Source organism: Pseudophryne corroboree, chromosome 5 (genome assembly GCF_028390025.1).
Source record: "Pseudophryne corroboree isolate aPseCor3 chromosome 5, aPseCor3.hap2, whole genome shotgun sequence".
NCBI classification, from domain to species: domain Eukaryota; kingdom Metazoa; phylum Chordata; class Amphibia; order Anura; family Myobatrachidae; genus Pseudophryne; species Pseudophryne corroboree.
The window spans coordinates 631,618,184-631,690,272 of NC_086448.1; positions in this window are offsets into that span (position 1 = coordinate 631,618,184).

A 72,089-nucleotide genomic window follows, 5' to 3' on the forward strand; every position below is an offset into this window, starting at 1 on the left:
GTAAGGTAATGCACTGTGGTAACAAGAACAAAAATAACACTTACCTACTAAATGGGGTAAAATTAGGGGATTCTGTACTGGAAAAGGACTTAGGTGTCCTCATAGATAGCAAGCTAAGCAGTAGTACCCAAAGTAGGACTGCAGCAAAGAAGGCTAATAAGATATTAGCATGCATAAAACGGGGAATTGATGCTAGAGACGAGAGTATTACACTCCCGTTATATAAATCACTTGTGAGGCCACTGTCAGAATCCGTTTGGATTTCCCATTTTGAGAACATATTAGCAGGGACTGATGTTCACGGTATAATAGTAAGTTTAATAAAGCAGTGTACAACTGTAAACAATAAATATCAACCAGGAATAACTAGAGAACACAAAAAGAAAGGGAGAACTGAGGGGACATGGGATGCCAGGAGACTGAGTACTTGAAAACGGTGTAGATTGTGGAAATACTAGAGACACTGTGGACTGTGAAGGCACTTTGCAATAGGATTGTTCAGTAGTGGATATTGCACCATAGCAGGATGCACTGTAGTTGGATCACAGGATAGCACTGGTAGAATATGCACTGTAGCAGGATGACAGGATTGCACTGTGGTAGATTATGCACGTACCAGGATTGCACTGTAGCTGGATCACAGGATAGCACTGGTAGAATATGCACTGTAGCAGGATGACAGGATTGCACTGTGGTAGAGTATGCACGTACCAGGATTGCACTGCAGCTGGATCACAGGATAGCACTGGTAGAATATGCACTGTAGCAGGATGACAGGATTGCACTGTGGTAGAGTATGCACGTACCAGGATTGCACTGTAGCAGGATGACAGGATTGCACTGTGGTAGAGTCTGGCAGTTCTATGGACGATTTAGTAGTAGAGACCAGCATAACCAGGACCAGGAGCTGAAACAACTTTGACACGATGAACTGGCAACAGGAAGCCTGTGTGGCTGGCCTAAGTAGTGAGTTCAGGTGCTGCTCACAGCTGTGGTAACAGCTAATTACCAAGCTGCAGATACAGAGCAGAGAGTGCTGAGCACCAGAGCAGAGAGCGCCACCGCAGGCATGGAGGAGAAACTGCATGGATTGTGACAGTACCCCCTCCCTAAGGAGCGGATTCCAGAGGCTCAACACATGTCAGAGTCTGAATCAAAAGGTAGAGGACATATCAGGGTATCCTCATGCTGCCAATGAAGTCCAACAGAGGCTTTCAACTTAGACTTTCCCTTTTTCTTCTTTCTCCTTTTTGTGGATTTCCCAGTAGGAACAGTAGACTGAAGCTGAAGAAAACCAACAGGTAAGCTGATTGCTGGAGTCTCTAACCTGGCAACAGGATTCTCGGATGAACCAAGATAGATAGGAACCTTAGATGGCCCCGACTGGGCAGGAACCTCAATTGGGACTGAAGACTGATAAGACCATGAATTGAATTTCTTAATTACCACCTCACTGAAGGCCACAAGATTGAGAAGAACTGGGTCATTGGTTTCAATTAGTGGACTAACCCATTCCAAGGCTTCTCCTCTGAAGGTCAGGAATAACAATTTAACTATGTTGGAGGGAGTAATTCCGAGGGAAGGGTCTGTCTCCATCATGGTAAGATATCAGTTAACTAGTGCGAAGTATTGCGTTAAATCTCCATCAAAGTAATCCAAAGATGGAGTGTTGGATGAATTCTGTGAAGTGGAAGCTTGATTTTCTGGAAACACAGGAGATGGATCATCAGGACACTGAGGAGGGGACAGACTTTCAGGAGACTGGTCAGAAATATATGATGGTCTTAACCGAACTTTGACTAGAGACTTGGATGGCACTTTTTGGATTTGGTCCTTCCTGGAAGTCCTGGGAGACTGGGCTGTACCCAAATCGTGAGCCAACAGGTTAGTAGTAGGATTGGAACCCAGGACTACAGCAGTGCCTACATGCCTAGATATATGGCCTGTGTTGTGAAAAAATAAGAATTTACTTACCGATAATTCTATTTCTCGGAGTCCGTAGTGGATGCTGGGGTTCCTGAAAGGACCATGGGGAATAGCGGCTCCGCAGGAGACAGGGCACAAAAAAGTAAAGCTTTACTAGGTCAGGTGGTGTGCACTGGCTCCTCCCCCTATGACCCTCCTCCAGACTCCAGTTAGGTACTGTGCCCGGACGAGCATACACAATAAGGGAGGCATTTTGAATCCCGGGTAAGACTCATACCAGCCACACCAATCACACCGTACAACTTGTGATCTAAACCCAGTTAACAGTATGACAACAGAAAGGGCCTCTTAAAGATGGCTCCTTAACAATAACCCGAATTAGTTAACAATAACTATGTACAAGTATTGCAGATAATCCGCACTTGGGATGGGCGCCCAGCATCCACTACGGACTCCGAGAAATAGAATTATCGGTAAGTAAATTCTTATTTTCTCTATCGTCCTAAGTGGATGCTGGGGTTCCTGAAAGGACCATGGGGATTATACCAAAGCTCCCAAACGGGCGGGAGAGTGCGGATGACTCTGCAGCACCGAATGAGAGAACTCCAGGTCCTCCTTTGCCAGGGTATCAAATTTGTAAAATTTTACAAACGTGTTCTCCCCCGACCACGTAGCTGCTCGGCAGAGTTGTAATGCCGAGACCCCTCGGGCAGCCGCCCAAGATGAGCCCACCTTCCTTGTGGAGTGGGCTTTTACAGTTTTAGGCTGTGGCAGGCCTGCCACAGAATGTGCAAGTTGAATTGTGTTACAAATCCAACGAGCAATCGACTGCTTAGAAGCAGGTGCGCCCAACTTGTTGGGTGCATACAATATAAACAGCGAGTCAGATTTTCTGACTCCAGCCGTCCTTGCAATGTATATTTTTAAGGCTCTGACAACGTCCAACAACTTGGAGTCCTCCAAGTCGCTAGTGGCCGCAGGCACCACAATAGGTTGGTTCAGATGAAATGCTGATACCACTTTAGGGAGAAAATGCGGACGAGTCCGCAGTTCTGCCCTATCCGAATGGAAGATTAGATAAGGACTTTTATAAGATAAAGCCGCCAATTCAGATACTCTCCTGGCAGAGGCCAGGGCTAGTAACATAGTCACTTTCAATGTGAGATATTTCAAATCCACCTTTTTCAATGGTTCAAACCAATGGGATTTGAGGAAATCTAAAACTACATTTAGATCCCACGGTGCCACCGGAGGCACCACAGGAGGCTGTATATGCAGTACTCCCTTGACAAAAGTCTGGACCTCAGGGACAGAGGCCAATTCTTTTTGGAAGAATATTGACAGGGCCGAAATTTGAACCTTAATGGATCCCAATTTGAGACCCATAGATAATCCTGATTGCAGGAAATGTAGGAAACGACCCAGTTGGAATTCCTCCGTCGGAACCCTCCGATCCTCGCACCACGCTACATATTTTCGCCAAATGCGGTGATAATGTTTCACGGTGACTTCCTTCCGTGCCTTAATCAAGGTAGGAATGACTTCTTCTGGAATGCCTTTCCCTTTTAGGATCTGGCGTTCAACCGCCATGCCGTCAAACGCAGCCGCGGTAAGTCTTGAAAAAGACAGGGACCCTGCTGTAGCAGGTCCCTTCTCAGAGGTAGAGGCCACGGTTCGTCCGTGAGCATCTCTTGAAGTTCCGGATACCAAGTCCTTCTCGGCCAATCCGGAACCACTAGTATTGTTCTTACTCTTCTTTGCCGTATGATCTTCAATACCTTTGGTATGAGCGGCAGAGGAGGAAACACATACACTGACTGGTACACCCAAGGAGTTACCAGTGCGTCCACAGCTATTGCCTGTGGATCTCTTGACCTGGCGCAATATTTGTCCAGTTTTTTGTTGAGGCGAGACGCCATCATGTCTACAATTGGTCTTTCCCAACGGTCTATTAACATGTTGAAGACTTCTGGATGTAGACCCCACTCTCCCGGATGAAGATCGTGTCTGCTGAGGAAGTCTGCTTCCCAGTTGTCCACGCCCGGGATGAACACTGCTGACAGTGCTATCACGTGATTCTCCGCCCAGCGAAGAATCTTGGCAGCTTCTGCCATTGCACTCCTGCTTCTTGTGCCGCCCTGCCTGTTTACATGGGCGACCGCCGTGATGTTGTCCGACTGAATCAACACCGGCTTTCCTTGCAGGAGAAGTTCCGCCTGGCTTAGAGCATTGTAGATTGCTCTTAGTTCCAGAATGTTTATGTGAAGAGACTTTTCCAGACTCGTCCATACTCCCTGGAAGTTTCTTCCTTGTGTGACTGCTCCCCAGCCTCTCAGGCTGGCGTCCGTGGTCACCAGGATCCAATCCTGAATGCCGAATCTGCGGCCTTCTAATAGGTGAGCCTTCTGCAACCACCACAGAAGTGACACCCTTGTCTTTGGTGACAGGGTTATTCGCAGGTGCATCTGCAGATGCGACCCTGACCATTTGTCCAACAGATCCCTTTGGAATATTCTTGCATGGAATCTGCCGAATGGAATTGCTTCGTAAGAAGCCACCATTTTTCCCAGGACTCTTGTGCATTGATGTACTGACACTTTTCCTGGTTTTAGGAGGTTCCTGACCAGATCGGATAACTCCTTGGCTTTTTCCTCTGGAAGGAAAACCTTTTTCTGAACCGTGTCCAGAATCATTCCTAGGAACAGCAGACGAGTTGTCGGGATTAAATGGGATTTTGGAATATTCAGAATCCACCCGTGTTGTCTTAGCACCTCTTGAGATAGTGCTAAAGCTGTCTCCAGCTGTTCTCTGGACCTTGTCCTTATTAGGAGATCGTCCAAGTATGGGATAACTAATACGCCTTTTCTTCGAAGAAGAATCATCATCTCGGCCATTACCTTGGTAAAGACCCGAGGCGCCGTGGACAATCCGAACGGCAGCGTCTGAAACTGATAGTGACAGTTTTGAACAATGAACCTGAGGTACCCCTGGTGTGCGGGGTAAATCGGAACGTGTAGATACGCATCCTTGATGTCCAAGGATACCATAAAGTCCCCTTCTTCCAGGTTCGCTATCACTGCTCTGAGTGACTCCATCTTGAACTTGAACTTTTTTATGTAGAGGTTCAAGGACTTCAGATTTAGAATAGGCCTTACCGAGCCATCCGGCTTCGGTACCACAAATAGAGTGGAATAATACCCCTTTCCTTGTTGTAATAGGGGTACTTTGACTATCACCTGCTGAGCGTACAGCTTGTGAATGGCTTCCAACACCCTCTCCCTTTCGGAAGAGACGGTTGGTAAGGCAGACTTCAGGAAACGATGAGGAGGATCCGTCTCTAATTCCAACCTGTACCCCTGAGATATTATCTGCAGGATCCAGGGGTCTACCTGCGAGTGAGCCCACTGCGCGCTGTAATTTTTGAGACGGCCCCCCACTGTCCCCGAGTCCGCTTGAGAGGCCCCAGCGTCATGCTGAGGTTTTTGCAGGAGCCGGGGAGGGCTTCTGTTCCTGGGAAGGAGCTGCCTGTTGGTGTCTCTTCCCTCTTCCTCTGCCTCGTGGCAGGTACGACAAGCCCTTTGCTCTCTTATTTTTGTAGGAGCGAAAAGGCTGCGGTTGAAAGGTCGGTGCCTTTCTCTGTTGGGGAGTGACTTGAGGTAAAAAAGTGGATTTCCCGGCAGTAGCCGTGGCCACCAAGTCTGATAGACCAACTCCAAATAACTCCTCCCCTTTATACGGCAAAACCTCCATGTGACGTTTTGAATCCGCATCGCCTGTCCACTGTCGTGTCCATAAGGCTCTTCTGGCTGAAATGGACATAGCACTCACCCGAGATGCCAGTGTGCAAATATCCCTCTGTGCATCACGCATATAGATAAATGCATCCTTTATTTGTTCTAACGACAGTAAAACATTGTCCCTATCTAGGGTATCAATATTTTCAATCAGGGATTCTGACCAAACTACTCCAGCACTGCACATCCAGGCAGTTGCTATAGCTGGTCGTAGTATAACACCTGCATGTGTGTATATATTCTTTTGAATAACTTCCATCTTTCTATCTGATGGATCCTTAAGTGCGGCCGTCTCAGGAGAGGGTAACGCCACTTGTTTGGATAAGCGTGTGAGCGCCTTGTCCACCTTAGGGGGTGTTTCCCAGCGCGCCCTAACCTCTGGCGGGAAAGGGTATAATGCCAATAACTTTTTTGAAATTATCAACTTTTTATCAGGAGCAACCCACGCTTCATCACACACGTCATTTAATTCTTCTGATTCAGGAAAAACTGTTTGTAGTTTTTTCACACCATACATAATACCCTGTTTTACGGTATCTGTAGTATCAGCTAAATGTAACGTCTCCTTCATTGCCAAAATCATATAACGTGTGGCCCTACTGGAAAATACGTTTGAATTTCTACCGTCGTCACTGGAATCAGTGCCCGTGTCTGGGTCTGTGTCGACCGACTGAGGCAAAGGGCGTTTTACAGCCCCTGACGGTGTTTGAGGCGCCTGGACAGGCATTAATTGATTGTCCGGCCGCCTCATGTCCTCAACTGACTGTTTAAGGGAAGATAAACCATCACGTAATTCCACAAATAAAGGCATCCATTCTGGTGTCGACCCCCTGGGGGGTGACATCTGCATATTTGGCAATTGCTCCGCCTCCACACCAATATCGTCCTCATACATGTCGACACCACGTACCGACACACACCGCAAACTCACAGGGAATGCTCTAATGAAGACAGGACCCACTAGCCCTTTTGGGGAGACAGAGGGAGAGTCTGCCAGCACACACCACAAAGCGCTATATATACAAGGGATATCCTTATATTAAGTGCTCCCTTATAGCTGCTTTAATATATATATATATAGCCATTAATGTGCCCCCCCTCTCTGTTTTACCCTGTTTCTGTAGTGCAGTGCAGGGGAGAGACCTGGGAGCCGTTCTGACCAGCGGAGCTGTGACAGAAAATGGCGCCGTGTGCTGAGGAGATAGGCCCCGCCCCTTTTTCGGCGGGTTCTTCTCCCGCTATTTTTCCAGTCAGGCAGGGGTTAAATATCTCCATATAGCCCCTATGGGCTATATGTGAGGTATTTTTAGCCTTGTATAAGGTTTATATTTGCCTCTCAGAGCGCCCCCCCCCAGCGCTCTGCACCCTCAGTGACTGCCCAGTGAAGTGTGCTGAGAGGAAAATGGCGCACAGCTGCAGTGCTGTGCGCTACCTTATGAAGACTGAGGAGTCTTCAGCCGCCGGTTTCCGGACCTCTTCACGCTTCAGCATCTGCAAGGGGGTCGGCGGCGCGGCTCCGGGACCGGACTCCACGGCTGGGCCTGTGTTCGATCCCTCTGGAGCTAATGGTGTCCAGTAGCCAAGCAGCAAATCCACTCTGCATGCAGGTGAGTTTACTACTTTCCCCCTAAGTCCCACGTTGCAGTGATCCTGTTGCCAGCAGGACTCACTGTAAAGAAAAAAACCTAAACTAAACTTTCTCTAAGCAGCTCTTTAGGAGAGCCACCTAGATTGCACCCTTCTCGTTCGGGCACAAAATCTAACTGGAGTCTGGAGGAGGGTCATAGGGGGAGGAGCCAGTGCACACCACCTGACCTAGTAAAGCTTTACTTTTTTGTGCCCTGTCTCCTGCGGAGCCGCTATTCCCCATGGTCCTTTCAGGAACCCCAGCATCCACTTAGGACGATAGAGAAACAAGGGTGCTAGATTCCTCTTCTCAGATCGGCATAATGCTCAGAGCCCCCTCCTGGGGCTGGGCTGAGGAAAGAGCCCCCTCTTCACGGGACTGGGCTGAGGAAAGAGCCCCCTCTTCACGGGGCTGGGCTGAGGAAAGAGCCCCCTCTTCACGGGGCTGGGCTGAGGAAAGAGCCCCCTCTTCACGGGGCTGAACAGCTGAGGCAGGAGCCCCCTCTTCACGGGGCTGAACAGCTGAGGCAGACGCCCCCTCTTCACGGGGCTGAACAGCTGAGGCAGACGCCCCCTCTTCACGAGGCTGAACAGCTGAGGCAGACGCCCCCTCTTCACGGGGCTGGGCAGCGCTCTGAAGACTCTCTGGCTGGGCAGCGCTCTGAAGACTCTCTGGCTGGGCAGCACTCTGAAGACTCTCTGGCTGGGCAGCGCTCTGTAGACTCTCTGGCTGGGCAGCGCTCTGTAGACTCTCTGGCTGGGCAGCGCTCTGTAGACTCTCTGGCTGGGCAGCGCTCTGTAGACTCTCTGGCTGGGCAGCGCTCTGTAGACTCTCTGGCTGGGCAGCGCTCTGTAGACTCTCTGGCGCTGGACCCTCTGAAGAACCCCCTCCTGGGGCTGGACCCTCTGAAGAACCCCCTCCTGGGGCTGGACACTCTGAAGAACCCCCTCCTGGGGCTGGACACTCTGAAGAACCCCCTCCTGGGGCTGGACACTCTGAAGAACCCCCTCCTGGGACCGGACACTCTGAAGAACCCCCTCCTGAGGCCGGACACTCTGAAGAACCCCCTCCTGGGGCCGAACACTCTGAAGAACCCCCTCCTGGGGCTGGACACTCTGAAGAACCCCCTCCTGGGGCTGGACACTCTGAAGAACCCCCCCTTGGGGCTGGACACTCTGAAGAACCCCCTCCTGGGGCGACAGGCTTGGAAACTTTAGGTGGAAGACCAGTTTTGTGACAGATGGTATTTAAAGATTGGAGATGCACTCTGCCCCCATTTCTTGGTTTTCAAATGGGACAAGTTAGAATAAAATGTCCTTGACCCCCACAATACAGGCAAAGTTTATTGTCTCTACGATGCTGGCGTTCTGTTTCTGAGAGGCTAGGTCGAGGGAAACTTTGGAACCCGCCTCTTGTCTGTGGAGGAGAGGTGCCCCTAGCATGCCTAGTCCATGGGTCAGAAGAAAACTCCTTTTCTGGAGCTATTTTACTGGAGTCCACCAGTCTCCCCAGGAATTCAGGTAGTATGCATAGAATACTGGATACTAAAGTCTGTAGCTGGTCTAACTTTTCCTTTAAAATCCCCAGTTGTAAGAATTCTAAAGAAGGTGATGTCCTGGGAGCTGTGGGGTTAACAAGCTGTGAGAAAACTCCCTCAGGCAGACTGCAATTATCTCCCCTGCTGTTTGTTTTTGGCCAGTTCATACTGTCAGAATCTGTTTGGATTTCCCATTTTGAGAACATATTAGCAGGGACTGATGTTCACGGTATAATAGTAAGTTTAATAAAAGCAGTGTACAACTGTAAACAATAAATATCAACCAGGAATAACTAGAGAACACAAAAAGAAAGGGAGAACTGAGGGGACATGGGATGCCAGGAGACTGAGTACTTGAAAACGGTGTAGATTGTGGAAATACTAGAGACACTGTGGACTGTGAAGGCACTTTGCAATAGGATTGTTCAGTAGTGGATATTGCACCATAGCAGGATGCACTGTAGTTGGATCACAGGATAGCACTGGTAGAATATGCACTGTAGCAGGATGACAGGATTGCACTGTGGTAGAGTATGCACGTACCAGGATTGCACTGTAGCTGGATCACAGGATAGCACTGGTAGAATATGCACTGTAGCAGGATGACAGGATTGCACTGTGGTAGAGTATGCACGTACCAGGATTGCACTGTAGCTGGATCACAGGATAGCACTGGTAGAATATGCACTGTAGCAGGATGACAGGATTGCACTGTGGTAGAGTAGGCATGTACCAGGATTGCACTGTAGCTGGATCACAGAATAGCACTGGTAGAGTATGCACTGTAGCAGGATGACAGGATTGCACTGTGGTAGAGTATGCACGTACCAGGATTGCACTGCAGCTGGATCACAGGATAGCACTGGTAGAATATGCACTGTAGCAGGATGACAGGATTGCACTGTGGTAGAGTATGCACGTACCAGGATTGCACTGTAGCAGGATGACAGGATTGCACTGTGGTAGAGTCTGGCAGTTCTATGGACGATTTAGTAGTAGAGACCAGCATAACCAGGACCAGGAGCTGAAACAACTTTGACACGATGAACTGGCAACAGGGAGCCTGTGTGGCTGGCCTAAGTAGTGAGTTCAGGTGCTGCTCACAGCTGTGGTAACAGCTAATTACCAAGCTCCAGATACAGAGCAGAGAGTGCTGAGCACCAGAGCAGAGAGCGCCACCGCAGGCATGGAGGAGAAACTGCATGGATTGTGACAGCCACACCTTGAATACTGTGTACAATTCTAGGCACCTTACTACAAAAAGGATATCCTGGAGCTAGAAAAGGTTCAAAGGCGGCTGACCAAATTAATTAAGGGTATGGAGACGCTGGAATACGAGGAAAGACTTGCAAGACTAGGCATGTTTACACTGGAAAAGAGGAGATTAAGAGGGGACATGATCAACATTTACAAATATATAAGGGGACAATATACAGATCTTGCGCAGGACCTGTTTTTGGTTAGATCAACACAGAGAACTCGTGGACACTCGCTCAGGTTAGTGGAGAGGAGATTCCACACAATACGGCGTAATTAAGGGTATGGAGACGCTGGAATACGAGGAAAGACTTGCAAGACTAGGCATGTTTACACTGGAAAAGAGGAGATTAAGAGGGGACATGATCAACATTTACAAATATATAAGGGGACAATATACAGATCTTGCGCAGGACCTGTTTTTGGTTAGATCAACACAGAGAACTCGTGGACACTCGCTCAGGTTAGTGGAGAGGAGATTCCACACAATACGGCGTAAAGGCTTTTTTACGGTAAGGACGATACGTGTTTGGAATTCCCTGCCTGAGGGAGTTGTAATGGCCAACTCAGTCAACACCTTTAAGAATGAGTTAGATAAATTCCTAATGGATAAGGATATCCAGGGTTACGGGGCATAGTCATGCACTATGGTTATTATAAAAAAGAGGGGTTAATCGGAACGGCAGTCAGCGACTTCAGTCAAAATTTTATACAAAATAATCGTGCATAGGAGACCACAAATAGGTTGAACCCGATGGACAATTGTCTTTTTTCAACCTTAGATACTATGTTACTATGTTACTATGTAAGTGGCACTGCTACTGAGGGTGTTATGTGTATAAGTGGCACCGCTACTGTGGGCATTATGTGTATAAGCAGCGCTGCTACTGTGGGTATTACGTGTCCTGTGTGTGTTTGTGCCACCTTATACCCCTACTCTATCCATTTGTATGTCACCCTGTACCTCTACTCTACCTCTATGTATGTGTATGTCTACCTCCCCTCTCAGTATAAAGGGGCCCTTTCAAAATGTTACTATGGGGCCCACAAAGATCTAGTTACGCCCTTGCATATGATTAAACTGCCAGCTTGGCTCTAAGTGCTGGTCTCAGCATGGTTACAACATCGGCACTGTCACATGACTACCGTGTGCTGTGATGTCGCCAGAGGCGTTTCTAGAGAGGAGGGGACCCATGTGCAGAATCAGTGTGTGTGCCCCCTCCTCTCCTGTAGTCGTCACTGCTGTTAGCGCTCTCAGCACTGAGACTCTGGCACAGTGCCAGAGTCTACAGCGCATGTGCAGGACTCCGAACAAATGGCCACCGCGCCATTTTTTCAGAGTCCTGCGCATGCGCTGTAGACTCTGGCACTGTGCCAGAGTCTCTAGCGCTCAATGTGCTAGCAGCGGTGGTGAAGGCTACGGGAGAGGAGAGGGCCCAGACACAGTCACCGATGGACGCCGGAAAGGTGAGTATAGAAGAAATGGGTGCAGTGTGTGCGGTGTGGGACCCTCTGGACCCAGGGGCCCATGTGCACCGCACACACTGCACCCATTATAGATACGCCACTGGATGTTGCCTGCCTGTGCAGCACCTGCTCTCAGGTGGCTCCTCCCTGGCTGTATTCTCTCCATTCCCTCCTGGTCAGTAATAGATTATCCCACCCCTTTTGTTTCTGGTGCAGGTCACCACATTTGGCCACTGCAGCTACGGATCCTGGGAGGTATGCGAGTCGTGTATTAATCCATATAACTGACTGACATGACTATGCCCAGCTAGCAGAGGGACCACAAGTAACCAACAGTAGAGGTGCTACAAGTCACAGTACACCTTGTGCTCAGTGTACTGTATTGCAATCCCAAAGGTGTCGTCTGTATGGTATGGTCGTCACTGATACTGTGTGCAGTCTGTGCAATACTCCAGATGATAGGATGCTGTCTGTGTGGTTTGGCAATTACTGGCATGCTGTCTATTTGGTATGGCAGTCATTGGGACAGTGAATGTGCAGCATTGCAGTCACTGCAATGATGTCTGTATTGTATGGTCTATCACTGCATTAATGCCTATAATCATGGGCATAACTATTGTGAGTGCCAGGGGTGTCATTGTTACGAGGCCCAGAAGCTTGGATCCAGGTTATAAAGTTGCATAGCAATTTCCAGATTTGGCTGGTAAGTATTTGGGCATGATCCATTTCCAACAAATATATATAAACCCTCCTAGTACACAGCACAAAAAAAAGGATGGAATTACGTTCCTGATTGGATGTGTGGAATCAGATGTCTCTATCCAACCTTCCAGGTAAGTGGAATCCAGCTCATATAGTCCCAATATGAAACAGAAAAAATAGCAAAAGGACAACCAATGTGTAGTACTTCACAACAATAATGAATCAGAAACGTCTTTGAAAAGACAAAAAAAGATATCCAGATCCAGCGTACCCCACTCACTCAGTGATAGGTGGATATATACATATCAAGGTATCTTTATGTAGTCAATTGCCGTATCCATACACCCTTGGAGTGCGCAATAGAGATAGATGGAAGGGAGGGTAATTTGTCAAAATATGGAGCGTACCCAAAAACTCACAGGTAAAAGAGTCTTGGTACGCAATATATGAGGATCACTTACATTGAGGATATATGGGATAATTTGGAAGAAAGGAATTCTTATTGAGACAACCAAGTAAAGATACCGTGATAGGATTTGCTTCACACCATCAAGAGTGAGTTGGGGTACGCTGTGTGCAGTAAAATTACACACCTTAAAGAAACCTTTATGTACTTCATATCCCTCTTTTACCTGTGAGTTTTTGGGTACGCTCCATATTTTGACAAATTACCCTCCCTTCCATCTATCTCTAGTGCGCACTCCAAGGGTGTATGGATACGGCAATTGACTACATAAATATACCTTGATATGTATATATCCACCTATCACTGAGTGAGTGGGGTACGCTGGATCTGGATATCTTTTTTTATCTTTTCAAAGACGTTTCTGATTCATTATTGTTGTGAGGTACTCAGAGCCGGCCCTAACCAATATGATGCCCTAGGCAAGATTTTGGCTGGTGCCCCCTAGCACAGCCACTGGTTCTGCAGGAGATGCCTGGCATGAGTCAGCTAGCAGCTCTGCTAACGTCGGGCGCCTTTTGTTTATGAAAATGCATCATATTATTTGCATTACTATGTGGCTAGGATGCACAAGCAGCTTCTGCTGATTAAAATGATATGCAGCATGCCTATATTCTGTGTGCAACTGCGGCTGTATCTGCATATGAAATGCTATAGTACAGTGATTTTCAGGAATACACTGTAACATAGCATTTCGTATATGCAGATACAGCCGCAGTCACACACAGAATATAGGCATGCCGCATATCATTTTAATCAGCAGAAGCTGCTGGTGCCCCTAAGCATACCAAATGCCCTAGGCAATTGCCTAGTTTGCCTATGCCTAAGGCCGGCTCTGGAGGTACTACACATTGGTTGTCCTTTTGCTATTTTTTCTGTTTCATATTGGGACTATACGAGCTGGATTCCACTTACCTGGAAGGTTGGATAGAGACATTTGATTCCACACATCCAATCAGGAACGTAATTCCATCCTTTTTTTTTGCGCTGTGTGTACTAGGAGGGTTTATATATATTTGTTGTATCTATTTTGTGTTCTTAAATGTGGTGACATTTAATTTAAACCATCAAGTACTATAGCTGCATTGCGCCACTTGATACACTTTCCTATTTTTTCCATTGTATCATGATTCATTTCCAGCCTGAGCTGTGTGGCATTACACTTTTGGTGAGATGAGTGTGTAGTGGAGGTTATAATGGTAAGGGGGGACTGTAATGTGCATACGTCCCAACTGTCCCAATTATTCGCAGGACAATCCTGTTTTTTTGGGACAGTCCTGCTGTCCCAGATGCGGGCGGCAGTGTCCAGCAGTGGTGGAGCAGTTGGGAGGCTCCTGTCACTCGCTGCTCTGCTTAGAGCGCTGGCCATGCCCCCACAGTGACAAGAACGGGGCATGGCTCGCAACAGTGGCATTTTCCGCAAAGCCACCTCCCCATTTATCGAGCCCACAACACTTTTCGGAAGTGTGCAACTATGCCGTGCAGTGGCGTCCCATGTGCCTGCCTACCAATATTGTGAGGTATGAATGTGACATAATATGATATGAACTGGGGACACTGTAATGTGGCATAATCTGATCTGCTCATTGTAATGAGCAAAGAACCCTCCCTCCCCCACAACTATAGTACACTCCATATGCTGTATATCTATGTATAGCTCCTGCCTGTGTTGTCCCCCTTCCCTACACTACAGCCCACCTGGGGTCCCTGCAAAAGTTGTGCTTAGTGGGGGGTTTTACTTTATTTTTGTAGGGGGTGTTCTCTATTTAACAATGGCAGCTGTGGAACTTCTAAGATGCCGCCTCCACATTTTCACTTATGGGGCGGGAAGTGCGCAGAAGTTTTGCCTGTGATGCCGAGAAACCTTTACATGAAATCAAAGTGACTGTATCCAACCAGCAAGGCTAATATTGTAGATTGAATGAATGCATGTCAGATCATATTGCTCAATTAGCAGTTTCAAGAACATAAAAGGCTGCTTTGTACTTGTGGTGTTAATGTACAGTATGTGTTTAGTTCCACTTTAAACTGGCAATAAATAGAAAAAAGGGAACTATTTCCAGCAAATGAGTTGAGATTGTGATTGATTCATAAATGTTTTTCTTTCATATATAAAAATGGCATCATGACGCTATATAATCCTGTATACAATTAAAGCTACGGAAACAACTTTTAGATATTTAACATAACAAAAATATAATTTGGTACTGGAGCCTCCAGGTGGGAATTTAGGAGGCCATGAACCAATATTCTGGCAGGTCCACCATAAAGAGTACATAGTACCCCTGCATCCCCTAATTGATTTTTGAAGGAGAAAGCAAAAGAACATTTGCATTCAATTTAAATTGTATGGTATTTTGTATTTGGGTTTGTATTTTAATATATTTTATTTGTAATATGGATCTTTTTTTCATTTCTCAATAGCTATGAAGACTAGAATATATGTTGTAGATATGACAATTTGTTATCATTATTATATTGTGTACAAATACAGTAATTGACTATTAACACTGAGAAGCTACTATCTCTACACTAAGGCAGTGGTGCAAGTAGAAAAAATGTCTTATAGGTACTGTGTGTGTGCGCCGAAGGCCCGTGTGCGCCAAAAAATGGGTGTGGCAAAATGCCACATGGGGCGTGGCCAATGAAAATGGGGGAGTGATACACATATGGAGGGGCCAGATACACATATTACCCCAATAGTGTCAAATATACATATGCCCCCACAGTGCCAGATACGCCCCCACCGTGCCAGATATGCTCCTATAGTGCCTGATATACCCCACAGTGCCAGATACACAAATGTCTCACGGTGCCAGATGAACAAATGCCCCACGGTGCCAGATGCACAAATGCCCCACGGTGCCAGATGCACAAATGCCCCACGGTGCCAGATGCACAAATGCCCCACGGTGCCAGATGCACAAATGCCCCACGGTACCAGATAAACAAATGCCCCACGGTGCCAGATACACACTGACCCAGAGTGTCGGATACACATAGACCCAAAGTGCCGGACCGGCAGCCAATCAGGAGCCACGGCTGCCGGTCCGCGAGCTCTGATTGTCTAACAAACCGGTGCCTTATTGAGATTCACCCCGCCACCGCCGCTGGAGATCGGACACATCACAGAGCATTGAGAGGCAGGAGAGGCGCTGCGCTCTCCTCCCCTCACACAGCAGCGGGCTGCAGGTATGGTGGACGGTCCGGTGGTATGGCGTACCAGCTGGGAATTTCTTACCGGTACTTTTTTTGTAATTAATTCCCAATATAGCTGCAGGGTGTGTTTATGCCCGTGTTAGCATAAAAATATCCTTGTATACACAAGGGACCAGAAAACTACTAAGTATCACCTTGCGCTGTTAAGAGATAAGCCCCATATACACTAGGTGATATTGTGAACAATATCGCTCAGAAAGGGCCTCGTGTGTACACTCATTATCGTGAACGATGCACGCTCCCACGCATCGTTAACGACCTCCTCCCTCGTCTGAACATGTACAGACAAGGGAGGTCCTCCTTAACGACAGCCATGCTGCAGATGCAGCATAGCCGACATTCCCGCCGCCGCCCCCGCTGTCGCTCCCTTCCCCGCCGGCATCAGCAAGTGTGTATGCACCCTGCCAGGTCCCCGCTGCCAATATTGGCATTGGCGGGGATCGCCTAGTTTGTTTCGGGCTTTAGACACTGGTGTGGGTGAATAAAATATTGACTAATAATTATAGTATCACTTATTTATTTTACTAAAAAATGAATGCATATGAGAATGAACATACAATTTTCAATACTCGTTAAGGTGAAACCTTGCATGAAAAATTACATACACAAGCTAAAAACTATTACAAAAATATAACCCCCTGAAGGTAGATCAATTAGATTATATCTGTGCACAATAAAAGACTGTAAAACAACAACACTGACTGCTGCTTCGAAGTTTGACAGGGAGAGGGAGGACGGACTCTTCAAGCTGCCGGCGCCGCTGCCTGTGTCTGTAGTGTGACAGGCGCAGCAGCAGCCGGCAGCAGGGGAACTCAGCACGGGGATGCAGAGCAGGGAAAGCGCCTCTCCTGCCTGGCGCCTACCTGCTCTGCATCCCTTTGCTGAGTGGTCAGCGCCGGGCCTGCCCAAACCAGTGTCTAAGTCATAACAGCGCAAGGTGATACTTAGTAACATCCGTTATTCGCTATTTTTCCTGATGTTTCACCAATGTTTTTTTAAAGCCTATCCAATTTGTATCACCCGTAAAAAGAAAATTCTCCTGAAAACACAGAAAAAGGTTCAGTGAAAACGCAGCCCCGTTTTCGTGGATGTGGTTTTGCCTGCGGCAAGTGAAACAAAATACCTGATAAGCCGCTGCACGCTGCCTCAGCTACATAATTACCTACAGTAAATGACCGTGGGTAATTGGATATCCCTCATAATATGCCTGTCATACTCCTGGTACAAAAGCTACTATTCTGGAGGTAGATGCATCTTGTGATGTGCCCAACTGAATATATGAATGTCAATACACTTTTTTCATGGCTTTTAGGGCCTAATTCAAGATTGATTGCAAAACAACATTTTCCTCTAATGGGCAAAACCATGTGCATTGCAGGTGGGGCAGATATAACATGTGCAGAGAGTTACAATTGGGTGGGTTATATTGTTTCTGTGCAGGGTATATACTGCCTGCTTTATTTTTACACTGCAATTTAGATTTCAGTTTGAACACCCCCACCCAAATCTAACTCTCTGCACGTTATATCTGTGTGTCCCCCCCCCGCCCCCTGCAGTGCACATGGGCCCTCATTCCGAGTTGATCGGTCGCAAGGCGAATTTAGCAGAGTTACACACGCTTAGTCTACGCCTACTGGGAGTGTATCTTAGCATCTTAAAAGTGCGAACGAAGTTTACGCAATATTGCGAACAAAAAAAACTTAGCAGTTTTAGAGTAGCTCCAGACTTACTCTGCCTGTGCGATCAGTTCAGTGCTTGTCGTTCCTGGTTTGACATCACAAACACTCCCAGCGTTCGCCCAGACACTCCCCCGTTTCTCCGGCCACTCCTGCGTTTTTTCCGGAAACTGTAGCGTTTTCAGCCACACGCCCATAAAACGCCGTGTTTCCGCCCAGTAACACCCATTTCCTGTCAATCACACTACGTTCGCCGGTGCGAACAAAAAGCCGTGAGTAAAAATCCTTTCTTCATAGCAGAATTACTTAGCGCAGTCGCAGTGCGAACATTGCGCATGCGCTCTAAGCTGATTTTCACTGCGATGCGAAAAAAAAGAACGAGCGAACGACTCGGAATGAGGGCCATGGTTTTGCCCACTACAGGAAAATGTTGTTTTGCAATTATCCTTGAATTAGGCCCTTAGAGTAGGATTCTCAAGTTTGGAATGCACATTGAGAAAATCTGAATATGGGGTTAATTCAGACCTGATCGCTAGGCTGCGTTTTCGTACAGCGGGCCTAAACTGCGCATGCGTATGCATCCGCAATGCGCAGGCACGTTGCACGGGTACAAAGCGGATCACAGCTCAGCGATGGGTTTATGTGAAGGATCCGTTCGCACGGGCGTTCACAAGGAGATTGACAGGAAGAAGCCGTTTGGGAGTGTCAACTAACCGTTTTCTGGGAGTGTTTTGAAAAATGCAGGCGTGTCCGTACATTTACAGGGAGGGTTCCTGACATCAATTTCCGGTCCCGGACAGGCTGAAGTGTTCACAGCGGCTGAGTAAGTCCTGGGCAACTCAGAAACTGCACAAAATCTGTTTGTACAGCTCTGCTACACATGCATTCACACACTTGCAAAGCGAAAATACACTCCCCTATGGGCGGCGACTATGCGAACGCATGACTGCAAAACAAAAACTAGCGAGTGAACAGGTCTGAATTAGGCCCTATGTCTGAATGAGCAATTAAGGTATTTTCCATTGTTATTTATTAAATGAAATGAAATGAAAATTGAGTAAAGCACAAAATAACCAGATGAAATGAATCATGTTGGGAAGTGACAATCATCCTTGATTAGTTGAAAATACATTAGGTTAAAATAATACAATTACCCATATCTTTCCCTACTCAGATGATTTCAAAATGCTCTGTTCCTGATCTTCCCACTTATTTTCCTATTGAAGTAACCTGGGCAGAAATCATTAAATGATTTAAAATATTTAATTTGGCATAAGATATTGCAACTGGATAATAAGTAGAAAGTTTGAGAGCAGAGCATTGCGTACCTGACTGAATAGTTCATGTTAGGCTATGTACACATGAACATTTTTCATGTGGTTTGGAGGAGCCCTGGCAACCCTAGGCACTCAAGACAATTCCAAAAACATGAGAAAAAACAAGAGAAATTGTATAGAGGCAGGGATTCTACTACTGACATGAAACAATCACTTCAACTTTGTGGCCAGACAGTCCCTGCTTTTTCATTAAACCAAAGTGGTGAGTGTGAAATTTTCTTTTTTGCTGTGTTCAGGGCCGGAACTAGGCATGTGCACCATAGTTGCCTATCCTCCCTCATTCTGCAGGAGACTCCCTGAAATAGTAGCAACCTCCCTGACTCCCTGAATGGTCCAGCAATCTCCCTGATTGCACCTTACGCCCATTGGTGGTCATTCCGAGTTGTTCGCTCGGTAATTTTCTTCGCATCGCAGCGATTTTCCGCTAACTGCGCATGCGCAATGTTCGCACTGCGACTGCGCCAAGTAAATTTGCTATGCAGTTAGGTATTTTACTCACGGCATTACAAGGTTTTTTCTTCGTTCTGGTGATCGTAATGTGATTGACAGGAAGTGGGTGTTTCTGGGCGGAAACTGGGCATTTTATGGGAGTGTTTGAATAAATGCTACAGTTTCTGGGAAAAACGCAGGAGTGGCTGTAGAAACGGAGGAGTGTCTGGGCGAATGCTGGGTGTGTTTGTGATGTCAAACCAGGAACGACAAGCACTGAACTGATCGCACTGGAAGAGTAAGTCTCGAGCTACTCAGAAACTGCACAGAGAAGTCTTTTCGCAATATTGCGAATCTTTCGTTCGCAATTTTGATAAGCTAAGATTCACTCCCAGTAGGCGGCGGCTTAGCGTGTGCAAAGCTGCTAAAAGCAGCTTGCGAGCGAACAACTCGGAATGAGGGCCATTATGTAGCTGTTACATTCTTGGGGGGGGGAATAAATCAGAGATATATGCATTCAAATGGGATCATCAGTGCCATTTCTCTGTATTAGTTATAAAGCACAATAATCCCTATGCATTTTAAATAAGGTTTCTCGTGGCAACTTACTGTACAATGACCCTCTTGCAAAACACAATACACAAACAAATCCTGAAAATATCAGTGTCTTTTCTTCAACTAGTAGATTTTACTAACTTTGGGGTTCATTTACATTTGGATGTAAGTCATGTTTATGATGCGCCTCTCAGATGGGTTGGTATCTATATACCGGCGCCCATCATCCCGGCAGTCAGAATCTCGACCACGGGATGGTGGGCGCCAGAATGCCGGCAGCAGGGCAAGCGCAAAAGAGCCCCTTGCGGGCTCACTGCACTCGCCATGCTGCAGCAATGGTGGCGCGCTACGTGCGCCATGCTATTTATTCTAACTCCAGGGGGGAAATGTAATAGGGTGTGAGAATCAGAAAGTGAGAGATTTTGGTAAAATTCTCCTGTTTTTTTAAAGTAGCTATCGTTTAGATGGCAAAATCAACCCAACTTTGCCATGTAAATGATTGCCACTTTAAAAAACCAGGAGAATTTTACCAAAATTTCTCACTTTCTGATTCTCACACCCTATTACATTTTCCCCCAGGGGTGTCATGGACACATCAAGAGGGGGAATAGGTGTCGTATCCCTGCGGTCGGGATCCTGGCGCCAGAATGCTGAGCGCTGGGATCCCGTCAGCCGGCATATTGAATGCATCCCCTCTCAGATGTAGCAGTACACGTCCGCGCTGATAGGTGTTACTTTTACAATTTCCCTGAAATGCTTTTTCAAAAGTAGGAAAGTATGATGTACACACAGCGCAGGATTCCTTGAGGCAGAACCAGCCACCACCATAATCTGTATTTGACAGTTGCGTGTCAGCTCCGCCCCCAACCACCCCCACTCCCCCATGCCGGAGCGTAAAGTGCAGCTTGGCTCACAGTTAGTAATGCTCAACCCCTTGAGGTTACATTGAGTTCGAGCAGTAATGCCTGACCCCCCAGGTCAGGCAAGGGGTGACACCAAAGAGCTGGCGCCTGCTCAGTGACAGGAGCCGGGTGCTGCACTGTAACATTATGTGCAGCAACCCGGTTTCTGTAACTGTGTAGGAGCCTGCACTGCAGACACGCTAGTCTCCGGGGGCAGGCCGCAACTCCCGGACCCCGTAGTGATTAAAACGGGGGTTGGGGCGCTTAGCTATGCCCCTCCCATGAAGCCACACCCCTCCTGCAAAACCACGCCCATTTGCGCCCGCAACCGCACCGGGCACATAATAGGTGAGTGGCACCTCTGCTTCTGGGTCAGCCAAGAGCCGGGACACGAGGAAGAAGCAGTGGGCAGCAGATAAGTGTTGCTGTTTCGTACTTGCGGGCGGGAACACACAAACACGTGACGTCTGTGGGGTCAGCCGGGACACTGAACTAAGAGGCAACGGGCAGCAGGACAGCTCCGGAGAGGTGGAGGGACAGCATTGACGGCATTGGGAGCCGTGACCGCCGGCTGATCGTGGCAGCTGGGGGGGAGTCTCACACACATACTACTCACACACACACACTCACTAACTCACACTCCCTCTCTCAGTGGGGGTAATTCCAAGTTGATCGCAGCAGTAATTTTGTTAGCAGTTGGGCAAAATCATGTGCACTGCAGGGGAGGCAGATATAACATGTGCAGAGAGAGTTAGATTTGGGTGTGGTGTGTTCAATCTGCAATCTAATTTGCAGTGTAAAAATAAAGCAGCCAGTATTTACCCTGCACAGAAATAAAATGACTCACACAAATCTAACTCTTTCTGCACATGTTATATCTGCCTCCCCTGCAGTGCACATGGTTTTGCCAAACTGCTAACAAAATTCCTGCTGCGATCAACTTGGAATTACCCCCATTGTGTAGGGGCTCTACCTGGCATAATGTGTAAGGGTCTCTTATGGTGGTGTAATGTGTAGAAGGGGCTCTTACTGTGCAGTGTAACGTGTATGAGGGGCCAGGGGCGTAGACAGAACTTTGTGGGCTCCATAGCAACATTTTGAAGGGGCCCCCATCCCAATGCTTCTAGAGAGACATTTCTCTGCAGTAGTTGTTCATTTTATGCCCTATAATAGTGCCCTAATTCATTTTCTGAACCACAGTAGAGCCTTATTTAATGTTATACCTCATAGTAGTGCCCTAGTTTCTTTTATGAATCGCAGTAGTGCTTAAGATCACCCTATGTCACATTTCAGAGCTGCCATTACACATTATGCCGCACAGTATCCCCAATTCACATTATGATATATAGTGCTCCCCGTTTATAATGTGCCTCATTACAGTGCCAGGTTCATATTATAACATTAAAATGCCCTCCAGTTCATTTTATACCACACTACAATGAGCAGGTCCAGGGGCATACCTGGATATATTGAAGGCACCAAGGAATAAGGGGGGAGATGTACTAAGCAGTGAAAAGAGTGGAAAAGTGAGCCAGTGGAGAAGTTGCCCATGGCAACCAGTCAGCATTGAAGTAACATTTATAATTTACATACTATAAAATTATGCAGAGCAGCTGATTGGTTGCCATTGGTAACTTCTCCACTGGCTCACTTCTCCACTCTTATCACTGCTTAGTACATCTGTCCCTAAGTTTTAAAAGACTCCTACGTACCACCCAATGGCTAAAAATGTATATAACACATGTAACTTTGACAGGGAAGGTGGCCCCTCTTAGCTCTGGGCCCCAAAGCAGCTGCACTGCCTGCACCTATGGTAGCTACACCCTTGTAAGGGGCTCTACTGTGCTGTGTAATGTGTATAAGGGGCTCTTACTGTGCAGTGTAACGCAGTGACGTGCGGTGGGGTGAGGCAAGTGAGGCAGAGCCTCTCCTGTCATACTAACGTTTGTGCCAGAGTTTTCACTGTCTAAAGCATGGGTCTTCAACCTGTGGCCCTCCAGCTGCTGTGAAACTACATGTCCCAGCATGCCCTGCCACAGTTTTGCTATTAAGGTATGCTAAAACTGAGGCAGGGCATGTTGGGATGTGTAGTTCCACAGCAGCTGGAGGGCCGCAGGTTGAAGACCCATGGTCTAAAGTATATGAAAAATACAAAGAATATGTTAGAAATATCTTTATTGTATTATTCTAATCATTTTTATAGCCAAAACTCTGGAGTAATAAGTCTATGGTAGGTGAGGCAGTGCCTCATCTGTCAATCTTTTCCGCACATCTCTGATCAAAACCTCTGCACCTGTGCATAATGCCCACATGCACTATTTGTCTCATATATTGCGCGTAAATCTGGCTCTGGTGCTAGACAGTGCCTCCTGAGCCATTTAGCTTACCGCACGTCCCTGGTGTAATGTGTATAACAAGGGCTCTTACAGTGTGGTGTAACATGTATAAGGGACTCTTACTCTGCGGTGTAACGTGTATAAAGGGCTCTTACTGTGCAGTGGGCAGTGTAACGTGTATAAGGGGCTATTACTGCGCGGTGAAACGTGTATAAGGGGCTCTTACTGTGCGATGTAACGTGTATAAGGGGCTCCTGCTGTGCAGTGTGATTTGAATAATGGACACTACTGTGCGGTGTAATGTGAATTGTTAGTATTCAGTGGCCACGGCCCTATATTTTGGCACGTGCCTGTGGTGTGCACTGAGGGGGGGAGGGGGGCACCAATTCTCTTTCTGGCACAGGGCACTAAAATAAAATGTCTAGTTACGGCTCTGGCTGTGTTTGTTGCTATTGCACTGTGTTAGCAATAGCATACTGTCTGACTTATATTATGCAGCTGCATTATTATACTGCTGCACACTTATGCTGCTATACCATGGCCCTGTCATACTGCTGCACTCTTATGCTGCTACAGTATATTGTGTCCCTGTTATACTGCTGCACTCTTATGATGCTATATCGTGGCCCTGTCATACGGCTGCACTCTTATGGTACTATTTCGTGGCCCTGTCATACTGCTGCACTCTTATGCTGCAATAGTGTGGCCCTGTTATACTGCTGCACTCTTGTGCTGCTGTATTGTGGCCCTGTTATACCACTACACAAATATCCTGCTGTATTGTGTCCCTGTTATACTGCTGCACTCTTATGCTGCTATACTATGGCAATGTTATACCGCTGCACTATTATTCTGTTATATTGTGTCAAAGTCATACTCTGCAGTCTTATGCTGCTGTATTGTGGCCATGTCATAACGCTGCACTCTAATGCTGTTATTTTGTGGCTCTGTTATACCGCTACACATTTATGCTGCTATATTGTAGCACGTTATACTGCTGCACTCATGAGGGTATATTTACTAAGGTGCGGGTTTATAAATGTGGAGATGTCGCCCATAACAACCAAGCAGGCACCCTGCCATGTATTCAGTTGAACGGAGCATCTTGTAGACATTCCGTTCACTGCTGCGCTTCCAGGTGCTGGTCGATCCCTTCCCCTATGTGCAACGTCATGACATCATGTACAAAGAAGGCGGGGCCAGCATAGGCACAGTAAAGCCCTATTACAGCAATACTAAATAATCACCGTAAACGTAAAGTAGACATTTTTACTATATTGATATGTCATATGTCAACATTTTGTCCATGTCAACATTTTCCAGATGTCAACATGCAGGGCCGGCTCTACCATTAGGCAGCTTTAGGCGGCTGCCTAGGGGCGCCATACCCTGGAGGGCACCACTGAATTCATGAAGCAAAAAACTGAAGTATGTCTCTGTATGCAGCCTCCTCCTATTACATTGCGCTGGCTGCTGCTGTGGGTCTAATCAGGTGTAGCCGCCACTATCAGGCTGTACCACATAGTGCCTCAGCCCTTCCTCTGTGCTGACACATGTAACATTAAGTCATTTGAAGGCACATAGGAGGCGTATCTAACTATGGCTCCAGAGGGGCGCCCCCACGGCTCCTCCTCATAGCCATGATCAGGGGCGTTGAGTGTCACGCCGGGCCCCAGTAAAGAGGTTCCTGGCTTAAAAAAGGTGTTGTTCTGACACCCATTACTATATTTTTTATATAAAACATTCCGCGCACTCCACAGGGGGGAGCAATTATAGCACAAGAGGGCGCAGGGGAGGGCACCTGCTTCCTGCCTTACTTGCCCAGGAAGCGGGGCTTTCCTCTCCGGCCAGTGCCACCTTCCCAGTGATATTTGGGAACCCTGGCCACTAGAGAGCAAAGACTCTGGCACAGTGCCAAAGTCTTTGCTTTCTATGTGCGGCACCACCTTCCCAAAGAGATTACCGGGAAGATGACACCTCCTATGCCGGCAACAATGCAAATGTAATGGAGGGGGGTCTCGGCTCGGGGCCCCCCCAGCAGCTTGGGCCTGGGTAATTTGTACCTGCTCACCCCCCTCTCGACACCACTGGCCCTGATGCACCTCCTCCAGGCCCATGGATCCCAGCGTTCCAGCAGGAAGCAGCACCTGACTACATGTCTGCACCCAGCAGCGTCGCTGTAATGCTGCTGCCACCTGTAAGAGGAACCATGACAATTACAAGGGAAAACAAGGAAACAACTTTCAGGTAAGTGACCCATGGGGATATCAACAATTAAATATCCCCACCAGACCCTATATACAGATGCAGTGTCTATTGCAGTGTTTTTCAACCACTGTGCCGTGGCACACTAGTGTGCCCTGAGCAGTCTCCAGGTGTGCCACCATAGAAGCAGAGCCATGCCCATCGGTGTTTTGCCACTACTGAGGCCCTGGAACGATCAATACTAGTGGGTTTAGTGGCTGCAGAGCCAGTTCTAAATTTGGGCCCGGGCAGTGTTGGGCTCTTCTGGCTTTCTCAGATGTGGCTCAGACGTTACCTGTGGAGAAGCTGCAATGTGAAATCCTAGGACACACAACTGCACCATGCATCACCATTATATTTGAGTGTGCCTTGGCAATATTTAGATCTTGTTCAGTGTGCCGCAAGTTGTAAAAGGTTGAAAATCTCTGGCCTATTGTGTTGTCCCTTTTCACTGTATATGTATAATGATGCAATTTACCCCAGACCACCTAGTGGCCACCTGCATCTCCCCTCCGAGAGTGTGTGGGGTTTGCAGGTTAGGGGGCGCTAGCCTGAAGCTATGCCTAGGGTGCAGAGAGACCTTGCACCGGCCCTGTCAACATGTTATACCCCTTTCACACTGCCAATGGAAATTGGAAACGGGTCCTTCCCGGGTGGGATCCGGCATTGGACGCAGCCGCTTGCTTCCCTGACCCGGCAATATGCCGGGCGGGTTGCCATAGCGGTGGGGGCGGATCCGGCAGTGGGGGTGGAGGTGGAGGCGGCGCTGGGAGATGAGATCATCTCCGCGCCGCCTCTCCCTGTTGTAGTGAACGGGTCCCGGGTCGCATCGACACAGTAGCCCGTTTACGCTGCCATTGACCTGGTATTCAACCCGGGAATAACACTGCTTTATTCCCGGATTGAATTGCCGGGTCAGGCGACCCGGGATTTCGGCTATGCCCCTTTCACACCGCACGCTGACCCGTGTCGACACGGCAATATGCCAGGTCGATACCGGGTTATTTGTGTGGTGTGAAAGGAGTATTAGTTGTCAATGTTTTAACCATGTCGACATCATAAATGTCAACATTATGGATATCAACATACTTAATGCCGACATTATGACTGCATAGTGCATACTCTAACTAACGTAATTTGTTTGACTGGAGTTGTTGTCCCACCTTATGCCCTGTAAATGTACCTGGAATTCCATTAGCGGAGACTCTCGCCAAACCCTCTTTTAAGCACAGTTCAAGTTTAACATCTCTCACAGGGGGTAAGGTGGATGGCATCTGATGCTCTTGATGTGCAATCCCTGATAGGCATTGGATAATATTTTGACACAAGCTACTCTAAATGGTGTATGACTTAGGGGTATATTTACTAAAGTGTGGCGTTACAGTAGTGGAGATGTTGCCCATAGCAACCAATCAGATTCTACTTATCATGTATCTAACACCTTCTAGAAGATAATAGCTAGAATCTGAATGGTTGTTATGGGCAACATCTCCACTACTGTAAACCCACACTTTAGTAAATACACCTATTAGTGTCTCTTTAGGAGTTTAAGAGTTGTTTATGTCTGTTGTTTATCACTGAACACTGATTTAGTGAACGACCTGTATTCGAACAATGGGGGTCATTCCGAGTTGTTCGCTCGGTATTTTTTTCTCGCAACGGAGCGATTAGTCGCTAATGCGCATGCGCAATGTCCGCAGTGCGACTGCGCCAAGTAAATTTGCTATGAAGTTAGGTATTTTACTCACGGCATTACGAGGTTTTTTCTTCGTTCTGGTGATCGTAATGTGATTGACAGGAAGTGGGTGTTTCTGGGCGGAAACTGGGCGTTTTATGGGTGTGTGCGAAAAAACGCTACCGTTTCTGGGAAAAACGCGGGAGTGGCTGGAGAAACGGAGGAGTGTCTGGGCGAACGCTGGGTGTGTTTGTGACGTCAAACCAGGAACGACAAGCACTGAACTGATCGCAGATGCCGAGTAAGTGTGGAGCTACTCAGAAACTGCTAAGAGGTGTCTATTCGCTATTTTGCTAATCTTTCGTTCGCAATTTTGATAAGCTAAGATTCACCCCCAGTAGGCGGCGGCTTAGCGTGTGCAAAGCTGCTAAAAGCAGCTTGCGAGCGAACAACTCGGAATGACCCCCAATGTATGAAAACTATGTGGTGATCATAAACCAGAAGGTCTATGCTTCCATGATCTAATGCTATATATTTTCATCTGCTGCAATCTCTAATTGATCATTTCCTGCTGTATGTATACTATCAGTCTTTGTACAGATAACTGTTTCTAGATAAGATTATGGAAGCGATAAAAACCTATACTAAAATGCAGCGTTAGTCAGCCTGTTTGCTCTTCAGCTTTTATGTTAGTCTCACACACACAAAGAGGCCTATTTACCAACACTCACATATAAAATGCAATTGTGATAAAAAATATTTCACCCCAACTTGCAATGCGTTCATGAAAATAACCACTTGCATGTACTAAGATTGGGGCTTCTGGAAAAGCTCTGTCTTGATGAGTGACACTAACGCCATCACGTTTCTATAATGGGTGCAATGTGAGCGCTGCACACAGGACCCTGCACCCATATGCAGTGGCGTAACTACTGCCCCCGCAGTCCTCACGGTGGCTTGGGGGCGAGGGGCTGCGGGGGCACCACTGACTTAGAACAGATTGACATGCGGACGAGCGTCCGCATGTCAATCTGCGGTCTCCTTCCCTCCGCTGCTGTGATGGAGGGACACGGAGGGCACTGCGCGCGCCTCTCCCGTGTCCCTCCTGGCTCTCCGGCCGGTCTAATAAAGGAAGTGCCGTTCGTGAGCTCTGATTGGCTCACGAACCGGCACTTCCTTTATTAGACCCGCAGGAGAGCCAGGAAGGACACGGGAGAGGCGCGCGCTGTGCCCTCCGTGTCCCTCCAACACAAAGGAGCGGCGGGGGCGGGGGGGGATAGGGGAGCAGGCACTGTGGGGGAATATCTGGCACTGGGGGCATGTACCTGGCGGCACTGTGGGGGAATATCTGGCACTGTGTGGAGGAATATCTGGCACTGGGGGCATATACCTGGCACTGTGGGGCAATATCTGGCACTGGGGGGAGCAGGCACTGAGGGGGCTTATGTGACACTGTGGGAGAATATCTGGCACTGGGGGCATATACCTGGCACTGTGGGGGAATATCTGGCACTGGGGACATATACCTGGCACTGTGGGGGAATATCTGGCACTGGGGGCATATACCTGGCACTGTGGGGGAATATCTGGCACTGGGGGGAGCAGGCACTGAGGGGGCATATGTGGCACTGTGGGGAATATCTGGCACTGGGGGCAAATACCTGGCACTGTGGGGGAATATCTGGCACTGGGGGGAGCAGGCACTGAGGGGGCATATGTGGCACTGTGGGGGAATATCTGGCACTAGGGGCATATACCTGGCACTGTGGGGGAATATCTGGCACTGGGGGCATATGTGGCACTGGGGGTGTATATTTGGCACTGGGGGCATGTACCTGGCACTGTGGGGGAATATCTGGCACTGGGAGCACGGCCCTACCAACAAGCACTACCCCCTAGCAACGAGCATGACACCCAGTGCATGAAACCCCTGGCAACGAGCATGACACCCTGAGCATGAAAATCCCTGGCACCGTGCATGGAACCAAGAGCATGAAACCCCTGGCAACGAGCAGGTAATTTAAAAGTAATTAGAAGCCTTACTGTTGAACTTAATGTGTAATGGGCATTACGGTGTGTGGCATAATGTATCACGGACATTGCGGTGTGTGTCATAATGTGTCAGGCATTACGGTGTGTTGTATACTATATCACGAGCATTGTGGTATAATGTCTCAGGGTCATTGCGGTGTGTGTCATAGTGTGTCACAGACATTGTATGTGCTACAATGTATCAGGGGCATTGCAGTGTGTAGCATAATGTATAATGGGCATTGTGATTCCTGTCATAATGTGTCACAGGCATTACGGTGTGTGGTATAATGTGTCGGGGGCATTACGGTGTGTGCATATTGTGTCATGTGCATTATTGTGTGTGGCATAGTGTCTAAGGGCCATTGCAGTATGTGGCATAATGTATACTGGGCATTACTATAAGGAGGAAAAATGACAAATAATGTAAGGGGCATGAATCAGGATTATTTTTCTTTCCTGTGGTGGCTAACGTCTGTGCGTGCAGGTTGCAAAACTGGGGTATAAGGTAGTCTTTTCCTGCAATGCCACGCCCCTTTATGTGAAGCCACGCCCCTTTATGCGAAGCCACACCCCTTTTTGGCGGCGCGCGGATATTTGTACCTTTACTAGTGCCAATTATGGGGGGGGGGGGCGCCGAAGAATTTTTTGGCTTGGGGGAGAAAAATTTCTAGTTACGCCACTGCCCATATGTAATTACTTACCGCTCTGGAGTCCCGCGTCGAAGCTGCTAATGCCAGAGAAATCACTCGGAAAATGGCATGCGCAGTACAGATTTGTTTCCGGTAACATGGCGGATGCCAAGTATTTTTCAGAGACGCATGCGTACCAGTGATTAGTCTCCACGAACACCTCAGGTGCCATGTTTTCTAAGTCCTGCGCATACGCTGTGTCTACGGCACCACAGAGAGGAGGGGGTCCACAGAGGAGTCTGCACATGTGTCCCCTCCTCTGTTAAGCAGCTCCTGCTTCTGGGTTTGGCATTGTTGCACATACTGCACATGCATCAGCGGGGATGCGAGGGAGGAATTTGGAGGATTTCTGGAAAATTTTGCAAGTTAGCCCATAGGCTACTTTGGGCTCACACCAGGGGCATAGCCAGAACTTTGGGGGCCCATAGCAACATTTTTAAGGGTCCCTTGTCCCAATGCTTCTAGAGGGACTCCTCTCCACAGCAGAATGTTAATTGTATGCCCCATAACAGTGCCTAGTTGATTTTCTGAGACACAGGGCCTAATTCAGACCTGATCGCAAGAGCAAAATCTTTCTATAATGGGCAAAACCATGTGCACTGCAGGTTGGACAGATGTAACATGTGCAGACAGAGTTAGATTTGGGTGGGTTATATTTAGTGATGTGCACCGGACATTTTTCGGGTTTTGTGTTTTGGTTTTGGATTCGGTTCCGCGGCCGTGTTTTGGATTCGGACGCGTTTTGGCAAAACCTCCCTGAAATTTTTTTGTCGGATTCGGGTGTGTTTTGGATTCGGTTTTTTTTTTACAAAAAACCCTCAAAAACAGCTTAAATCATAGAATTTGGGGGTCATTTTGATCCCATAGTAATATTAACCTAAATAACCATAATTTCCACTCATTTTCAGTCTATTCTGAACACCTCACACCTCACAATATTATTTTTAGTCCTAAAATTTGCACCGAGGTCGCTGGATGGCTAAGCTAAGCGACACAAGTGGCCGACACAAACACCTGGCCCATCTAGGAGTGGCACTGCAGTGTCAGGCAGGATGGCCCTTCAAAAAAATAGTCCCCAAACAGCACATGATGCAGAGAAAAAAAGAGGCGCAATGAGGTAGCTGTGTGACTAAGCTAAGCGACCCAAGTGGCCGACACAAACACCTGGCCCATCTAGGAGTGGCACTGCAGTGCCAGACAGGATGGCACTTCAAAAAAATTGTCCCCAAACAGCACATGATGCAAAGAAAAAAAGAGGCGCAATGAGGTAGCTGTGTGACTAAGCTAAGCGACCCAAGTGGCCGACACAAACACCTGGCCCATCTAGGAGTGGCACTGCAGTGTCAGACAAGATGGCACTTCAAAAAAATAGTCCCCAAACAGCACATGATGCAAAGAAAAAAAGAGCTGTGTGACTAAGCTAAGCGACCCAAGTGGCCGACACAAACACCTGGCCCATCTAGGAGTGGCACTGCAGTTTTCTAGCGAGAGGATGAGTGCTTCCATCCTCATGTGAAGCTGAACCACTTGCCACTCCGTGTCGTAAATGGCATATTGGCAAGTATACGCTTCTCATCAGACGCTTTCAATTTTGATTTTTGGATCATTTTACTGAACTTTTGTTTTTTGGATTTTACATGCTTTCTACTATGACATTGGGCATTGGCCTTGGCAGACGACGTTGATGGCATTTCATCGTCTCGGCCATGACTAGTGGCAGCAGCTTCAGCACGAGGTGGAAGTGGATCTTGATCTTTCCCTATTTTAACCTCCACATTTTTGTTCTCCATTTTTTAATGTGTGGAATTATATGCCAGTAACTATCAATAGCAATGGCCTACTACTATATATACTGCGTACAACTGAAATGCACCACAAGTATGGATGGATAGTATACTTGACGACACAGAGGTAGGTAGAGCAGTGGCCTTCCGTACCGTAATGCTATATATTATATACTGGTGGTCAGCAAACTGTGCAAAACTGAAATGCACCACAGGTATGGATGGATAGTAAACTTGACGACACAGAGGTAGGTACAGCAGTGGCCTTCTGTACCGTAATGCTATATATTATATACTGGTGGTCAGCAAACTGTGCAAAACTGAAATGCACCACAGGTATGGATGGATAGTATACTTGACGACACAGAGGTAGGTACAGCAGTGGCCTTCCGTACCGTACTGCTATATATAGTATACTGGTGGTCACTGTGTCAGCAAACTGCACAACTGAAATGCACCACAGGTATAGAATCTAGATGGATAGTATACTTGACGACACAGAGGTAGGTACAGCAGTGGCCTACCGTATTGTACTGCTATATATACTGGTGGTCACTGTCAGCAAACTGCAAAACTAAAATGCACCATAGGTATAGAATCTAGATGGAAAGTATACTTGACGACACAGAGGTAGGTACAGCAGTGGCCTTCCGTACCGTACTGCTATATATACTGGTGGTCACTGTGTCAGCAAACTGCAAAACTAAAATGCACCACAGGTATAGAATGTAGATGGATAGTATACTTGACGACACAGAGGTAGGTACAGCAGTGGCCTTCCGTACCGTACTGCTATACATACTGGTGGTCACTGTGTCAGCAAACTGCACAACTGAAATGCACCACAGGTATAGAATCTAGATGGATAGTATACTTGATGACACAGAGGTAGGTACAGCAGTGGCCTTCCGTACCGTACTGATATATATACTGGTTGTCACTGTGTCAGCAAACTGCAAAACTAAAATGCACCACAGGTATAGAATGTAGATGGATAGTATACTTGATGACACAGAGGTAGGTACAGCAGTGGCCTTCCGTACCGTACTGCTATATATACTGGTGGTCACTGTGTCAGCAAACTGCACAACTGAAATGCACCACAGGTATAGAATCTAGATGGATAGTATACTTGACGACACAGAGGTAGGTACAGTAGTGGCCTTCCGTACCGTACTGCTATATATACTGGTGGTCACTGTGTCAGCAAACTGCAAACCTGAAATGCACCACAGGTATAGAATGTAGATGGATAGTATACTTGACGACACAGAGGTAGGTACAGCAGTGGCCTACTGTACCGTAATGCTATATATTATATACTGGTGGTCAGCAAACTGTGCAAAACTGAAATGCACCACAGGTATGGATGGATAGTATACTTGACGACACAGAGGTAGGTACAGCAGTGGCCTACTGTACCGTAATGCTATATATTATATACTGGTGGTCAGCAAACTGTGCACAACTGAATTGCACCACAGGTATGGATGGATAGTATACTTGACGACACAGAGGTAGGTACAGCAGTGGCCTTCTGTACCGTGCTCCTATATATTATATACTGGTGGTCAGCAAAATTATGCACTGTACTCCTACTATATACTGTCTACAATGCAGCACAGATATGGAGTGTTTTTCAGGCAGACAACGTATACTGGTGGTCACTGGTCAGCAAAACTCTGCACTGTACTCCTCCTATATAATATTATACTGGTGGTCCCCAGTCCCCACAATAAAGCAGCACACTGAGCACAGATATGGAGTGTTTTTCAGGCAGACAACGTATACTAGTGGTCACTGTCAGCAAAACTCTGCACTGTACTCCTGCTATATAATACAGCTGCTCCCCAGTCCCCACAATTAAGCAGTGTGAGCACAGATATATGCAGCACACTGGGCACAGATAAGGAGCGTTTTTTTCATGCAGAGAACGGATAAAACTGGTGGTCACTGATCAGCAAAACTCTGCACTGTACTCCTCCTATATTAATATACAGCTGCTCCCCAGCCCTCCCCACAATTAAGCAATAAGTAAAGCAAGCACAAATATTTGCATCAACAATACACGGAGAGGACGCCAGCCACGTCCTCTCCCTAACATTTCCAATGCACGAGTGAAAATGGCGGCGACGCGTGGCTGCTTATATAGAATCCGAATCTCGCGAGAATCCGACAGCGGGATGATGACGTTTCGGGCGCGCTCGGGTTAACCGAGCCATACGGGAGAATCCGAGTATGCCTCGGACCCGTGTAAAAAGGGTGAAGTTCGGGGGGGTTCGGTTTCCGAGAAACCGAACCCGCTCATCACTAGTTATATTATTTCTGTGCAAGGTAAATACTGTCTGCTTTATTACTACACTGCAATTTAGATTTCAGTTTGAACACACGACACCTAAATCTAAAGCTGTGTACATATGGCGCGATGTGCTGTACAGCCCGACATTGACTATAGTCAATGTTGAGCTGCCTGCACAGTCTATCTTTTCTTGTGATGCCGATCCCGCAGGACCGCGCATCAGCATCACAAGCTCTTACACACGGTGCGATATGCACTAACTTTCCTTACGATTTTGATAATATAGTCAAAATCGTAAGGAATGTTAAGTGCATATCACACCATGTGTATGCACTTTAACTCTCTCTGCACATGTTATATTTGTTGTGAGGTTCCTCTTAAATATTATATCTGCCCCACCTGCACTGCACATGGTTTTGCCCATTAGAGAAAAAGTTAGCTTTTTCTCCAGTGGTCGGGCGTGCAGCACGTCCGATCTCCGACTTTGATGCGCTTGAGACCATGCATTGGATCAGATGTCAAACACATCAGATATGGCCACTTTTCACCCGATTTCTCGGCCCGATCCGTCAGAATCCGGTGAAAAGTGGCCATATCGGACTGTAGGGCTGCCAATACGCATTACTATTACACAATACCCCAAATTCACATTATGACATATGACATATCTAACTCTCTCTGCAGATGTTATATTGCCCCCCCTGCAGTGCATATGGTTTTGCCCAACTGCTAAAAACTTTCCTGCTGCAATCAACTTGGAATTACACCCATTGTGAAAGCAAAAAAGATGGATTTTTGGAAATATAAGCAGACACAAAATAATGAAGACAAAGAGATATATCTTGTTAGAAAGGAGACTAAGAAGATAATCAGATGTTCAAAGGCACAAGCTGAGGTGAAAATGTCCCTGTCAGTGGGTAAAGGAGGCAAAACTTTTTTTTAGGTATATAAGCGAAAGGAGAAAAACAAAAGGCGGAATACTAAAACTGAAGACAGAGACTGGGAGTCTTGTTGAGGGAGACAATGTAATAGCAGATCATCTTAATTATTTTTGCTCAGTATTCACTACTGAAAGAGAAGGGGAAGGGGCCACAGTTAACTTGCAAGGATATTCAGAAAAATTAAACAAAATACATTTACAGAGGAGAAGGTCCTAACAGAATTCTCAGAGCTGAAAGTGGACAAATCTATGGGGCCAGATGGAATACATTCAAGGATACTAAAAGAACTTAAAGAGGTGCTGGTAGCACCATTGACAGAATTATTCAACCAGTCATTAGGTACCGGAGTAATTCCAGAGGACTGGAAAAGAGCGAATGTAGTCCCACTGCACAAAAGTGGAAGCAAAGAAGAGGCAAACAACTACAGACCAGTGAGTCATACATCAGTAGTAGGGAAATTTATGGAAACACTCTTAAAAGAATCCAGCAATTTACGGGATTACAAACATCATGGATTCACTGGGGGGAGATCATGTCAAAGAAATCTTATTTACTTTTTTGACTGTGTGACTAAAGCGATGGATAAAGGTGGAGCCGTGGTTATAGATTATCTAGACTTTAGTAAGGCTTTTGACACTGTTCCACATCGCAGACTGCTAAATAAAGTTGAAAGATTGGGATTGGATACTAAGATTATTGAATGGATATGATCTAGGCTGCAGGATAGAAAACAGAGAGTTGTGGTAAATGGAGTGAATTCACAAGAGGGAAATGTTACCAGTGGAGTATCTCAAGGATCTATACTTGGACCATTGCTTCTTAATATCTTTATTGGTGACATTGCAAATAGCATTAAAGGGAAAGAATGCCGTTTTGCAAATGACACAAAGGTATGCAACAGGGTAGACACACCAGGTGGGGTAAAACAAATGATTGAGGATCTAGGTAGACTAGAGGAATAGTCAAGAGTGTAGCAATTACAGTTTAATGCCAAAAAAGGCAAAATCATGCACTTGGGTCTCAAAAAGCCAAAGGCTAAATATACCGGGTAGTATTAATTAGAGATGAGCTGGTTCGGTTTCTCGGAATCCGAACCCGCCCGAACTTCATTTTTTTTTACACGGGGCCGAGCGACTCGGATCTTCCCGCCTTGCTCGGTTAACCCGAGCGCGCCCGAACGTCATCATCCCGCTGTCGGATTCTCGCGAGGCTCGGATTCTATCGCGAGACTCGGATTCTATATAAGGAGCCGCGCGTCGCCGCCATTTTCACACGTGCATTGAGATTGATAGGGAGAGGACGTGGCTGGCATCCTCTCCATTTATAGAGAGTGAGACTAGAGTAGAGAGAGACACAGTATTATTTACTTTAGTAATTTTGGGGAGCATTAGGAGGAGTACTACTACTTGCTGAAGTGATAGATAGTGTGACTGTATATCTGACTTGTGGGGGAGACACTGACAGTGGGGAGCAGTTAGAGTCTGAGAGCAGGAGTACATATTTTAACGTACAGTGCACACTTTTGCTGGCACTCTGCTGCCAGAGTGCCACACTGCCATTGTGACCACACTGACCACCAGTATATATTGTGATTGTCTGCTTAGGAGTACTACTTGCAAGTTGCTGATAGTGTGACCAGTGACCTGACCACCAGTTTAATTAATCACCACCAGTTTAATATATATATATATTTTTTATATATGTGTTTTTTTTTTCTTTCTTCTTGATACATACTACTATAGTAGCTTACTGTAGCAGTCTGCGGTGCTGCTGAGCTGACAGTGTCCAGCAGGTCCGTCATCAGTCATTACATAATAAATATATATACCTGTCCGGCTGCAGTACTAGTGATATTATATATATATATATATTAATTTCATCTCATTATCATCCAGTCTATATTAGCAGCAGACACAGTACGGTAGTCCACGGCTGTAGCTACCTCTGTGTCGGCAGTCGCTGGTCCATCCATAATTGTATACCACCTACCCGTGGTTTTTTTTTTTCTCTTTCTTCTTGATACATACTACTATAGTAGCTTACTGTAGCAGTCTGCGGTGCTGCTGAGCTGACAGTGTCCAGCAGGTCCGTCATCAGTCATTACATAATAAATATATATACCTGTCCGGCTGCAGTACTAGTGATATTATATATATATATATATATATATATTGATTTCATCTCATTATCATCCAGTCTATATTAGCAGCAGACACAGTACGGTAGTCCACGGCTGTAGCTACCTCTGTGTCGGCAGTCGCTGGTCCATCCATAAGTATACTAGTATCCATCCATCTCCATTGTTTACCTGAGGTGCCTTTTAGTTGTGCCTATTAAAATATGGAGAACAAAAATGTTGAGGTTCCAAAATTAGGGAAAGATCAAGATCCACTTCCACCTCGTGCTGAAGCTGCTGCCACTAGTCATGGCCGAGACGATGAAATGCCAGCAACGTCGTCTGCCAAGGCCGATGCCCAATGTCATAGTACAGAGCATGTAAAATCCAAAACACCAAATATCAGTAAAAAAAGGACTCCAAAATCTAAAATAAAATTGTCGGAGGAGAAGCGTAAACTTGCCAATATGCCATTTACCACACGGAGTGGCAAGGAACGGCTGAGGCCATGGCCTATGTTCATGGCTAGTGGTTCAGCTTCACATGAGGATGGAAGCACTCAGCCTCTCGCTAGAAAAATGAAAAGACTCAAGCTGGCAAAAGCACCGCAAAGAACTGTGCGTTCTTCGAAATCCCAAATCCACAAGGAGAGTCCAATTGTGTCGGTTGCGATGCCTGACCTTCCCAACACTGGACGTGAAGAGCATTCGCCTTCCACCATTTGCACGCCCCCTGCAAGTGCTGGAAGGAGCACCCGCAGTCCAGTTCCTGATAGTCAGATTGAAGATGTCAGTGTTGAAGTACACCAGGATGAGGAGGATATGGGTGTTGCTGGCGCTGGGGAGGAAATTGACAAGGAGGATTCTGATGGTGAGGTGGTTTGTTTAAGTCAGGCACCCGGGGAGACACCTGTTGTCCGTGGGAGGAATATGGCCGTTGACATGCCTGATGAAAATACCAAAAAAATCAGCTCTTCGGTGTGGAAGTATTTCAACAGAAATGCGGACAACATTTGTCAAGCCGTGTGTTGCCTTTGTCAAGCTGTAATAAGTAGTGGTAAGGACGTTAACCACCTCGGAACATCCTCCCTTATACGTCACCTGCAGCGCATTCATAATAAGTCAGTGACAAGTTAAAAAACTTTGGGCGACAGCGGAAGCAGTCCACTGACCAGTAAATCCCTTCCTCTTGTAACCAAGCTCACGCAAACCACCCCACCAACTCCCTCAATGTCAATTTCCTCCTTCCCCAGGAATGCCAATAGTCCTGCAGGCCATGTCACTGGCAATTCTGACGAGTCCTCTCCTGCCTGGGATTCCTCCGATGCATCCTTGCGTGTAACGCCTACTGCTGCTGGCGCTGCTGTTGTTGCTGCTGGGAGTCGATGGTCATCCCAGAGGGGAAGTCGTAAGCCCACTTTTACTACTTCCACCAAGCAATTGACTGTCCAACAGTCCTTTGCGAGGAAGATGAAATATCACAGCAGTCATCCTGTTGCAAAGCGGATAACTGAGGCCTTGACAACTATGTTGGTGTTAGACGTGCGTCCGGTATCCGCCGTTAGTTCACAGGGAACTAGACAATTTCTTGAGGTAGTGTGCCCCCGTTACCAAATACCATCTAGGTTCCACTTCTCTAGGCAGGCGATACCGAGAATGTACACGGACGTCAGAAAAAGACTCACCAGTGTCCTAAAAATGCAGTTGTAACCAATGTCCACTTAACCACGGACATGTGGACAAGTGGAGCAGGGCAGGGTCAGGACTATATGACTGTGACAGCCCACTGGGTAGATGTATGGACTCCCGCCGCAAGAACAGCAGCGGCGGCACCAGTAGCAGCATCTCGCAAACGCCAACTCTTTCCTAGGCAGGCTACGCTTTGTATCACCGGTTTCCAGAATACGCACACAGCTGAAAACTAGTGATGAGCGGATTCGGTTTTACTCGGTTTTACTCGGTTTTACTCGGTTCTCAAAACGGCATCTTATTGGCTCACGGATGTCACGTGTTTTGGATAGCCAATAAGATGCCGTTTTGAGAACCGAGTAAAACCGAGTAAAACCGAGTAAAACCGAACCTCGCTCATCACTACTGAAAACCTCTTACGGCAACTGAGGAAGATCATCGCGGAATGGCTTACCCCAATTGGACTCTCCTGTGGATTTGTGGCATCGGACAACGCCAGCAATATTGTGTGTGCATTAAATATGGGCAAATTCCAGCACGTCCCATGTTTTGCACATACCTTGAATTTGGTGGTGCAGAATTTTTTAAAAAACGACAGGGGCGTGCAAGAGATGCTGTCGGTGGCCAGAAGAATTGCGGGACACTTTCGGCGTACAGGCACCACGTACAGAAGACTGGAACACCACCAAAAACGCCTGAACCTGCCCTGCCATCATCTGAAGCAAGAAGTATTAACGAGGTGGAATTCAACCCTCTATATGCTTCAGGGGTTGGAGGAGCAGCAAAAGGCCATTCAAGCCTATACAATTGAGCACGATATAGAAGGTGGAATGTATCTGTCTCAAGCGCAGTGGAGAATGATTTCAACGTTGTGCAAGGTTCTGCAACCTTTTGAACTTGCCACACGTGAAGTCAGTTCAGACACTGCCAGCCTGAGTCAGGTCATTCCCCTCATCAGGTTTTTGCAGAAGAAGCTGGAGGCATTGAAGGAGGAGCTAAAAGGGAGCGATTCCGCTAGGCATGTGGGACTTGTGGATGGAGCCCTTAATTCGCTTAACAAGGATTCACGGGTGGTCAATCTGTTGAAATCAGAGCACTACATTTTGGCCACCGTGCTCGATCCTAGATTTAAAACCTACCTTGGATCTCTCTTTCCGGCAGACACAAGTCTGCTGGGGTTCAAAGACCTGCTGGTGACAAAATTGTCAAGTCAAGCGGAACGCGACCTGTCAACATCTCCTCCTTCACATTCTCCCGCAACTGGGGGTGCGAGGAAAAGGCTCAGAATTCCGAGCCCACCCGCTGGCGGTGATGCAGGGCAGTCTGGAGCGACTGCTGATGCTGACATCTGGTCCGGACTGAAGGACCTGACAACGATTACGGACATGTCGTCTACTGTCACTGCATATGATTCCCCATTGAAAGAATGGTGGAGGATTATATGAGTGACCGCATCCAAGTAGGCACGTCAGACAGTCCGTACTTATACTGGCAGGAAAAAGAGGCAATTTGGAGGCCCTTGCACAAACTGGCTTTATTCTACCTAAGTTGCCCTCCCACAAGTGTGTACTCCGAAAGAGTGTTTAGTGCCGCCGCTCACCTTGTCAGCAATCGGCGTACGAGGTTACTTCCAGAAAATGTGGAGAAGATGATGTTCATTAAAATGAATTATAATCAATTCCTCCGTGGAGACATTGACCAGCAGCAATTGCCTCCACAAAGTACACAGGGAGCTGAGATGGTGGATTCCAGTGGGGACGAATTGATAATCTGTGAGGAGCGGGATGTACACGGTGATGAATCGGAGGATGATGATGAGGTGGACATCTTGCCTCTGTAGAGCCAGTTTGTGCAAGGAGAGATTAATTGCTTCTTTTTCGGTGGGGGTCCAAACCAACCCGTCATTTCAGTCACAGTCATGTGGCAGACCCTGTCACTGAAATGATGGGTTGGTTAAAGTGTGCATGTCCTGTTTATACAACATAAGGGTGGGTGGGAGGGCCCAAGGACAATTCCATCTTGCACCTCTTTTTACTTTCATTTTTCTTTGCATCATGTGCTGTTTGGGGAGTGTTTTTTGGAAGGGCCATCCTGCGTGACACTGCAGTGCCACTCCTAGATGGGCCAGGTGTTTGTGTCGGCCACTAGGGTCGCTTATCTTACTCACACAGCTACCTCATTGCGCCTCTTTTTTTCTTCTTTGCGTCATGTGCTGTTTGGGGAGTGTTTTTTGGAAGGGCCATCCTGCGTGACACTGCAGTGCCACTCCTAGATGGGCCAGGTGTTTGTGTCGGCCACTAGGGTCGCTTATCTTACTCACACAGCTACCTCATTGCGCCTCTTTTTTTCTTCTTTGCGTCATGTGCTGTTTGGGGAGTGTTTTTTGGAAGGGCCATCCTGCGTGACACTGCAGTGCCACTCCTAGATGGGCCAGGTGTTTGTGCCGGCCACTAGGGTCGCTTAGCTTACTCACACAGCTACCTCATTGCGCCTCTTTTTTTCTTCTTTGCGTCATGTGCTGTTTGGGGAGTGTTTTTTGGAAGGGCCATCCTGCCTGACACTGCAGTGCCACTCCTAGATGGGCCAGGTGTTTGTGTCGGCCACTAGGGTCGCTTATCTTACTCACACAGCTACCTCATTGCGCCTCTTTTTTTCTTCTTTGCGTCATGTGCTGTTTGGGGAGTGTTTTTTGGAAGGGCCATCCTGCGTGACACTGCAGTGCCACTCCTAGATGGGCCAGGTGTTTGTGTCGGCCACTAGGGTCACTTATCTTACTCACACAGCTACCTCATTGCGCCTCTTTTTTTCTTCTTTGCGTCATGTGCTGTTTGGGGAGTGTTTTTTGGAAGGGCCATCCTGCGTGACACTGCAGTGCCACTCCTAGATGGGCCAGGTGTTTGTGTCGGCCACTAGGGTCGCTTAGCTTACTCACACAGCTACCTCATTGCGCCTCTTTTTTTCTTCTTTGCGTCATGTGCTGTTTGGGGAGTGTTTTTTGGAAGGGCCATCCTGCGTGACACTGCAGTGCCACTCCTAGATGGGCCAGGTATTTGTGTCGGCCACTAGGGTCGCTTAGCTTAGTCATCCAGCGACCTCGGTGCAAATTTTAGGACTAAAAATAATATTGTGAGGTGTAAGGTGTTCAGAATAGACTGAAAATGAGTGGAAATTATGGTTTTTGAGGTTAATAATACTTTGGGATCAAAATGACCCCCAAATTCTATGATTTAAGCTGTTTTTTAGTGTTTTTTTGAAAAAAACACCCGAATCCAAAACACACCCGAATCCGACAAAAAAAATTCGGTGAGGTTTTGCCAAAACGCGGTCGAACCCAAAACACGGCCGCGGAACCGAACCCAAAACCAAAACCCAAAACCCGAAAAATTTCAAGTGCACATCTCTAGTATTAATGGCACTATACTGGAAACTACTGCGGAGGAAAGGGATCTAGGAGTCACTATTTCAGGTGACTTAAAGATAGGTAAGCAATTTAACAAAGCAATGAGCAAGGCTAGTCAGGTGCTTGGCTGCATTGGGAGAGAAATCAGCAGCAGAAACAAAGAAGTATTAATGCCACTGTATAGGTCATTGGTACGGCTTCATCTAGAATACTGTATTCAATTACGGAGGCCAAATCTTCAAAAGGATATTAATACATTAGAGACTGTACAAAGAAGGGCAACTAAAAGGGTGCATGGCCTACATCACAAAACATACCCAGAAAGACTAAGAAATCTCAATATGTATAGCTTGGAGCAGAGAAGGGAAAGGGGGGACATGATAGAAACTTTAAAATATATCAAGGGTTTTAACAAAGTCCAGGAGGGAAACAGTCTCCAAATGAAGAGAAGCAATAGGACACGAGGACATGCACTGAGACTGTAGGTTGGGGGGGGGGGGGGGGGGATTCAGGGGACATTTGAGGAAAAATTACTTCACAGAAAGGGTAGTGGACAAGTGGAATAGTCTCCCATCAGAGGTGGTAGAGTCTAAGACAGTAGAGCAATTTAAACATGCATGCGATAGACATAAGGATATCCTTACAAAGAAATAAGGATCAACTAAGGTTTGACATAAAAATATGGGGGGGCAGACCAGATGTGCCAAGTGGTTCTTATCTGCCGTCAAATTCTATCTTTCTAAGTTTCTATGTAAAAAGACTTGAGGCTGTAATGCTGCCAAAGGTGCATCAACAAAGTATTGAGCAAAGGCTGTGAATACTTATGTACATGTTATTTTATTACATTTTCAAAAATCTCCCAAAAAACTTTTTTCATGTTGTCATTATGGGGTATTGTGTGTAGAATTTTGAGGGGAAAAATGAATTAATTCCATTTTGGAATAAGGCAGTAAAATAACAAAATGTAGAAAAAGTGAAGCTTTGTGAATATTTTCCTGATGCACTATATACCACATTACAATGATCAAGACCAGGGTGTCTGGTACCTGCAGTCACTACTGGTATCCTGCATGGGAGACAATGGCATACATACAGTCCAGAGCCCCCTGTTAATATTAATCGGTTGTAGAGTCGGCAGTGCCCCCACCAGACCAGGCTCAAGCCACAGAGGAGGATGCACTCGGTGGATGCCACGGGACATGAGCGGGAGGAGGGACACATGACCTGGGCACATGAGGGGGGAGGAAGCATCACGGAGCATGGGAACATGACGGGGTGGAGAGGGGGAGGAGGGACACAAGTTGTCACACAACCTGGAGACATGAGGGGGGTGACACAGGACCTGGGGAAAATCGGGAAGAAGGGGGGCTACATGATACAAAACTGCGCCGGCCGTCCTACGCTGTACAAGCCAGGGGGCAGCAGCGGCGGTATCTTCCCTCAACTCGGATTAGTTTCTTCTCCTCCGCCCAGTGGCGAGAACTCAGCAAACTTGCGCCTCTCCAGGAGCTGACGTCGACGGCCGGGTACAGCTACTGTGTATGCGTAGCACAATGTAATTAAGATGCTCTGCCCTCCTTTCTCTTTGGTGCCTGTGACTGAGGCTGTCAGCACTGCACCCTCTCTCCCTGGTGCTGATCTGTAGGCTGGGAGTCACTTGTGCCTGACTCCCTGAGGAAATGTGTGGTCCCATACACTGCTCCCCTCTTATGCCACCAATAGAATGCTGCTATTTCAGAGATTTTTTTCTTCCAGGCAGCCGTTGCAGGCCGCCCTCAGGCCCCACCGCCCATAGGCAACTGTCTAAAGCTGCCTAGTGGAAGCACCAAAGCAAAAGTTGTAAGGACCCTTATGTATCTACTAATGGTGAAAACTGTGTATACAGTATAACACATTTACCTGTGACAGGGAAGGTGGCCCCTCTCAGCTCTGAGCCCCATAGCAGCTGCACTTCCTGCACCTATTGTAGCTGTGCCCTTGGCTAACGCCATTTGCTTGGTAAACCCAATTTGGGGGCTGCTTTTGTGGTCAGAAATGGAAGGACTGCAGCAGGTATAGAATATGTCTGTTGCAGTCTCTCCTTGCAACATTTAGGGCAGGCATTCCCAACCACGGTCCTCAAGACACACTAACAATGCAGGTTTTAGTGATATCCAGGCTGCAGCACAGATGGTTAAATCAAAATAACTGAGCTACTAATTAAGTCACATGTGCTGAAGCCTGGATATCACTAAAACCTGCACTGTTAGTGTACCTTGAGGACCGTGGTTGGGAATGCCTGATTTAGGGGATACCTAGATTTTGTAGGATTTCCCACAAAATATCTTTAATAAATATGCCCCATATTATTTTTTAACTAAAATTGTACTATTTACACAGCTATATTTTTCACAGCTTTGGTTGAGCTGCCATTAGCTCATTCATCTCAGAACATTTGCAAAACTATGGCCCTCATTCCGAGTTGATCGCTCGCAAGGCGAATTTAGCAGAGTTGCTCACGCTAAGCCTACGCCTACTGGGAGTGTATCTTAGCTTCTTAAAATTGCGACCGATGTATTCGCAATATTGCGATTACAAACTACTTAGCAGTTTCAGAGTAGCTTCAGACTTACTCGGCATCTGCGATCAGTTCAGTGCTTGTCGTTCCTGGTTTGACGTCATAAACACACCCAGCGTTCGCCCAGACACTCCTCCGTTTCTCCGGCCATTCCTGCGTTTTTTCCGGAAACGGTAGCGTTTTTATCCACACGCCCCGAAAACGCCGTGTTTCCGCCCAGTAACACCCTTTTCCTGTCAATCACACTACGATCGCCGGAGCGAAGAAAAAGCCGTGAGTAAAAATACTATCTTCATTGTAAAATTACTTGGCGCAGTCGCAGTGCGATTATTGCGCATGCGTACTAAGCGGAATTTCACTGCGATGCGATGAAAATTACCGAGCGAACGACTCGGAATGAGGGCCTATATACATTCACTGAAATAAGAATGTGCTCATAGTCTAACATACTGTATAATGATGATACTTCTGCCATAAACTGTATAATATACTGAACCCTTAGATATATTTGTCTGCAGGTAACTTACCAGCAGTTGGGTTACTAACTTTCCGGCGGTCAGGAGACCGACACCGAAATCCCAAGAGCCAGCGAAATGCCGCTGGTCAGAATCCCGACCTAAGCCCCAAGTTCCCACTCAGTTTGTGGTCCACGCAGGGCACCCGAGGGGGAATATAATGGTGTGGCGAGCGCAGTGAGCCTGCAAGGGGACTTGCTGCTGTCGCTACCAGGATTCCAACAATTGTGATTCTGGCATCAGTCTCCTGAATGCCGGGATGCCGACCACCGGTATTACATACCGGACTAATCTGTTCAGAATTACTAAACCACTGGACAAATCCGAAATAAGTGCCAAAAAATCCTCAATTGAGTAATAACTTTCTGACTAACAGGGGTACCGTGACTGCATATACAGTATGAAACAACTGCACTGGGGAAAAGTAGACACTGTGCAAAACAAATCTGCATCCTTCATCAGATATTGCTGACAAAGTGTTTAGAAGTTCTGTAAATTATAGTTTAACCATAGCGGAGATTAAGGATCACAAATGATCAACCCAACATCTGTGCAAAATGTCCCAAACCATAGCAGTCTGTCTAGTGATAAGAGCCAGCTCCTAGTAATTGTTGCATGTGTGGAGGATATGGAAGGGACCCAGAGAAAAGTCTGTTTGCTCACCCATAAAGTGTCCAAGAACTGCTTTCTGGGGATCTTTAAGTCAGTCATTCAAATAAATGCGTTAATTGAGCATCTACTGTAAATAACACATTCTAAGGTTAGGAAGAGATAGGCAACAGGACTACTTTTGTCACATCTAGCAAAGTTTGAGGATCCGGCAGCTGAGATTTGCCCGAGGAGGTAGCAGGTTGTGGAAGAACAATATGAGGGGGTTGGATATAGTTCCTTCACATGGGACACAGAGCAATGAAGAACGTAGGTGAGGTGTGAGAGTCAATGGAAAGTATTTATTATGTACAGGGCTGAGGTAGAGAACCGAGGCTGGAGCACGATGGTTAAGGAACGTAATTGCGGATAAAGAACTGCAGATTGTGGCTTGAAAGACGAGGTTGTGATTAATGAACTGCAGAACTGTGGATAGTGGTTAAAGATGTGGCTGGAGGCGAAGAACTGTGGACTGTGATTTGAAAGATGAGACTGTAGATGATGAACTGTGGAACTGTGGATGGTGGTTGAAGACGTGGCTGGAGACAAGGACTGTGGACTGTGGTTTGGAAAACGAGGCTGAAGATAATAATCTGCAGGCTGTGGTCGTTGGTACAAAGGCGTGGCTGGTGAAGGAGATCTGTGGAGTGTGGCTAGAAAGATGAGGCAGAAGACCTGGGGCCGACTGTGCCCAAAGAGTCTTACTGGACCGGGTTTTCCAGGAGCGCTTCCACAGGCAGTAGCAGGCTAGAAACGGCAGGGCTGTAGCAGCAACAGAGAACCAACCAAGCAGGATCAGGAGGAACCAGAATACAGCAGGAATCCTGGGAGCACAGGGTAAAGCACCTACAACAGGGTTGTAACTTGAAGCACTGACATCCCTGTCCTAAACCAGCCCCCTTTTATAGGGAGAGCTTCCCCTGGATTGGCTGGAAGAAACAGGAAACAGGAACTATGCTTAAAACTTGGTCTCCAACATGGCGGCGCCCAGTAATGCAGATCTTTTTGCAAAGCCACATTGCTCACTGCTCCTGGTCTCCTAGCAACGGCTCAGCAAGAGCAACCCTCTGTAGCGGCGTCCCGCCGCCGCGAGCGGACCCCCTCACCGCCACTACTGCTGTCCACGGATCCGGCGCAGCAGCCCACCTCCGCCGCTGCCCGCACATCGCCAAGGAAGCCAGCCCTGCGGGCGTACCGATAAGACTCCGGACGCTGACAACTTTTGGATTACAAAATAGCTAACATGCACCTAGTCCCCCCCTTCCCTCACATAAACAACATTGATGACATATACAGTATTTATTTATTAATTTTATTAAATGCCCAGGATGGAAGATGATTAGGAGAATGTTGCAGGGGATACAAGTATTTAGGCTGTGGTACCATTTTTACCAAATTTATTTCTCTTACGTCCTTAGAGGATATAATAATAATAATAAGAAGAATTTTATTTATATAGCGCTCTTTCTCCAATAGGACTCAAGACAGTGGAAGTTGGGAGGTATGCATCTCATAGACTTAAGGCAACTGTGGCATAACACTCGGGGGATTTCTCTTACGTCCTAGAGAATGCTGGGGTTCATATTAGTACCATAGGGGTATAGACGGGTCCACTAGGAGCCATTGGCACTTTAAGAGTTTGAGAGTGTGGGCTGGCTCCTCCCACTATGCCCCTCCTACCAGACTCAGTTTAGAAAATGTGCCCGGTGGAGCCGGTCACAGTTAGGGGAGCTCCATAGGAGTTTCTCTGGTTTTATTATTTTTCTTAGAGTTTAGGCACAGGAAGGCTGCTGGCAACAGCCTCCCTGCTTCGTGGGACTTAGGGGGGGAGTAGTGTCCGCCTTGCGGGGTTCGAGCCACTATCTCCGCTGACAGGACACTGAGCTCCTGAGGGTGATGATCGTTAGCCGCGCCAGGCAACCACTCACTCCCGCAGCACTGCCGCCACCCCCTAACAGAGCCAGAAGATTCTGGTGGCGAGTGAGTCACCGGCCCCCATAGCAAGCGGGGAGCCGGTGTGAAGATGGCAGCAACAGGGTTGGAGCGCAGTATTAACTGCGCTCCGGAGGCTCAGCGGTACATAGTGCGGTGCTGTGAGGGGCGCCCTGAGCCAGCGCCTATACGCTATACTGGCACCATGGATGTCATGGACCTCGGTAACACTGCTAGCATAATTCCTCAGGACAGTATAAAGAAGCGGAGAGCGGGAAGCAGCGCCATGTTCAGGGGGCGGAGCTTCTCCTCAGAGCGGACCCAGCAGCGTTTAGCGCCATTTCCCTGCCTGCAGAGAGACGCTGACAGGGAGAGCTGTCCCTCCAAGCAACTCCAGCTACCCTGTGCGGTACCAGGGAGTTGAAGAAGGGGGTGGGAGGCTGTGTAAATACTGTGTAGTCTATTAAGGTACACAGTAAGCGCCAGATAGTTCTATTATATCTACCTAGGAAAGCGCTGTGTGTGGGTTGGCTCCAATCTCTGTGTTTCTCTGTGGCAGTCTTGGGAGGGAAACTGTGTCTGACATTTCCCTGTGTGTGTGGGTGTTGTTGTCTTACATAGACATGTCTAGGGACTCTGTGTCTTATGCTGCAGAGGACATTTCCTCTCAGGAGGTATCCATTCCATGTACACAGGAATGTAATGTCTTGTCTCAGATCCCTATTAATGAGCCTGAGTGGTTATCCTCTATTAAGGGTATGCAGGGCCGGCTCTACCATTAGGCAGCTTTAGGCGGCTGCCTAGGGGCGCCAGCTCCTGAAGGGCGCCACTGAATTCATCTAGCAAAAAACTGAAGGATGTCTCTGTATGCGGCCTACTCCTTTTACACTGTGCTGGCTGCTGCTGCGGGTCTAATCAGGTGCAACCACCACTATCAGGCTGTACCACATAATGCCTCAGCGCTTCATCTGTGCCGACATGAGTTACATCAAGTCATGTGACGGCACATAGGAGGCAAATGTCACTATGGCCCCTGAGGGGTGCCCCAAAAGCTGCTCCTCATGGCCCTGATGCACCTCCTGCAGGGGGGTTGCAGGTTAGGAGGCACCAGGTTGAAGCTTTGCCTAGGGTGCATAGAGACCTTCCACCGGCCCTGAGGGTATGATCTCTCAAATCTCTACTAGGATAGCTCATACTGAGACTGAAACTCAGGTTTTAAAGAAGTCTATGACAGTTTGGTCAGGTTTTGTTCCTATCCCTTCAAAACTCCCTAGCATATACCCACAGAAACGTGCACTTGCCCAGATTATGCAAGATGACACAGATACCGACACGGCAGAAGGTGATGGGGATGTGCTGAGGGGGGCAGCTTCTCTTGCAAAAGGGGTACAGCTAATGATTGAGGCCATTAGAGATGTGTTAAATATTACTGACACAACACCTGAGCAGGTTGAGGAGGCTTACTTCACAGACAATAAGAAAGCCTCGCTAACCTTCCCTGCGTCTAAAGAATTAAACGCTTTATTTGAAAAATCCTGGAAAAACCCTGAGAAAAAATTTGAGATTCCAAAAAGGATTCTGGTTGCTTTTCCCTTCCCTGAGGAAGATAGAAAAAAATGGGAAAACCCACCCATAGTTGACGCCTCAGTTTCCAGACTGTCGAAAAAGGTGGTTTTACCTGTCCCTGGATCTACCACGTTAAAAGAACCAGCTGATCGTAAGATTGACACTACGCTCAAATACAAGGCTTGAGGGGTGGTGCTTAGGCCTACTTTTGCCTGCGCATGGATCTCTAAAGCTATAGTAAAGTGGTCAGGCACGTTACTAGAGGATTTGGATTCAATGGATAGAAGTGACATTGAATTATTTTTACGTAACATACAGGATTCTGTGGGGTTCATGGTGGAATCCATGAAGGACCTGGGTACGCTGACTGCAAGGATATCTTCCTTGTCTGTCTCAGCTCGCAGGGGACTCTGGCTACGCCAATGGTCTGCAGATGTGGAATCCAGGAGAAGTGTGGAGAACCTACCCTACACAGGTCAGGCCCTATTTGGGGAAGCACTGGATGCGTGGATTTCCATGGCAACCGTGGGTAAGTCACCTTTTCTTCCCTCAGCTACGCCTTCTACGAAGAAACCCTTTTCTTCATCTGCATCGCAGTCCTTTCGGACCGCTAAGACAAAAAAGTCCAAGCCTTCTACCACCTTCTTAAGAGGTGGGCAGGCAAAATCCAAAAAGCCTGCACCCGCAGGCTCCCAGGACCAGAAACTTGCTTCTGGTACCTCAAAATCCTCAGCATGACAGTGGACCACACAGCCTGGGGGACGGATTGGTGGGGGCGAGGCTCAGACGTTTCAGCCACGTCTGGGTGTCGTCCAGCCTGGATCCCTGGGTACAGGATATTGTGTCCCAGGGGTACAGACTGGAGTTTCAAGAAACCCCACCTCACCAATTCTTCAAATCAGGCTTGCCAGCTTTACTGACTGACAGAACTGTTCTACTGGAAGCTATCCAAAAATTGGAAAAGTCAGAGGTCATTGTTCCAGTTCCACCTGATATGCACAACGTGGGTTACTATTCAAACTTTTTTGTGGTACGGAAACCGGATGGTTTGGTCAGACCAATTTTGAACTTGAAATCGTTAAATCGTTATCTAAGGGAGTTCAAGTTCAAAATGGAGTCTCTGAGAGTGGTGATCTCAGGTCGGGAAGAGGGGGAGTTTCTGGCATCCCTAGATATCAAGGATGCGTATCTCCACATTCTGATTTGGCCTCTGCATCAGGCTTATCTCAGATTTGCACAGTTAGACAGTCACTATCAGTTTCAGGCGCTGCCATTTGGTCTCTCCACGGCACCGAGGGTGTTCACCAACGTGATGGCAGAGATGATGGTTTTCCTCCGCAGACAGGGAGTGAACGTAATTCCATACCTGGACGATCTGTTGATAAAGGCGTTGTCCAAGGTGAAGCTGTTGCAGTTCATTGCTCTCACGACTCATCTTCTCAGGGTCCATGGTTGGACAGTTGACAGTTGAATCAAATAAAGCTATTGAAGGACAGATATTCATTTAAACCAAATGGATGTAACGTATTTAAATTATATATCCATCTTGACTCTCTCTGCAATAATGCTCTCTCACGATTTCTCCCTCTTTTATCTTCAGGTACCATATCAATAATTTTATATTTCAAAGAGGATAAATTATGTTTTTTGTCTCTGAAGTGTTTGACAACCGGTTGGTCTATTCCTTTCCCTTCCAGTGCCATTCGAATAGTGCTCCGATGTTGGGCCATACGCTCACAAAATTGTTGTGATGTTTTCCCAACATCGTAAAGGCCACAAGGGCAGCGTATGAAATAAACTACATATCTAGAAGTGCAGGTATCTCGTTAATGGGAATCCTTTTACCTGTATGGGGATGGACAAAGGAATTCGCTGTCTCCATATATGAACAAGTTGTACATCCCAGGCATCTGTACACACCTGGTTTATTGGACAGAAAATGGTGAGAGGTTCGCGTTTTTAATTTAGAGATATCCGTGTGAACAATATAATCTCTGATATTGTGACCATGTCTATAACAGGGTAATAAAGATTTATTTTTTTATAGAAAACAGATCCTCATTACTTTGTACTACTGTACTATTTGCAAGAACCTTCAGATCTGCAGCCAGAACGGATATACAGTAGGTCTACAGGACTCAAAAGATAAAGATGAGCCTTCCCAGTCTGGGAATTAGATCTATAAAGGCTTCAGACATAACGGGCGACATTCAATTGTTTGAAAAGTCGGTTGGGTGTCTGTTTTTTCCTGTCTATTAGATAGGAAAAAAACAGACACCCAACTGACTTTTCAAACAATTGAATACCGCCAATAGAATTTTAAAATACCAGTTTCTAAAGGGCAATTAAAAGTCTCTTTAGGTTTTGGGACTATAGATTTTTTGCACACTTCTATCTTGATACCATGTATGGGCTATATTCAATAACTGTCAGAAGCTGCCGTCTTGTCGGAAAGACGGCAGCATCCGACAGAAATAGGTCGGTGGGGGTTCAGACCTATTCAATAGGGGCAGATTTTTTTTCCAGACAAGGAATAGACACAATCCACGTGCTTCTGTCGGAAACAAGGCCAAATCCGACAGGTTTTGGCCCCTTTTCCGACAAACTCAATCCGACTTGAAAACAAGTCAGATTGAGGTGAGGAGAGGAGCGGTGCTGCGGGCGGCTAGGGGAGCTGAGATCGACGGGGGGAGCTGGCTGCGGGGGGACATGTCTGTAGCAGCAGGGAGAGGCGCTGCAGGGAGAGAGGTGCCTGGCTGTCCCCAGCCAGCGCACCTCTCTTCCTGCAGCACCTCCCCCCGCCGCTGCAGACATGTTACCCCACTGCCAGTACCTCCTGCCGGCCGCCGATCAATGCTCCCCCAGCCGCCGCAGATATGATACCTCGCTGCCAGCACCTCCCGCCGGCCGTCAATCAATGCTCCCCCAGCCGCAGCAGCACCTCTCTTCCTGCTGCCAGCTCCTCCTGCGGCTCCACACATGTCCCCCGCAGCCAGCCCCTCCCGCTCATGGCTGCCGCTCTCTGCTCCCCTGGCCGCTGCTGTCAGCGCATCTGCAGCTGTTGACAGCAGCGGCCTGACAGGATGGCCAAATCCGACAGTCGGATTTGGCCGTCCATTGAATAGGGGTTGTCGGATCCATTCCGACAACTGCATATCGGAATGGATTAGACTCCTATTGAATATACCCCTATGTCAGAAACCTTCTAAGTGGGAAAAGGAGGTGATAACTTTGTCAATTTTCTACTCCACAATTGTAGAGTTCAAGAAGACTGTGGTAGAATGGTGAGATCAATAGTGTCAAGATAGGCCAAACGTTTGGAAGCAGTATAGAAAACTACGGACAAGTAAAATCCATTCTAATGAATTTCATCATATCTGCTTGAAAACTATGCCACATGGATGCTTGTCAGAGGCAGAACTCTGGGAGGCAATGGAGTCATCTGCCGCCGGGCTCCTGATCTGAAGGGGGGCACCTCTCCTCCCATTCTGTGACACCACTGAATTAAGTTAATTGATAGCTGTCGCTGTATTTTCAGTGGCCGACTTCCTCACTGGTCCTTGCACACAACAAATCACACCCTGTTTTATTATACTGTAGATACATATTTTACAAGTATCACACCCAGGATTAGAAACCATAACCTATTACACTGGAAGCAGACACCTTACTGATGAAGCTGTTTGCTCCTGTATAGGAAATATGAGAATTTTAACTATATGAAGATACTTCTGTGACAATTACACGTAACTTCATATAGTTAGAATTATCATGCTTCCTCTACAGGAGCAAATAACTCCATCAGTAAAGTGTCTGCTGTTAGTGTAACAGGTCATGGGTTCTAATCCTGGGTATGACTGCTAAGAAATGTGTGATTTAAAATAAAAGACAATTAAATGTATAAATACAGTATATAATTTTTTTTCAGAACACTCCATTCACGCACACACGCACACACATACATACATACGTACATATATTTATCTTAATATAGGAAATAGGGGGACACCAATATTTATCTTGCCTCCGGGCGACTGTGACGAACAGACGCCACTGATGCTTGTCATGGTGATGCTGCTAAAGCAGGAAAAGATATGGAACATTACTAGTAATCCAGGTGATAATCCCAACACAGATTATATAGATAAAGCGGGTGTAGTACTGGTGACCGGCGGTCTCCTGACCACCGGTCACCTTACCGACGCCGGGATCCCGGCAGCATACCGACGCCGGGATCCCGGCGGGGAGGGGCGAGTGCAGCAAGCCCCTTGCGGGCTCGGTGGCGACCTGCGGTCGCCACGGGTTCTATTCCCACTCTATGGGTGTCGTGGACACCCACGAGTGGAAATAGTCCCTGTTGGTCGGCATGCCGACCATCGGGATAGTGAGCCGTCGGGCTCACGGAGGAGGTCATGTGACTGTCGGTCAGCTGACCGGCGGTCACATGAATACCACCCGATAAAGCAATGGGGACAAAAGATTTAGCTGTAGAACAGAATCCATTATCCATTGGATAACATCCTGCAATCTTGAGACTCTCAACCCCCGCTGTTCTCCTCTCTAGATACTCTCCCCTATCAACCAAGGCCTGCCCTAACCAGGCGGCCTCCTTCTACAATCTAACCCTCACCTCCAGATCTATGTAGTGTGTGGCTGCAAGAGATTGGATGTGTGGCTGAACACTACATCGATCTGCTTAATTGCAATGTTAATTTTTTTTTTTTTACAAAGTGCAAGTATCTTCAAGTAAAAAGCGCTCAGTATTGTTTCATACTATAAACAACCAAAAATTATATTATACTTATTGTCCATATATGTTACACAGGATCATAAACTCAGATGTCCTTCTCCCATATGCTGTCCTCCTATCCAGATATGTAATGTCCTTTTATCCAGATGTGTAAATCATGGTGTCATATAAAAGAGAAATCATAACAACATATCATAGTGCAATACATCCTTAATGCCCAAGTGATATTATAATCCCATTCATCTGTATTCTATGATCCACTTAATATTAGATGCATACCCTACTCACAATATAGCGCGTGTGTATCCGCACATAAAGGTATCTTTTATCTGTATTATCCTTTCCAAATTTCCACATATAATGATGCGTACCATACTCACCCATAAGTAGATGTTAATCCTCATATCTTGGTTTCTTTGTGGGGTGATTATCTGGCATCTCCCTCTCCGTATAAAATTACGTGGAAATGAGGATGAAGTAAAAGAGGATTTACTCTAACCATAAAAGATACATAAAAACATTTACACAGATGGGCAGATACCGCATACAGAAATCCATTCTGAGGTAGAATATAGAATAATGTACTGGTTAAGCAATCGGCTGAAAACAGCATTCACCAGCCTGATGTAAATCACAATTCCAGCCTCAAGAGGGAAAACAGTAGTGTGTATAGCCCACACTCTTCCTTATAATGTGGGAAGAGGTATCACAGCAAGGGCTTTCTTTGGGATTTATTTTGTCATGCCCCTTCCCCATGAGGTCTTGCACCTTATATCCCTATTGGAAAAATGGGTGGGGGGGGGGGGGGGGGGGGGGGGCGCTAATTCTCTTTCTGGTACAGGGCTTCAAAAAGTGTAGTTATGGCTTTGATGGACACTCTGTTGCCACAACTCCTGACTGGTGTTGGTTGACCTGCACTGGTCACTGATCATTGACCAGGCCATGCATGGTAGTTGGCAGAGGACGGAGCTTGGAGATGCTGGACTCAATCCACTACAGCTGGAGAATGGGACTGCATTTGGGGCATTCCTGTTGGTCGCAAGGTGAAAAGCAGTCAAGATGAAGGTAAGACGTTTATTGCTCAAATAGTCTTAAATAAGACTCTTTCCCTTTGGCAAGGGGGATACAGCCAGTGCTAAAAGTAGGTAGGTACGGGGTGGTACGGAGCACCATTAAGTACTCAGTACAACCAGCCCACCACTGGGGCATAATTTATAGAGGGGCATTTTTGTGTGTGGGACATAAAATGGTGTCAGCGGCATAACTGTGTGTGGCATAATTTCTAATAGACCTATCGGTGCTTGGTATAATATGTAGGCAGGGCTGGCTCTACCATTAGGCAGCTTTAGGCGGCTGCCTAGGGGCGCCATACCCTGGAGGGCACCACTGAATTCATGAAGCAAAAAACTGAAGTATGTCTCTGTATGCAGCCTCCTCCTATTACATTGCGCTGGCTGCTGCTGTGGGTCTAATCAGGTGTAGCCGCCACTATCAGGCTGTACCACATAGTGCCTCAGCCCTTCCTCTGTGCTGACACATGTAACATTAAGTCATTTGAAGGCACATAGGAGGCGTATCTAACTATGGCTCCAGAGGGGCGCCCCCACGGCTCCTCCTCATAGCCATGATCAGGGGCGTTGAGTGTCACGCCGGGCCCCAGTAAAGAGGTTCCTGGCTTAAAAAAGGTGTTGTTCTGACACCCATTACTATATTTTTTATATAAAACATTCCGCGCACTCCACAGGGGGGAGCAATTATAGCACAAGAGGGCGCAGGGGAGGGCACCTGCTTCCTGCCTTACTTGCCCAGGAAGCGGGGCTTTCCTCTCCGGCCAGTGCCACCTTCCCAGTGATATTTGGGAACCCTGGCCACTAGAGAGCAAAGACTCTGGCACAGTGCCAAAGTCTTTGCTTTCTATGTGCGGCACCACCTTCCCAAAGAGATTACCGGGAAGATGACACCTCCTATGCCGGCAACAATGCAAATGTAATGGAGGGGGGTCTCGGCTCGGGGCCCCCCCAGCAGCTTGGGCCTGGGTAATTTGTACCTGCTCACCCCCCTCTCGACACCACTGGCCCTGATGCACCTCCTCCAGGCCCAAGGATCCCAGCGTTCCAGCAGGAAGCAGCACCTGACTACATGTCTGCACCCAGCAGCGTCGCTGTAATGCTGCTGCCACCTGTAAGAGGAACCATGACAATTACAAGGGAAAACAAGGAAACAACTTTCAGGTAAGTGACCCATGGGGATATCAACAATTAAATATCCCCACCAGACCCTATATACAGATGCAGTGTCTATTGCAGTGTTTTTCAACCACTGTGCCGTGGCACACTAGTGTGCCCTGAGCAGTCTCCAGGTGTGCCACCATAGAAGCAGAGCCATGCCCATCGGTGTTTTGCCACTACTGAGGCCCTGGAACGATCAATACTAGTGGGTTTAGTGGCTGCAGAGCCAGTTCTAAATTTGGGCCCGGGCAGTGTTGGGCTCTTCTGGCTTTCTCAGATGTGGCTCAGACGTTACCTGTGGAGAAGCTGCAATGTGAAATCCTAGGACACACAACTGCACCATGCATCACCATTATATTTGAGTGTGCCTTGGCAATATTTAGATCTTGTTCAGTGTGCCGCAAGTTGTAAAAGGTTGAAAATCTCTGGCCTATTGTGTTGTCCCTTTTCACTGTATATGTATAATGATGCAATTTACCCCAGACCACCTAGTGGCCACCTGCATCTCCCCTCCGAGAGTGTGTGGGGTTTGCAGGTTAGGGGGCGCTAGCCTGAAGCTATGCCTAGGGTGCAGAGAGACCTTGCACCGGCCCTGTATGTATGGCATTATGGTGTTTGGCATAATGAGTAAGGGGCATTACGATGTGTGGCATAATGTGGCCATGCCCCTATTGTCATGTAGCCACTCCCTAGTTTTGTGTGAACACGCCCCCTACTCGCACCACTGGATACAGCATACAGATATTAACAGCAGTTTAACACTTCTAGGTGTCACAGATGGTATATTCAACTGAGGCCTCACTGCCTTCCTTTTAATCTCAATGTAATACCACAGGGGGGTAGTTCCGCTCTGTGCTTTTATTCCAATCAACTTAAGTGCATGTGCCATGCATGCCCAAGGCATGATCGCCTTTAACATTGTCCTCTATGGACAATAGAGAGTGGTCACTCCTGTGTTTTAGTCCATCTACCATGCTAGTCACAGCCCAGGTGCCAGCTTGTCTCAGGTGGTGGGAAAGTTATTATTATTATTACATTTTATTTATAAGATGCCACAAGTGTTTTGCAGCGCCGTACATTACACATTACAGTAAATAAATAAATAACAAAAATAGAGTACATGTAACAAAGAGCACCACAATTCTCAAAACATAATACAGCTTAGATGTAAGTAGCGAGGAAGTAATCATCGTACTACTTGGGGCTGGCGGCCATAGATAGAGATGAGCCTTTACCAGCAGGAGAAAAAGTGGGTAAGGAGACTGAGTAGGAGAGGGCTGTGAGTGAAATGTGTCGAGAAGAGGGTTTTGACAAAAGAGGAAAGAGGGCCCTGCTTTGAGGAGCTAACAATCTAGTAGGAAGGGACGACAGACAGATGACATGAGGTGCAAGCAAGCGGGAGGTAGCCTGATGACAGGATGTAAGCAAAGCAGAGATGGTCAAGGCATGGGGCAGGGGGATGGAGGAGCAGCCTCAGGACTAGGTTATGCATCGGAAGGGTACACATTGATGGAGGAGCAAGATGGGAGCAAGTGAGGCCACTGAGGAGAATGTTGCAGTAGTCGAGCCATGAGATGACCAGTGAGTAGATCTGGGGTGCAAAGGAGAGGGAGGAGTCAAGAGTGATGCCCAAGCATTGGTAGGTGTGTGTTACTCTGGCTGGGGGAAAGATAATGAGTTCAGAGAACGCTCAGCCATCCAGGAGGAGATGGCGGAGAGGCAGCTGGAAACCTGAGAGAGGACAGAGGGGGACAGTTCAGGAGAGGAGAGGTAGATTTGTATGTCATCAGCATAGAGGTGGTATTGAAGGTCAAACGAGTTAATGAGGTAAAACCAAAAAACCACAGGCGCCTTTATTGCACAGAAGAAATTGCTGCTTTCCCAGGGGTAATTGGTTTAAAACCCCTAAAGTCAATAGAACAAGAAAAAAAACAATAGGAAAGCGCTAATTTAATCTGTAGTAGATTTTATTATTAAATGATTAATTATGAAAACTAAAAATTAGTACCGGCCAGTATCAATAAAATTGACTCACATTTTAGTTAAACACATATATATTACAGCAATCCATATAGACAGTGACCTGCAAAAGCTGTATTATAAATGCAAACCAAGTCTCTGTTTAAAAGTCCTTGAATGATACTTTCTATTATGGTTACAAGTTTACTGTTCAGTCCACATATCCAATGTAGCAATAAACGCATGCACTTGAAAGCTCCTTTCTTTGCAGTTGATAAATGCCTGTTACTTTAGTAAGGCAATTAATCGCTTTTTGTTAATTTTAACTGCCAAATTGGTTTGATAGAAAGCAGTCATGCATGGCCATGCAAAAAATACTCTAGGCTAAATCCAGAACTGTTGTTAGTAGATAGAATATCTCAGCATATTTTAGCATATTTTTTGTGGATCAGTCAGCAAACCTGTTTCACCGCAATTGGATGATTACCCTCCCAGCTGCAGCTCTCTTATTCAGCCTTATCTGGAGTCCGTAGATCACCTCTATGGCAGCGATGTTCCTCCCGGCTGCCTGCTCACCATCAGCACTCTCGGGAGTAATGGTCACTTCTCCACCTTGTACCCCTTTTTTGCACTGGGGTATATTTATTGACCAGCCGGCTGGTATGTGGGAGACGAAACAGACGCGTTTCCCCGCCTTTAGACCTTGGCGGCTTCCTCAGTGAATCGCTGCCATAGAGGTGATCTACGGACTCCAGATAAGGCTGCCTGCTCACCATCAGCTCTCTCGGGAGTAATAGTCACTTCTCCACCTTGTACCCCTTTTTTGCACTGGGGTATATTTATTGACCAGCCGGCTGGTAAATGTATCTCCGCTATACCGTGTATGTGGGAGACGAAACAGACGCGTTTCCCCACCTTTAGACCTCGGCGGCTTCCTCAGTGAATCGCTGCCATAGAGGTGATCTACGGACTCCAGATAAGGCTGAATAAGAGAGCTGCAGCCGGGAGGGTGAAACAGGTTTGCTGACTGATCCACAAAAAATATACTAAAATATGCTGAGATATTCTATCTACTAACAACAGTTCTGGATTTAGCCTAGAGTATTTTTTGCATGGCCATGCATGACTGCTTTCTATCAAACCAATTTGGCAGTTAAAATTAACAAAAAGCGATTAATTGCCTTACTAAAGTAACGGGCATTTATCAACTGCAAAGAAAGGAGCTTTCAAGTGCATGCGTTTATTGCTACATTGGATATGTGGACTGAACAGTAAACTTGTAACCATAATAGAAAGTATCATTCAAGGACTTTTAAACAGAGACTTGGTTTGCATTTATAATACAGCTTTTGCAGGTCACTGTCTATATGGATTGATGTAATATATATGTGTTTTACTAAAATGTAAGTCAATTTTATTGATACTGGCCGGTACTAATTTTTAGTTTTCATAATTAATCATTTAATAATAAAATCTACTACAGATTAAATTAGCGCTTTCCTATTGTTTTTTTTCTTGAGTTAATGAGGTCATCCAAAGAAGAGGTGTACAGGGAGAACAGAAGGGGGTGAGGCAGAGCCCTGTGGGACACCAACAGAAAGGATGGAAGGGTGTGAGGTGGTGCCAGAGGCAGACACAGAGAAGGAGCGGTTAGGGAGGTAAGAGGTAAACCAGTCAAGGACAGTGCTAGAGAGGCCAATGTTTTGGAGTGTGCGGAGGAGGAGAGGATGATCCATGGTGTCTAAGGCAAGAGAGATGTCCAGAAGGATAAGCAGAGAGAAGTGGCCCCTGGATTTGGCCGAAAGCAGGTCATTGGTGACTTTCACCAGGGCAGTCTCAGGTGGGCGAAAGCCAGATTGTAGTGGATCAAGGATGGAGTTGTCAGAGAGGTAACTTGTGAGATGGCTGTAGACTAGTCGTTCAAGTAGTTTAGAGGCGAATGGGAAAAGAGAGATGGGATGGTAGCTAGTGGGTGATGAAGGGTTGAGGTTGGGTTTTTTGAGAATAGGTGAGGCCAGAGCATGTTTGAATGGTGAGGGAAAGATGCCGGTAGAGAGAGGTAGATTGAAGAGGTGAGCAAGGAAGGAGCAGGCAATGGAGGAGAGGGAGTTGAGAAGATGGCAGGGGGTCCAGGGGGCAGGTTGAGGGGGGGGGAGATAAGATGAGGTAGTGGACTTCCTTGTCTATAGTGGGCGGAAGGAAGAGAGTGGGATAGATGGAGATGTATGATGGGGCAGGGGGCAGCAGAGGAAAGACGGGAGGAGATGTCGTGTCGGATTTCCTCAATTTTGGAGATGAAGAAGGAGGCAAAGTCAGTGGCAGTAAGGGAGGATGGGAGGGGAGAAGGAGGGGGCGAAGGAGAGTGTTGAAAGTTTCAAAGAGATTTCGTGGACTGGATGACTGAGAAGAGATGAGTTCTTGGAAAAAGGATTGCTTGGCAAGGGAAAGAGCAGAGCTGTAGGAGGGGAGGATAAACATGAAATGTTCTGAAGTCCGCCAGAGAGTGAGATTTCCTCCAGAAGCGTTCAGCGGAGCGTGAATATTTTCGTAAGAATTGTGTTATTTTGGTGTGCCAGGATTGGGGTTTAGAGTGGCAGAAGGGGACAGTGGAGAGGGGGGCCACAGAACCGAGAGCAGAGGATAGAGAAGAGTTATAGAAGGAGGCTGCCTGGTTGGATCCTGTCTTGAGGGAGGACAGGATAGCGGGGTCGAACTATAGCAACTCAAACCACATCTGAATTTGGCCCACAGATTGTGAAACATTGACAACAAAAGGATTTTGAAGTCAAGAAACTTAGTTTCATGAGACCACTTCAACCAAAGGCAAGCAGGACATTGTAGCACCATAAAAACTTGTGATGCTAGATATGCCCGCAGCTGGAGCATGTCAGAAACTACAGATACAAATGATCATCCACAGGAGATCTATAAGGAGCAACAAAAGAAAGCCTCCTAAATAGTTCATCAAGGAATTTGCAAACTTTATCTGCTGTGAACCTCAAACTTTTCAAGAAGCAAAGGCAAGGCAGCGACTGACAAGAATGGAAACCAGGCATAGAAAAGAGTTTACAGCTTTAAACAATGACACATGGACCATTGTGGATAGGCCGAGTGACTGCAAAACAATAAAAAAAAGTGGATGTTCTGCAAGAAACTCGACCCTGATGGAAGTCTTGCAGCGCAAGAGAACCAAAAAACCAATGTTAAGTTATTACTAAATGACAAGATCAAGCTTGAATACCTTAAGCTAGCCCACCAATTACTGGGTCTAAAGATCATGCAAAACCTGAGTGCTGGGAGTATTACTATAGACCAACAAGGCTACAATGAGACAATGTGCAACAAGTTTGAATGACAGTGTTTGGATATGCAAGTCAATACACCAATTGACAAAAGTATGAAAATCCCAAAAGATATATGTCTAACATAAGAGGCAGACAAAAATAGGATTTTAATTACCTACCGGTAAAACCTAAAATAAGAAAGCGCTAAGCCATTATGTGTGTCAGTTGTTCAGCTCCCAAAGCTAATATATAGTCACCTCTCCTCAATTGTGCACTGCTGCTTTCAAATATTGGGTAGTTGAGTCCCAATTTTTTAGTATAACAAAAAACAAAAGATTGAAAGCGCTGTCCACAATAGAGGGTATTTTATTTTAAAATAGATAAAATCATCAAAATCACATATAACCATATAGTGATTATCAATACCTACAATCTAAATAAAAAATATCCATATCAAATGGACATCAAAGCATTTCGAAAACCATAAGTGCTTCTCTAGTGATACACTTTCAATATATCAACACACTCTATTCCAAATGAAATAAATGTATCATTCCAAGTATAATACAAATTTCTTCACAATATGCATTTAAATCTAGCACTTATCACTCCTTTGTACAGCCTCCTAGAAATTAATGAATACATTCACTGATAATTCACAGTCCCAGACATATCTGGAGAAGTAAAGTCACCACATTTCCTATTAATATTCAAAGGTTACTTTTATCCTCCCGTTGGGACAATGATACGTTTTTGTGTTAGTATCAGTGTCACTGATTTATGCACGCTATATTTGTGATTATATCAATGCAAACTGCCGGTGATTAGGTCTCCTATCCGGAAAATACTGAGACCAGTTAAGATAGAAAGTTCTAACGGGCGTCCCCATCTGATGCTTGAAATTAGCATATGCAATTGAACTCCTAGTGTATTGTTAGCATGCTCCACAGTTATAATTCATGATCGCTCAGGCTGTAATTTAGAGGCTGTGTACACGGCTCGTCTCACCAATGCTGTCCGCGGCTGCACCTCCCGCCAGGCATCCGTCCCTGTCCCGGGTAGCACTCAGCTGCTCCACTTGTGCTTGGGATCTCACGGCCGGCCCTCCTAGTCAATACCGCACACACAGCTTGTGATGCTGCAGCCCCTTGGGCTGGTTATCTCCGGCGGTTTCGACTAGCGACTGCGCGCTGATCTCATCTCACGGGATCACACAGGTGCTTCACCGACATGGGGAGACTCGTATGCTGTTTTGAAAACTCGTGTCCACACAAGCAAGGGGCACTCTTGATGCGTTTCTCAGCCTAGTATCTGTGGCTGTTTCATTAGAAATAACCCGAGGAGACTGACAACTTAGAGAGAAGAATTTACATTAAACTAGTGGCGAGATTCACACAAGCTCACACCATACAAAACATGCCGCCTAACATGGCTTTCAACATAACCCATGCTAACGTGCATGCATAACGCAACAGCAACAGCTGCGAACATCTTCCCACATGAGATAAAATGCAATTCTGCAGGAAAAATTAGCACTGGGCAGGCGTCCAGCATCCTTTACGGCTACGAAAAAAAGGATTTACCGGTAGGTAATTAAAATCCTATTTTCTCTTACGTCCTTGAGGATGCTGGGGTCCATTTTAGTACCATGGGGATGTACCAAAGCTCCTAGTACGGGCGGGAAAGTGCTAATGTTACTGCAGAACTGACTGACTAAACTGAAAGTTGTCAGCAGCCAAGGTGTCAAACCTGTAAAACTTAGCAAACGTGTTTGCCCCTGACCAAGTAGCTGCTCGGCAAATTTGCAATGCCGAGACACCCCGGGCAGCCTCCCAGGAAGAACTCACTTTCCTTGTAGAGTGGGCCTTTACAGAACTCGGTAATGGCAATCCTGCCGTGGAATAAGCGTGCTGAATGGTACCTCTGATCCAGCGCGCAATAGTCTGCTTAGAAGCAAGACCCCCAATCTTGTTGGGGTCAAAGAGGACAAACAAAGATTCTGTTTACCTTATCCGAGCCGTTCTTGCAACATAAGTTCTCAACGCTCTGACAACATCCAAGGACTTTGAAACGGCTGAGGTGTCAGAAGCCACTGGCACCACCACATGTTGGTTGATATGGAAATAAGACACAACCTTTGGAAGAAAATGCTGATGCTTCCGCAGTTCAGCTCTATCTTCATGAAAAATCAAATAAGGACTCTTGTGTGACAGAGCTCCTAATTCAGACACTCGTCTGTCTGAGGCCAAGGCCAACAACATGACCATTTTCCAAGTGAGAAACTTCAACTCTACATCTTGTAGAGCAGGCATTCCCAACCACGGTCCTCAAGGCACACCAACAGTGCAGGTTTTAGTGATATCCAGGCTGCAGCACAGATGGTTAAATCAAAATAACTGAGCTACTAATTAAGTCAGCTGTGCTGAAGCCTGGATATCACTAAAACATGCACTGTTGGTGTGCCTTGAGGACCGTGGTTGGGAATGCCTGTTGTAGAGGCTCAAACCAGTCCGATTTAAGGAACAGCAACACCACATTAAAATCTCATGGCGCCGCAGGAGGCACTGTGAATGCCAAATTGCTTTCTCACAAATATTTAAAATGCCCACTCTAATATATACTGCAGACGCCAGGCGCATCTTATTACCATATACGATAAAAGTGCGCTGTACATCGCTAAACACTGCATCCCATAAGAGAAAACAATACACCCACACATTATCTGAGTTCCAAAGCTCATTGATGTAAATATTTGTTATTAAAAAGGATATGGATTCAATATATTACAATATACAGTATACCTATAGTTACAACTCATACAGTAAGCAGTTAATACATACAGTTACATACAGTTACAGTTACATACAGTTACAGTTACAGTTAAAGGCCAGCAATACAATTACCATATCTTTCGATGCATCCTCCTCTTAATATCTCTCTCAGCAAATAAATACAGGAACTGATCTGGCAATAACTCCATCATCGTCTAGTCCAAAACACAGCAACTGACCTCCTGTGTGATCAGCAATGTGTTATCTAGTCTTTTGGGGGAGGGAACTTACTCATTAATGATGAGTCACTAGTCTCTTTGTATATGCTAAACAGGTTCAGCCTTGGGGATGTTCAAAGGGCTGGCCTGAGCTTCCTGTCCACTACCTGTTTGGAATATCTATTGTTCTAATAAAAGTGATTTTAGCTTTTATACATTTAATCATAATTATTTGTTGCAATGTCCTACAACTTAATAACAAGTATCAAATGAATCTACACATTAATCTGGTTGCTTTAATAGTAAATATGACAGGTCTATCTTGCTTCGTTCAAATAATACACATACATGACATTACTTCATTATATAATTTTAAATCATCATGATGTCTGGCGCTTGATATTATTATAATTATGTACTGCATGAAATAAGTGTCGAATCCATCTCTGTGGCATGTCCGTGTAAATGCGTGTGTTACCATATATTGCTGTGCTCGCTGCGCGTATTTGCAAGTATAGCGACTTATAATGTGTGTAGTTTGTATGTTCTTTTTATGTAATATTTTTTTACTTCGACAGCACAAAGGGAGGTTGGATGCGCAGAATCCCCTTCACGAATGTCTGGACCTCAGGAAGGGAAGCCAACTGTTTCTGAAAGAAAATGGACAAGGCCGAAATTTGGACCTTGATAGACCCTAATCTCAAACCAGCATCCACACCCGCCTGTAGAAATAGGAGAAGACATCCTAATTTAAACTCCACCGCAGGAGACTTCTTGGATTCACACCAAGATACATATTTTCTCCAAATATGATGGTAATGTTTGGACGTTACCCCTTTCCTGGCCAGAATAAGTGTGGGAATTACTTTATTGGGAATACCCTTAAGGGCTAGTATCTGGTGCTCAACAGCCATGCCATCAAACGCAGCCACGTTAAGTCTTGATAAACAAATGGCCCCTGCTGAAGCAGGTCCTTCGTGAAGAGGAAGAGGCTGAGGATCTTCCAGTAATAACTCCTGAAGATCTGGATACCAAGCCCTCCTTGGCCAGTCTGGAGCAATGAGAATTGTTCGAACCCTTGTTCTTCTGATGATCTTGAGAACTTTTGGTATTAGTGGAAGTGGAGGGAACAGATACACCGACTGAAACACCCACTGGGTCACCAGTGCATCCACAGCTATTGCTTGTGGGTCTCTCGACCTGGAACAATATTTCTGAAGCTTCTTGTTGAGACGTGATGCCATCATATCTACTTGAGGAATGCCCCAACGATCTGCTACCTCTGCAAAGATTTCTGGGTGGAGGCCCCATTCTCCTGGATGGAGATCGTGTCTGCTGAGGAAGTCTACTTCCCAGTTGTCCACACCCGGAATGAAAATTAGCAACAGAGCTTTTGCATGTCTTTCTGCCCAGAGGAGTATCTTTGTCACCTCTGCCATTGCCACTCTGCTTTTTGTTCCGCCCTGGCGGTTTATGTAAGCTACTGCCGTTACATTGTCTGACTGGATCTGTATGGGACGACCTTGAAGAAGGTGTGCCGCTTGATGAAGGCTGTTGTACACAGCTCTCAATTCCAGAATGTTTATGTGAAGGAGTACTTCTTGACTTGACCATCGTCCTTGGAAGCTTTCCCCTTGCGTGACTGCTCCCCAACATCAGAGGCTTGCATCTGTGGTCACCAGGATCCAAGTCTGAATCCCGAATCTGCGTCCCTCCAGGAGGTGAGAACTTTGAAGCCATCACAAGAATTAAATTCTGGCTTTTGTTGACAGGATTAGGTGCGATCCGGACCACTTGTCCATTAGGTCCCATTGGAACACCCTGGCGTGGAATCGGACAAATTGTAGAGCCTCATAGGCCGCTACCATCTTCCCCAGCAGGCGGATGCACTGATGAATCGATACGCGTGCTGGTTTTAAAACTTGTTTGACCATCCTCTGGATCTCCAGAGCCTTTTCCACTGGTAGGAATACTTTCTGTGCTTCCGTGTCCAATATAATTCCCAGAAATGATAACCTCCTTGTGGGTTCCAATTGTGATTTGGAAGGTTTATGATCCAACCGTGCTGTTGAAGCACCGTCAGGGAAAGTGCAATGTTCTGCACTAGTTTCTCCCTGGATCTCGCTTTCATGAGGAGATTGACCAAGTATGGGATGACTTTGACTCCTTTCTTGCGGAGAAGAACCATCATCTCTGCCATCACCTTGGTAAATATTCTCGGAGCCGTGGAGAGCCCGAAAGGCAATGTTTGGAACTGATAGTGGCAGTTCTGCACCGCAAACCTCAGGTATGCCTGATGCGGCGGGTAGATGGGAACATGTAAATAAGCATCTTTGATGTCCATTGATACCAGAAATTCCTTTTCCTCCAAGCTGGAAATCACCGCTCTCAGGGATTCCATCTTGAATTTGAACCTTTCTAAATAAAGGTTTAGAGTCTTTAGGTTTAAAATCGGTCTGACCGAGCCATCCGGTTTCGGCACTACAAACAGGCTTGAATAAAACCCTTTTTCCTGTTGTGACACAGGAACTAAGGAAATTACGTTGTCTTGACATAATTTCTGTATTGCGTTCAGCACTTTTGCTCTGTCCTGAACAGAAGCTGGTAAGGCTGATTTGAAAAATCGGCATGGGGTAAGGTTCTGAAATTCCAATTTGTACCCTTTGGGATACTATCTGCAATACCCAAGGATCCAGATCTGAGTGAACCCAGACCTGTCTGAAAGACAGTAGACGTGCCCCCACCCGATCGTACTCCCACAGGGGAGCCCCAGCGACATGCTGAGGTTTTATCAGAAGTAGCTGTTGACTTCTGCTCCTGCAAGCCTGATGGTGTTGTAGATTTTTTACCTCTTCCCCGACCTCTTCCTGTGAAGAAGGGGGTACCCTTTGCCTTTTTGGACTTGTTGGGCCAAAAGGATTGCATCGTATGAGAATGAAATCCTTTCCTAGGTGGAGCAGCTGTGGAAGGCAGAAATACTGATTTGCCTGATGTAGTTGTTGAAATCATGGCATCCAGCTTGTCCCCAAAGAGGGCTTCTCCATTGTAAGGAAGCGCCTCAATATTCTTTTTTGATTCCGCATCAGCATTCCTTTGGCGGATCCACAGCGCCGTGCAGGCTGAAATCGCCATAGCGGAGGATCTTGAACTCAGCAACCCAATATCCTTCATAGCTTCAACTAAGTAACCTGCAGCATCTTTGATATGGCCGAAAGTTAGGACTATTTCATCCCTGTCAACTGTGTCTATGTTAACAAGCAAGTTGTCAGACCATTTTTCCACAGCGTTACCTACCCACGCACAAGCAATGGTGGGCCTGAGCACCGTTCCGTTAGCTGTATATATGGATTTTAGGGTTGTTTCTAATTTACGCTCAGCTGGATCTGTTAAAGATGCTGAACCAGGGGCAGGCAAAACTATTTTCTTAGACAGCCGAGAAACTGAGGTGTCTATCATTGGGGGGTGTCTCCCATTTGTGCCTGTCTTCCTCAGGGAAAGGGTACGCTACACGTATCCTTCTGGGAAGGGTAAATTTCTTCTCAGGGTTCTTCAAAGAACGCATTCAAATCCTTTGAAGGAGAAAAAGTCACAACCTGCTTTTTATTTCATTTAAATTAATCCTTTTCCTCTGGGACCAGTGTTGTTTCAGGAAACTCCAACACTTCCTTTATAGCAACTATCATAACTTGTATGCTTTTGGCTAATTTGGGGTCTACCCCTCTCAAATACCGAGTGTCGACGTCAGAGTCGGAATCTGTGTCTGTGTTCCCTTGCATTATCTGGGCCAGAGACCTTTTCTGGGAACTGGATGGGACCCGAGTGGATGATATGGAGGGGTCAGTAAACAGTGCATCCTCCACAGACTGCCTCCAATATTTAGTCTGTTGTTCAGACTCAGAGAATTTCTTTGCAAGCATTGACATATTCTTTTGCAACATTCTCACCCACTCCGGCTCCTTCTGAGAGGGAAGGGCCACCACATTACTCTCTTGTGCATCTAAAATGGATTCTTTTAGATTCTTTTGTCTGACATGTTACACACTTGTACACACACACACACACACACACACACACACCCCTATCACACAGGGGAGCTATTGGGGACAGACCTACACTAAAGTCTGTCAGAGAGACACAGAGGGATTCGCCAGTCCACACACTGCGCCTTATTGTGAATTGTGGAAATATTACCCACTTACAGTGCATATACCAATAATAGGCCCACAGACCTAATTATAATGAACACTCTCTGCCCCTTCTATAACACCCTGTACTTGTATCAGCGTTGTCATGAGGAGAAACAGCGTTCAGGAGCTTCACACTGGAGTTTCTGCAGGAGAAAATGGCACCCAGTGAGTGTTCTGGCAAGTCTGAGGAGAAGCCCCGCCCTTCAGCCTCAGCAATGTAATATTTATACTGGCTGGGGATGGCACATCAGCGGCTGTACATGTATGTACCCTTTTTGCCAGTGAGAGTAAGGTTTTAAAACATGCCCTCAGAGCGTCGTCCCCCCCCCCGCGCGCTCTGTACCCCTGTGCTGAGAGACATGGCGCGCGCTGCGCGTGTACCTGTATGCCACCAGCGATGACCAGAGGATCCCCTCTCTGCAGGACTCTGGTAATATACTGACCAGCCTTCTGACTTCTGGCTCTGTTAGGGGGTGGCAGCAGTGCTGTGGGAGTGAACGCTGGCCAGGCTTGGGCTGTGTTCAGTACCCTTCAGGAGCTAATGGTGTCCTGTCAGCAGAAGCAGAACCATTAACTAATTGAGAAGTTGGTTCCTATTTCCCCCCTAAGTACCACGAAGCAGGGAAGCTGTTGCCAGCAGCTTCCCTGTAAAATAAAAAACCTAAGAAAGTATTTTTCCAGCAAAGCTCTGTAGAGCTCCACTAGTGTGCATCCAGTCTCCTGGGCACATTTTCTAAACTGAGGTCTGGAGGAGGGGCATAGAGGGAGGAGCCAGTTCACACTGCTGAAAAGTCTTAAAGTGCCGAAGGCTCCTGCAGAACCGTCTATACCCCATGGTACTAAAATGGACCCCAGCATCCTCTAGGACGTAAGAGAAAGCAGTTTTTAAAGCAAATACAGTTCCTCCAATAATTTCTTAAAAGGGCTACATTTTCATATGTGCCCCTGATAGTTTTGGAGACACAGTATATAGAATAAACTTAATTTCATGAGGTAAAGAGTGACAGTAAATACTTTTTATCAATTTGACTACAAAATTAATTACAAATCTGAACATAATTGGTTGATTTGCCACAAAACAAATCTGTCTGTTACAATATACATAATGACACCACATCACAGTTTTCTGTAGAACACTAGATTTTCTGGAAGAATTGATTTCTACTGTGATAGAATTACTTTTCTTTAAGCTACACTAGGGTGCCAAAATCACGTATTTTATTGCCAAATATATTTGAGTGTTACAAAACAGATTTGTGATGATGCTTTAAACCAATTTTGAATGCTACTAATTAATGTTGTGTCAGATGCTGCAGAGCAGTTGGAACACTTACTTGGGTTTTCAGGACTTGCCACAGAATACATGCCCCTATGTCATCCACAATTCCTCTGTCATCTCCCCATTATTAAAATATTTAAAAGAGACCATACTTTGTGCAATTATCGGCCCGATCAGCTGATTATCAGCTAATTGGGCAGATAATTGCACACTATATGGTAGTGTCTGAGCAGCACTTATATCTCAGGCATGAGAGATCTTTCAGCGCCCAATTACAGAGTACACAAATAAGCAAGACATGAAGACAGTGACTTACAGTTCAATACAATATAGGACAAGTAGAAGGTATATAAACATAGCTGCGTCAGTAAACAGCGCTGAAATAAGTATCAGGGTGGCAGAAGAATTAAGGATTTGGTGCCATCAAAGGGAGTATTGAAAAGAATATAGGTTAAGTAAGAGATGTAAAAGCACACGAGGGAAGAGAACCCTGCATGTGAGAGCTTACATTCTAAAGGGGAGGGGCACACAAACAGGGGTGACACAGATAGGGTAGAAAGTGACCGTGGGCCACAGAAGGGGTGTAGTATGGCTGACCGCCGGTCTCCTGACCGCCGGTCAGCTTACCGACGCTGGGATCCCGGCAGCATACCGACGCTGGGATCCCGGCGGGGAGGGGCGAGTGCAGCAAGCCCCTTGCGGGCTCGCTGCGCTCGCCACGCTGTGGGCTCGGTGGCGACCACCGGTCGCCACGGGTTCTATTCCCACTCTATGGGTGTCGTGGACACCCACGAGTGGAAATAGTCCCTGTTGGTCGGCATGCCGACCATCGGGAAAGTGAGCCGTCGGGCTCGTGGAGGAGGTCATGTGACTGTCGGTCAGCTGACCGGCGGTCACATGAATGCCACCCCACAGAAGGCTTAGGATGGGAGACAGCTGGGTTTGGTGAAGAAGTGTGTCTTGAGAGTCCTTTTGAAGTTTTGTATAGAGGTGGAGAATCTGAGGAGAGGTAGAGAATTCCAGAAAAAGGGAGCAGCACGCACAAAATCTTGGCGGTAGAAGTGGGAGGAGGTAATTAGAAGGCAGGAGAGACAGCATGCATTAGAGGAGGGAAGGGGACGAGCGGGAGTGTAAAGGCAGATAAGGTAAGAGATGTAAATGGGAGAGAAGTGGGTGAGGGCTTTCTAAGTGAGTGTGAGAAGCTTGAAATGGATTCTGAAGGGGAAGGGGAGCCAGTAAAGGGCTAGTAAGAGAGGGGAGGTGGATGTAGTGCATTTGGTGAGGAAGATGATCCAGGCAGCAGTAATGAGAATAGATTGGAGTGACGAGATGTATGTGTTAGGGATGCCAGTCAGGAGGAAATTACAGTAGCCCAGTCTGGAGATGACCAGTGAGTGGATAAGGGTCTTAGTGGCATCCTGGGTGAGAAAGGTTCTGATCCTGGAAATATTTTTGAGATGAAAATGACAGTTTTGTGATAGGCGCTGAATGTGTGGTTTGAAGGAGAGGGAGGAGTCAAGGATTACTCCAAGACAGCGCACTTGGGGGCTAGAGGAGATAGTAGTGCCATCTATAGATAATTAAATTGTGGGAGGTGAGGTTGTGCTGGAGAGTGGAAGATGATCAGCTTAGTCTTAGGGCCTAATTCAGACCTGACCGCAGCAGCAAATTTGTTAGCTAATGGGCAAAAACATGTGCATTACAGGGGTTGGGGGGGGGGGGGGCGCAGATATCACATGCGCAGAGAGAGTGAGATTTGGTAGGGTGTGTTCAAACTGAAATCTAAACTGCAGTGTAAAAATAAAGCAGCCAGTATTTACCCTGCACAAAAACAATATCACCCACCAAAATCTAACTCTTTCTGTGAATGTTATATCTGCCCCACGTGCAGTGCACATGGTTTTGTCCATTAGCTAACAAATTTGCTGCTGCAATCAGGTCAGAATTAGGCCCTTAGACATGTTAAGTTTAAGAAAGTGCTGGGACATCCAAGAAGAGATAGCAGAATGACAGTTGGATACATGAGTGAGGAGCGCAGGAGAGAGGTCAGGGGAAGAAAGGTAGATTTGAGTATTATCAGCATATGATATTGAAAGTC